This window comes from Emydura macquarii, unplaced genomic scaffold (genome assembly GCF_026122565.2).
Source record: "Emydura macquarii macquarii isolate MOO-44397 ecotype Brisbane River unplaced genomic scaffold, CSIRO-AGI_Emac_v2 contig_2473, whole genome shotgun sequence".
Lineage (NCBI taxonomy): Eukaryota > Metazoa > Chordata > Testudines > Chelidae > Emydura > Emydura macquarii.
The window spans coordinates 20,384,882-20,445,829 of record NW_027132610.1 but is presented as its reverse complement, the minus strand read 5'-3'; the positions used below and the strand labels follow the sequence as shown (position 1 = coordinate 20,445,829).

General features: G+C 42.0%; 2 protein-coding genes and 1 long non-coding RNA gene across 3 annotated transcripts; 2 read left to right on the top strand and 1 right to left on the bottom strand.

The window, feature by feature from the left end:
• Positions 1-9,637: 9,637 nt before the first annotated feature.
• Positions 9,638-13,685, top strand: NUDT15 (nudix hydrolase 15). The gene is made up of 3 exons (XM_067563119.1): positions 9,638-9,867; positions 10,048-10,244; positions 11,240-13,685. Exons 1-3 carry the CDS (start codon positions 9,704-9,706, stop codon positions 11,377-11,379), a joined length of 501 nt encoding a protein of 166 aa, XP_067419220.1. The 5' UTR covers positions 9,638-9,703; the 3' UTR covers positions 11,380-13,685.
• Positions 13,686-17,278: 3,593 nt separating this feature from the next.
• MED4 (mediator complex subunit 4) lies at positions 17,279-39,136 on the bottom strand. Its single transcript, XM_067563118.1, has 7 exons — positions 38,964-39,136; positions 30,490-30,556; positions 25,056-25,226; positions 24,256-24,313; positions 21,706-21,792; positions 20,656-20,787; positions 17,279-18,032 (listed from the first exon to the last, which is right to left on the bottom strand). The coding sequence occupies exons 1-7, from the start codon at positions 39,047-39,049 to the stop codon at positions 17,860-17,862; spliced, it is 774 nt and encodes a 257-aa protein (XP_067419219.1). The 5' UTR covers positions 39,050-39,136; the 3' UTR covers positions 17,279-17,859.
• Positions 39,137-59,502: 20,366 nt separating this feature from the next.
• Positions 59,503-60,594, top strand: LOC137162847 (uncharacterized). Its single transcript, XR_010922523.1, has 2 exons — positions 59,503-59,964; positions 60,473-60,594. It is a non-coding gene; the product is annotated as an uncharacterized lncRNA (long non-coding RNA).
• Positions 60,595-60,948: the final 354 nt, after the last annotated feature.

Here is a 60,948-nt window from a genome sequence, read left to right as displayed (position 1 = left end):
ATCCAGAGCTGAAAATAGATTGCAAATCACTTGGAAGAAGCATTTTTCTTTTAAAGCAAATCTTAAACTAAGAAAGAGAGGTGGCTTGGCAAACTGTAATGAGAAGGGCATTCCACACATAGTGGGCAGGGAAGAATGTACAGGGATCATCTTGTTTCCATAAATTATGTATGTCAATGCTAGATCTAAACTGAAGGAAAGCAATATTGGAGCTGTAACTAATTGATGTGGTTATGAACTGAAAATGCACAATACTAAAATAACAGGATGGGTTGCATTTTTTTGCCACAAATAAGTCTAATGTGGATTAAAGCAGCTTCTGCAATAGCAACTACTTTAGGGGGCACAGTAACTGTTGCTTAATTGCTTTGCTCCTGGCCCTTCACTGTACCTGATATGCTGTCATTATGCATTAACATTTTGTTGAACTCAGTGGAATGCTAGGGTGCATCTGGTACTTTCAGAAGCTCGAAGAATTATTCTGTATGGATGTATTTGGTCCCATAATGCAGTAATGTATTGCCAAAATTTAGCAAGGGATCCTCAAAAAATTTCCACCTCAGTAATACGTATATTTTGTTCATAAAATACTTTCCTTCCCTGCAAAAATCCATCAGTTCCAGACTCTTTCCCCACCAAAATCCATCAATCCTTCCAAAACTGCTGCCCTCATATCTATCAACCCTTCCACCATCACCCATTTTGATGCACCATGTTTCTCCAGTCTCTTGTAAGTCACTCCCCCATCTGGCATCTGTTCCTTACAGCTTCAAGAAGTCTTATCTTAAAAGTGCAAGGACAACTTACACAGGGAGGCTGTTAGATTTGGCACCCCCTTCTGGGGAGAGGTAGACAATACAATTAAATAAATAATTCAATAGGAGTGGGTTTAATAGCAGGGCTCGTGTTGAGAGATAGTACTTGGCACATGTATACAGGAGGGGCATCCTGGTATTGTGCTTAAAAACAATATTGGGAATCGAGAAACCTGGGTTATATGTCCAAGTTCATGTAGTAAGATAGCAGCAAAGCAGAAAATAAAACTCAGCAGTTCTGTCTCACAGCCCAAGCTCATTCTGACAGTACAATTACAGTAAAGTGTTCCTCTTTAATACTGTACAGCTGCAGTGGTGCTATGAGTTGATCTCTATGAGCTCTCCACTGTGTGCGCACATCATTATACTCTAGGAACAATCATCAAGTTTGGCTACTTTGGGGGTCAGAAGACATCTTCTTGCAAGGCAGTCCTAACAATGCAACCAGAGGCAGAAATTCAAACTCCATCAGTAATAAAAATAGATTGTTCTGGTCCTTAGAAGAGGATTGGAGTTCCTGACAGTCAATGAAGGTTATAGAAGTCAAACTTTTTCCCTAACTGGGCCCTTTGCAAATTACAATATTAAAAGAAAGGATTTTCTATAATAAGAAAGTCTACGGTGTAGAAATTCATACAGCCTTCTGATATGAAAAGGATATGAAGAACTATTGCCTGGATTCTTAATATAAAACTAGGATTGTATAGAATCATGTAGAATGTAAAATTGTAATAAAGCTAAAATCAGGGCATAAGCAAAGGTAAAATAACTAGGCTAACTTTTGTAAAGTTTCTTTTGCACTATGTGGACACTCTTCAGCATAAGTGACTCATTCATGTAACTTCCACTATTTCAGTTGCAGATGGATAGTATTTTTCCTTATATTTTCTTACTGCCCGCTATAATCTGAGCATTGGTTTCTCCATCAACACACCAAACCCCCAAAACATAGACAATTTGCAGACTGAAAGCTGCTTTATTATCCATTTACTTTAGGCACCACAAATTTTACCTCTGACCAGTCTCCTAGCTTTTCATCTATGAATCTCAAAAACAGTTTACAAAGGAGGGCAATCTCATTATCCTCATTTTACAGATGGGGTAATTGAGGCATGAGAAATGGTTAAAACCTCTATCCACTACTGGAAATCAATATAGAACATTGCCAAACCACAGCAATATAATAAAGACTGATACATTTAATTTTATTCCTATGGTTTTTGAAAGACTGGGGCAAAATGTGTTTTCCCATTTGTTTTTCCTCTATTATTGCAAAAATATATACATTTCACAAACTCTAAAGAATTGTGGCAGGTAGCACAAATAGCTAACATCTCCTTCTCCCCTTTTGTCATCCCACTCCTTCCCAGCACCCACTAGGCTGTGATAATTGATGTGTTCGCTGTCTAAATTGGGGCCCACTCCTTTAAGGGCGGGCATATGCACAAGGGGATCAAACTAATGGGGCATAGGCAACTTTAATATTGGCATTTTGTAACTACTGAGTTATGACTTTGTAACCTTAATATTCTTTTAACTTACATTTTCAATGCAATTCTGTAGCTTTTTGAAAAAGCAAACTGAAAGAACAAAAATTCCACCTTGTGGAATCATAATGAACCCGTTTAGCAGAAGGGGAAGTTGCACCTTCCCAGATTCCCCATACTTTAACCCTTGTCTTACCTAAGCCAAAGGAGTAACAGACGTGACTTTTCTGCTACTTTGTCTCCTCCATCTGGAACGCTAGCTCTGTGCCTGGGTTCAGGCTCAGTGTGACTGGTGTATTATGGAGCTCTGTGGCATTAGAGCAGTCTTTGCTGGGGGTGGAATGCTCAGACATATTAGGACCAGCTTCTCAAAAGCTCTAATGAACATGTGCATATGATGATTTTCAGAGATTTAGACAGCAAATCTGAGTGGATTTTCATTCTTTGGTTCCAGGACCACCCTCACACCCAATTTAAAGTTTCTGCTCCAAAACCCTGGATAAAGCAAAATTATGTATATTTCCCACATTTTATTCTTGAAAACAGCTAAACTGTTTTTGCTGAAACTTTCCAAAATAATTCAGCCTGCGGCAAAGAGCAAACAGTTTTTTGTGCAAATGGTTATAGTGTGATAAAGTTATAAGCAACTGAAAGCAGGGAGTTATAACAGAAAATAATAGGCAACCTTAATTATATACATTGCTGCCCACTCCACCAATAGTAACAATCATCTCTATACAGAGTTTGTATTTCTATATCACCTTTCATACTGAGAGACTGCAAAGTACTTTACAAATTCAGGCCCTCATCTTGTAAACACTTACATATATCCTTAACTTTAAGCACATGAATAATCCCATTGACTTGAAGTACTCAATAAGTGTTACCAGGATCAAGGCCTTAAGACCTGTTCCTGCTCCCATTAAATTGAATGAGGAAAATACCGTTTAAATCCATATAAGTAAAAGTATGTCTTCAAATTCATTTATACATAACCTATCTATAAGTTCCAGAGGGGTAGCCATGTTAGTCTGTTTTCAGCAAAACAACAAGAGTTCTGTGGCACCTTAAAGACTAACATATTTATTTGGGCATAAGCTTTCATGGGCAGAAACCCACTTGCATCTGATGAAGTGGGTTCCTGCCCACGAAAGCTTATGCCCAAATAAATTTGTTAGTCTTTAAGGTGCCACAGAACTCTCATTGTTTTGCTATCTATAAGTATATACCATGCTCATCAACATGGCATACAAGAATATATCATCTAGGAATCGCTTTCCCCACCACTACAATACCTACAGGGTGAAATAAAGCAACTCTTTACAGGTCTAATCCAGCTCCTTAGACAATGGGAGTCCAACCAATAGATGCAAGAGCAGGCACAATAATGCTTCACAATAGTTTATGGCAGACAGAGAAACATACTGGATCCAACTTAAAGCAGATGATTCAATAAGATTTTAGCAAGAATCTTCCCAGCGATGGAAAGGAGGTCAATGCCTCGATAGTTGACGTAGTCAGCCCTAACTCTCTTTTTAAAAATGGTGACGATATTAGCATTGCGTAAATCAGCGGGGATTTCTTCAGTGTGCCAGATTTTGAGGAACAGCAAATGTAGCTTGCTTGTCAGTGTTTCTTCCCCCACTTTCAGTACTTCAGTTGCTATGCCATCAGAACCTGTTGTTGTATTGTTCTTCATTTGCTTAATTGCTTTACGAACTGCCTCAGGTGGAGGTGGGTTAGGAGAGTTTCCCAAACTGGGTGCTGAGGGATGGAGTCAATGGTGTCATTAGTCACAGTCAATTCTCAATTTAGAAACTTTTGCTAGTGTTCCTTTGTTACCTGTCAGCTCTGTGTTCTTGGGGAACCACGGCACAAAACCCCTACTCTCTCTGGCTCTCCTGAATCCCCCTCCCCAGCCTCTGCTTGAACCAGAAACCAAAAGCAATGAAAAGGCAGTGGGAGACACACCTAAACCCCTCCAAACAAGGGTGATAGGATTAAGGCAACTCCCCTAGCCTCATCTACATCAAAGACATAAAAAGGAGGCATCTGAATTAGCACATCAAATAGAGAACAGAAGCCTCATCTACATCGAAGATGGAACCAGAATTAGCATACTGAATGGAGAACCAAGCTCCAAAGCAGGAACCGCACTGAACTCTGGGATTGGCAAAGCAGGGACACACTGTGTGATGGAAGATCTCTGCATCTGATGTTAATGAACCCACTCCGGCACACACCCAGCTCCGCAGTTATCAGACTATATCTAGTTATTGATATCCAAAACACTGAATCTGCCTGATTGCATTGTGAGCTCCCTCAAGGAATACTGCCCATAACGAGGAGTGATCAGCTCCTATTGTCCAGCATAAAGAAAACCACTCTGGTATACTCCCTTGAGTCATTGTTTACCCATAAACAAACCTGGTGTTCTCCCTTGAACCATTGTGTCTTCCCTATAAAAACCCCTACCCAAGTTCAAACCTCTGGTTCTGATGCCTAGATCCAAATGCTGCATCAGCTCCACTGGGACTTCCCCTTTTCCTGACTGATCATGTTGGGGGCTCTGCCTGTCTCAAGCGCTCTGGACCCTAAGATGAAAAGCCTGTCTCCTGGGAACCTGTGAGCTGCACGGAGTGGTGAGACCCCCCCCCCCCCACCCCCATTTACCCCCAACACTCTCTCTCTCTCTCTCTTAGTCCAGGTATAACTTTCTACTTTTGTAATCAAACCTGGGATAGCTTTCTCCAATATCCCAACTGAAATTGTGTAGTATTGTAAGCGTTTGATTGTTTTTTTCTCCTTGTATGGTATTACTATTAGTATCATAAATTTTATATACCTGGCAATAAACTAACTGTTATAATCACGCTCGTTGCCAGTCTCTCTCTCCAAACTTCATTTACTCCTTTGTGTTCTTGGGTTCCCTATCTTGCTCTGCAACAAGGCTTCTTTTACCTAAGCCAAAGATCCCTGGAGTGCCCAAAAATCCTGTGGGGTTTGCTCATCAAGGGGTTTACTACTAGAACAATTGTAGGGTGGTGAGAGGCAGCTGAGAAGTGCTACTCTGCCTAGCCTGTGGAGTCCAGGGGCATATAAGGGTGGCAGCTGAAAGTACTGTTTGGACCCAGCCTGCTCAGAAGTGTGCTCTATCTGGTGCAGTGCAAGGGGGCATATAAGGGTGGCTGCTGAAAGTCCTGTGTCACCCAGCCTGCTGAGTTCAGGGACATATAAGGGGTCAGCTGAAAGTGCAAATAGCCCAGTCCGCTCAGATGCACTCAGTTAATCTGGAATGTGTGTGTGTGTATATGTGGAGGGTTTATTTGAATCTGGGGCTGAAGGAACCCAGCCCTGAAAACCTTAGGTCCTGCAGGATAGCTCCATTGGGAGGGGACTTGTAACCATATGAACACACAAGTAACACCAACAGTACATTAGTAGAATCACACACCCCAGGTAACACAAGCAGTACATTAATAGAATCACACACCCCCTTCCAGGAAAATAACCCTAATAAATGAGCATACCCCAAGGTGACAGGCAAATCTGGTAACACCTTCCAGCGCTCTTTAATGGAATCTTTGTTGTTAAGAAGAGTACTGTCATCTTCAGATCTCAGCAGTGTGAGGCTACATGAACTTGGTCTGTACAGAGTCTGATAGAAAAAGCTCTGCATATCTTGTCTGTTAGCGAATGCTTGAATTTCTTTTGCTTTGTCCTCCCACCATTTGTTTTTGATTTCTCAGATCCTTCTTGAACTTCAGCTTTAAGCTGATGGAAAAAGCTCTGCTTCTGACTAGATGATGGATGGTTTTGCCAGTCGCAGAAAGCTCTTCTCTTCTGGTCCAAGAGGGCTGTGGTTTCAGTGTTGTTGTCATGATACCAGTCCTGATGGCAGCAGGTAGCAAGGCCAATGGATTATTCACAAGCCTCACGGATGGTCTGTTTTAGAGTTTCCCAATCTTTGACGCTTGTATTGTCATTTCCAGATGTACACTTGTTGCACCTGAGGATTTAAGCCTTTGATTATAATATTGCTTTCTGAGTGATTTGGATTGCTTTCTATGTTTTGGTGCAATCCTGATAGACATGACTGACCTCACCAGGGTGGTCAGTCCAGCAATCGTCAGCTCCTCCCATGACACGGGTGATTTGGATGTCTCTTAGAGCCTATGTTCTTACAATGACTTAGTGCAAGAAATGCCACTATTTTGAATGGGGATGTCGCTAAGTTGTTTTATACTTGTTGCTTTGTCTGAAGATTGTGTTTGTGATCACAAAGCCATGCTCTGCGCATTTGCTTAGTAGAAGGATGCCATTGGAATTGGTCTTGCCCAATTCCTTCCTTCCCAATGGTGCTACTCCATATATTAGAGTGTAGAAGGATTCTTTCTGTTCTTCTTTGGCATCAGGTTTTGGGGCATATGCACCTCTTTTTTGACCAGTTGAATGCCATAAGGCACATTTTTCAGTCAGATTTTTAATTGCCCAGCACTTTTTCACCTGATTTTCGATGGCATTGAGTTTGATCCCTCTGGATGCTGTTATCCAGTTGGGTATTGTGGGATAGCCTATGTTTGGGGCATCTTTTCTAGTCCCTTCCCTGTATGGGGTGAACAGAGGGGTTCCTAAAAAGGCCGGATCAGGCATGACCGCTTCTGCCAAAAATACCCCCATCCCAGTCCCGGGGCACATTATGACCATCTTGCAGTCACCGCCTGCATTTGGGTCTGTGACTAGGGATCACTTCACCTGTCTCCATTGCCGTAGGACTTTTGTGGGTGGAGGATGGAAAAAATTTGTGAAAGAAGCCTGTGTGTGAGCACTTTAATGTGCGGGAGCTGCTGCGCACCAGCAGTCACACATATCTTGACAGAAGAGGCACCTGTATCCAGTGGTGGAAAGGAAGTCCAAGACAACTGGGGGTTTCTCTTCCATTACAGCTTTCATTTGTCTTTGCAGCTGTTGAGAGATAATCCTACTTCATCCGTCTGCTTTACTGTTGAAGTCTTGGGCTGCAACTTTGTCTGGTACCTCGCTTTCTACCTTACTGCCATGGATGACCCTACCAGGAGTGCAAGACTCCTGATGGCATCACTCTTATGGTCTTTATTATACGCAAGCTTCTTCACCACATCAAGATGGCAGCCCAAAGAGAAGGATCCAACTTAAACTGCAGCAGGAGTTAAAACAAGCCAAATATATGTATTTGAGTTAGCTGTGGCTAGAATTCCAGGCTTAACACCCTCTTCTTACAAAAGTACAATGGGACTTTAATGCTCACAAACAATCAGACCTTGGTTTGATGTTTCACCTAAAAAAAGATGTTGCAACAGCTCATTGCTTTTTTTACTTCTGTTAGTTTATGACTCAAATATTAAGATTAACCGAGGAGCTGATTTATTTTATTTTTTATAGAATTAATAGAATAGATTTTGGACTGAATTTTTTAAATGATTTCTTTAGTGATTTTCCCTGTTCCATATTGTACAGATATGTCCTAGTCAGCTGACTATCTTAAAATGTCTTATTTTCTATATTAGCAGTAACCTGTGAAACATTCACACTCCAGTAGTAGTAATTAAGATTTATTTGCTCTCTAAACTGCATCTGCTAGAAAGCAATATATTTATACATGCTTTGAAGATGTCAGCGTTGTAATTGGTTTAGTAATATCTAGCCACAGGAGTGTGAGATGCCCACTCTTGAACAGGTCTTATACTCCACCAGGTAGAGGGCAGTGATGCATATACACATCTTGGAAGAAATGATACACACATACACTTGTTATATTATCAAATCCCCGTATTCTCTGCAATAAATGTGACCTAAATTCTGCAAACAAGACCCCTTCATTTCTGTAGCATGCTGTTGAAGCAGATTGGAAATTCTGTGGCAGCTTCAGGTAAATTAGAAAAACGAAATTTTAAAAATTTAGATATGAAAATGAACAATACAATCACAACACAGTCTCCCTTGTGTTTTCAGTGTTTATATTACATTCAGTTAATTTATCCTGACTCTGCATTAGCCCTTTTCAAAAAGCCACGTGGCTACCCTGGAGAAATTGTTTAGGGCAGTGGTTCTCAACTCCGCGGTTCTCAAGTCCTCGCTGCCGATTCCGCCGCCAAATCCCCCCCCCCGCCGCCGCCGCCGAGAGAAACCCTGCTGCCGCCAAAAGTCCCACCCATCCTGCCGCCGAAAACAGTCAAACGGCGGCAGGGTTTCGGCGGCGGGCATTGATCCCTCCACGCACCCCCGCCGCCACCGAAAGTGTCCCCCCCCCCCGCTTATTTACCGAGTTCCACTCGGGCCAGGTACAGTCAGGTGAAGCGGTACTTGACCTGACTGTACCTGACCCGAGTGGTACTCAGGAAAAAAAGGTTGAGAACCGCTGGTTTAGGGAGATGCTGGAGGCTTTGGCCACTGACTAGTTTGGGATTGTGGAATAAGCGTCTCTGAATGTCTCTGCTAAAATGATAAGCACTTAAATAGTTAATATTTAAATTGCCATACTGTACTTCAGCGCTAACTTGAATGGGGGGATGTGATGGGGTCAGAAGCGGTGCTAGCCCACTGGGGGTCCTAAGTAGGAATATTTTGGGGACTCCCCCCCCCACACACAACACACAACACATACTAAAAAAGTGAATGGGGGCCCCCTGGAGCTACTTAGAGCCCTAAGCAATTGCTTAGTCTGCTTATGTCTAGCATCCGCTCCGGACGGGTTATCTCCCATTCTCCTGACTATCCCCAGGATATTTTGTACAGCGAAATTCGAGACAGCTCTAGAAAGCCGAATTGCATCGCCCGTTACGGCGGTTGTCGCGCCACAAACTGGCAGACAGATTTTGTGATTCGGACTGTACTGAGCATGCTCAGTAACATTTGCTGCAGCCGCTGCCCGCATCCTGCCCTTGCTGCGAGTCAGACTCTGTTGCCCGCTGTTTAGAGGAGCTCGATAGCACCGCGGTACACCCCAAGGGCTGCACTTGGACTGGGCGGGACTGGCTGGGGCCGGGCCTGAGGCGAGGGGATGATTCGGGCCTGGGCGGGGCTCTGAGTCCCGCCCCATTGACCTTCTGCAACAGCAGGACTCCCCCGCCACACTAACCCTCGCCAACAGCTTCAGGCTGCCACTAGTGCGCAGGCGCGGGGACGACGCAGCGGCCACGAGCGATCTTTCATTGCCGACGTTGCGCCTCGCTCATGCGCCGTTTCGAAACTGCCGGCAAATGGCAACGGCGTATACTGCGTCACCTAGGCTCATGGGATGGGCGGAGCCTAATCAAGGTCACTCCCTGACTGTTCGCCATAGCCTGCGAGCGGGAAGGGGGCGGGGCAACCGGCAGAGGGGAGCGCCATGCGGTCACGTGATCGTGACTCGCCGGCTGCAGCATGGCGGCTGGTCTGGTGAGCGAGCGGGTGCAGCCGCGGCCCGGGGTCGGCGTGGGGGTGGTGATCACCAGCCCCGCCCACCCCAACTGCGTTCTCCTGGGCAAGAGGAGAGGCGCCGTCGGCGGCGGCACCTACCAGCTCCCCGGAGGACACTTGGAATTCGGGTAGGAGTCGCGCGCCGTCCTCCCCGCCCCTCCCCCGTCCACCACCGCGGGCGCGCGCGCGCCAGGTGAGCGAGACACCGCGGCCGTGCTGCCTGTGTGGTCAGGGTCTCCCGCCCGCGGGCGCGCCGGCGTGTGGCGCAGCGCTCTCACCGCACGTGCCGTGCTGTGCCGTGCCCGCAGGGAGAGCCTGGCGCTGTGCGCCGAGAGGGAGAGCCTGGAGGAGGCCGCGCTGCACCTGAAGAACGTGCGCTTCGCCTCGGTGGTGAACGCGGTCAGCGCCCCGGACCGGTACCACTACGTCACCGTCCTGATGAAGGGGGAGGTGGACACTGCGCGCGAGCCCGAGCCCAGGAACCGCGAGCCGGAGAAGAACGAGAGTAAGAGGGGCCAGGCCGGGAGCGAGCCCGCTGCGGTACCCGGGGGCCAGGACCGCGCTACCTGCCCCCCCACACACACACAAACCCACCCCGTAGTACTGGGAGGGGAGGGGCCAGGACCCCCGCGAGCGCTGGGGCTGCCCGCTGCGCCGCGCACAAGCTGCTTTCAGGACTGGCCCAGGGGCAGACTTGCTGACGACAAGTGTTGAGAGGCGCCCGCCCGCCGCAGTGTCGGTAGCATCCCCGGGGAGACCCTTACACCGGCTCCTTCACGCACAGCCGGCGGGGTGGGGGGAGTCGTTGTTCCAGGATAACGGGTAGCTCCTCTGCTCCATTTCCACTGTGAACACCAGATCCAAAAGTGCAATCACGTATATAAATGGATCCAGAGATCATTTAGGACAGTCTAGGGTCTCTGAGGTCCTGAACACTAGGGAGATAATCAGCTGAAAGGGAAATAGTCACTTTGCATGATCCATCCTAGCAGCTTTGGTGCCACTGGGATAAAGGAACTAAATCAGCTTATGTAGGAGCCCTGTAGTATAGTGAGCAGTCTGCCTACTAACAATAGCCCCTTCTTCATCCCAAGATTTGTAGAAATCACAGCTCTAGTTTTAGGAGAGCTGCATTTAAGATCAGATCCAAAGCAAGGATACATCATCACCCCTGACTTCTCACTTTGTGCTAACCTGTAAGCCCTAACAGAGAACAGTGCCAACACAGCACTGCAGGGGATTGGGGAAGGGGGAGGAATCTTTAAATTGTCCCACCTGAATCACTTTGAATAAAGGACAAGGATACACATCTCCAGAAAATTCACAGAATTTTCTGTTGCCATTATTTCTGATTGTTTGGTATAGTACAGGATATTACATATATGTTGCAGATGTAATTTCCGCACTAGTGCTGTCCTTGTAAATGTATAGGGATGGTATTGCCTCTCTAGTTGTTTTAGAGGCTGACACTTTTTCCTCTTTTTTTTTTTTTTTGGACAGGTTGGGAATGGGTTAAATGGGAAGAATTTCCTCCACCAGATCAGCTGTTCTGGCCTTTACGCTGTCTAAAGGAACAAGGTTACAGTCCTTTTACAGAAGACCTTGATCATCTCAGGGGATACACAGGAAATCACCACTAGACGGTGTAGAAAATTCATTGTATATTGTGTAATAAGTATTTATTCCTACAGAGAGACCTGTTTTTATATGTAAAAGACAGATATCCTGTGCCCTCCACTATTCTGCCCCTGCCAAAGTCAGAAAAATATTGCAGTGCTTTATCATCTTTTAACCTCAAGTTGTATCCCAAGACTAGATGGGACTCCTTTTGGAGCCATTTGATATTAGACATGTTCTCTAAGTAAAAAGATTAAATGTTTTTGGGTTTTTTTAATTTTACAGGATTCTGTGTATTTTTGCTAGAAGTATAGTGTCTTGTCCTATAAACTTTTATAAATGCCCCATCGATGTCTGTGGAACTACTCATATAAAACTACTTACTAGAGAAGGGTTTTCAGGGGCAGGCCCTGGGAGAAACTTAGCTTCCCCTTTTTTCATTCAGTTTCTTGTTTTTCATTTTCAAGTAAAGGTTTGTTTGGTGCCACCCTACAGTCATAGTTGTGAGCACAACTTCTAGACCTTAACTTAACATTTGAGTTGATACCACTAGCTTCCACATGGAAAGTTTTTTGTGATTATGCTGAGTATGCCTTGTACTGGCTGCAACAGCATGCTCAGTGCTGAAAAGGAAAGCAGGAATATAATGGGTGGGGGGAAGGTATCCTAACTTACAGGAATGGGTGAAAGTTCTAGGACCCTACTTGGTGGAAAGCCTTTTTGGTATGAAACCTGAGTTGTTAGAGTTTATTGTGCTATAAGATGTTAACATACAAAAAAATCTGATATCTTGCCAAGCTCCCAATGCGTAATTTCTGTTCTCACAAGTGAAAGTTGTGTATAAAAAGGCAAACAGATTCCGATTTAGCACACTGTTAATTGTAAAGTATTCTTAATGATGTTAAACACGTTGCCTTTCAAATATTCCATATTTAAGCATGAAAATAAAATAAGCAAGTCATAGTGCAGACATGACTTTTTTGAGTCTTAATTATGGTTCTAAGATAGGATTTTTTTAAGAAACTTTTTAGCAAAGTGCACTTAGTTTTTATTGTGAATTATGTTGCTGTATATTTTAGCTCTTTGAAGGGCTAGAATGCTATAGCAGACTGATACCATAAAACTTCTAAATCTTGTTCATAAACATGACCACTCCTACTGGATATAGACTGTTAATATTTCACTTTTTGGATAAGGAGTACAGCCACCTTTAAACTGTACGAAAAGCTATGGCCATTTATGATTACACGGTGTTCTCGTAACTCCTAATCACCAAACAGTTTGACACTGCAAATTTAAATGAATTGGTAGCATGTAACACTACAGAAGGCAAAGATTTAATATACACTGAGTTAAAGATTTCCATTATATTTTACCCAAAAATCAGAATTTAGATTGAGCCAAATCCTGGTCCCATTGAAGTCAGTGGGAGTTTTGGCATTGACTATGAAGGGTCTAAGATTTTTCAGAATGAATTATGATTTAAAAGATCTATTGAATAAAGCTTCATAGAACTAGTTCAGTTTTTTCTCTTCAGCATTGTCTTTAAAAGTATATTTTGTATCCACAAAATACTTTCAGAAAGAGGGGTGGGGTAAGGGTGATAATACTGGCTATACCGCTTATATAGAATGTATGTAGAGGAAGACTGACAAAAGCATTGATAACGATTTTCAGATAAAACTAAATTTTAAAATGAACAGTATTAAAAGTATCTGAGTCAGCTGCATTTACTTAAAAGATTCTTACTGCTTTTACTACTAAGTAGATGGCATGTGGTTGGAAGGTGGTAGGGCACAGTGGATTATAATTAATCTCTCATGGGAAATTTTTAAATGTGCTACTTAACTATATATAATCTCTTATAGGAAAAAAAATGCTCACTCTATAAAGTAGTAAGATTATTTATTGCTAAAAATAGCTTTGAAGTTTGAGAGACATTGAAGCTTACTATGGTGTATTTATGTATGAGTTATTTTCCTTTGCAAAAAGTTACCTAAGGTTATCTTTCTGAAGGCAACAGTTTATGTACACTGTATAGGTAGTGTATAGGGATTAAATTATCCCATCCAGATGTCAGAAAACAAGGCTGTTAAAAGAAATGACAGATCTCCTGTACGTCAGTTTAAGGGTAATAAAGGAAGAGATTAAACGATTCAATACTATCTTAATTTCTGAGAGACACCCAACACTAATGTGACGGGCCTAATTTTAAAATGGTTTTATGTTGAAATAAATGTTTTATATCTATGGATTAATTCACCAGTAGTATTTGCCTCTGTTGCTAGTGAGCAGAGAGCTACATAATAAAATGTCAGGCCCAAAATAACACGTGTCCAGTTGAAATGTGTCAAAACTGTATTCCGTAAAGGCACTACTCAGACACTGGAGTACCAGTGAAAGTGCAGAGTAGGTAGGCTGCATCTAGTGCCTTCTTTATCTTTTGCTGGCTAAACAGGAGTTTATCTCCCCTCTTAGTCTGTGAGTATTTGTAATTCTGTGGGCAAGTTAATGATAGAAAGGTAAGGGAGCTGCTATTAGATTAGTAAAAATCTACAGAATCATAATTTCAGTGGTGTCCCCCCCTGCAGCATGGCAGGGGGGACTTGCTGGCTCTTAGCTCCATGTCCTCAGGTTGGTGAAAATTTGATAATACAGTTTCATCAGAAGTGGGTCAAACTGGATATAATTCAAAAGCCCTTTCTCCCATGAACGTAATGGAACAAACATGACAAACTTAGAACAATTATGTTGTAGAGATGATTTTTAAACTTATACTCCTATAGAGGCATATCAAACATGCAGCCCTTACAAAGTTAAATTGGCCCTCAACTGACAGTACTTTGTTAGGGATAAGTGCCAGCTGTGAGTGAGATTGGCCTTATAGCAGGCCCCATGGCATGCCTTTTGAGAAAAACATCTGCTGCTTCTGGAATAAGCTGGAAGCCTGATGGCATCCATTAACTACAATTTCAGTACTTGACAGGTGAAAAACTATACGAAGCAGTCGCTGTTAGCAAGAACATTGCATGGGAAGTAAAATTAAGTAGGTGCATTGTCCCAAAAGACCCTCTGTGGTAGGGCAGCTGCCCCACACTAGTCTGGAAAGGGTTAATAAAACCCTAGGGGGCTGTGCTAGGAACAGTCAATCAGGGCTGAAGAGGCCCTATATAGACAGGCAGAGAGGGTAGGCACTCCCAGGAGCTTGAGAAGGGAGGCTGGCTGCCCTGCAAGCGGAGGAAGGGCAGCACCCTGGACAGAGCAATGGATAGCTCTGGAGAAGGAGCAGCTGAGAGCCCTGAGGTAAGAGCTGGACAGTGGGCTGCAGCTGCCACTGATGGAAGTGGCTAGATTGGGACTGTAGAATCCTCCGGAAGGGAGGGAGAGCACAGATTGTGGCACAGCCAGAGGGCTGTGTCATGAAGCAAACGCTGCAGACTTTGGAGAGACATGGGTCCTAAGGCAGAGATGTAATGGTGGATAAGACACAATCGCGTGGGGGTGCTAGGACCTGCAGAGCTGATTCCCCAGACTAACCAGCAAGAGGCACAAAAGCACTGGGTGGAACCCTGTTACATCCCCTCACTTACACCAGTGTGTATCACATTGAGTCCTACACCAAGAACATATGTAATGTGTTGCATCACAATGTAAAAGCAATGGAAACAAATACTGATTTTATTCCTGCAAGCTATCCAACTCAGCTGGAGTTCATAAATAGCCTCGGAGAAGCTCTAATGGATGGGAAAATAGTGGCAATGGCTGATGCAGAGGGGAAGTACAGAGAAACGTGCTTTGAACAGGACTGAAGAACAACAAATGCTTAGCAGAGAGGCTCTTAAAGCACCTATTGAAGATTAACTGATATGGATGTAGTTTTTAGAAATTCTGTTCTCAGATGAATCTCAGCCCATATCTTCAAAAGACATGGCACTATCAAATGCAGAAGAAAGCACAGACATCAACAGAAATAGGAAAACTGAAGCCGGTACATTTTTAAGGTAAAGCATTTTGTCTTGCAGTACATGAGCATTTCAGGGATCCATAGCTGATACCTAACTTGAAACAACAATACCTCATGAGCTGTACTATTGCTTTAAGTGGTGCATTGGTGGTTGCAGTGACTTTAGCACCAGAAAGTATGACAGTAAGAAAGTGGCACACAAGGCTGCCATTTTATTGCAAAGCCTCATGTAGAAGTGCATGAGTGAAAGGCAGGTTTCCAACACATACATGACAACTGTGCAGCATATGCTTAATGTACCACTACCAGTTAAACAGTTCATTCCAAAACCTGTAGGAAATTCCTCTTACAGCTTATGCACAGCATTGGCTTCTCTATTGACTACAACAAAGTACTTACCCTGGAGACTGCAACTGGTTCTCCACTAGAGGGAACTAAATTATTATACATTTCCCCTAAACCTTGTCAAAGGTAGGTTTTGTGAGACAGCAGGACCAGACAGCAGTATGAGGGTCATAGAAGGGAGATATAAGCCCCAGAATGTTCTGGGCCTTGTTCCCTGCAGCTTGAGCAAGGGTTACTACAGGTTAATTAGGAGCACCTGAGGACAACTAGGCTCAGCTAGAGTCCTGATAAACCCCTGCTCCAGCCTGATGGGGGGGGAAAAAGGAAGGAGAACTGGCAGTAGTATGGGAAAAGTGTTGTGATCAAGGAGAGGAACGAGACCAAGAGCCACAAGGTAGGTACAAGAGAACAGAGAGTGGGAAATAGCCCAGGGGAAAATTCAGCTGCGAGCAGCAGCACATAGCTGCTATTCATAGGGCCCGGGTCCCTTCCCCTTCCCTGTGCAGTAGAGGCACGGAGAGACAGGCAACAGCTGATGCGCCAACCCACCCCACAAAAGCAAGCGTGGGACCTCCCATATTTTGTGTTGCTAATATCCCTAGGATTACTAAAGCTCACTGTCCTTTACATAAGAATAACATCTGTGTTAAAATAATTAAAACAGTTCATGTTTAAACATTTTTTCAATATATATCTACATAACTGTTCTAGGTTTGTTTGAGGGAGAAAGTGACTTTCAAATGATCCATTTCTGTAGAGATGACACCACTGAAGTTATGTTTATCTAGATTTTTATTAATCAAATGACACCTCCTTTAGCTTTCTATCACTAATTTGCCCACAGAATGAGATTTTAGTACAATTTGCTCCCAGCCTACCTTTGTTCAGTCATATAATCTAATCCTTTGACAGAGCAGCCAACAAATCAGAAAAGGAAATGCTAATTTTTTGGTCAGGTTCTTATTTTCTCATTGTTCACAGCCTTGTTTGTCAGCAACAAACATGCAATTTACAAGATATTTCAGCTGGTCTGACTCACATTAGTAGCCCACATAGAAACAATCCCCTCCAATAGTCAACTCTACACTTTCCCTATCTTGTGTTGCCCAGGTTAGTCAGATTTTGGCAGACACAGTATGTGCAGTAATTGTTCCTGCATGACTAAGGGAAACTTTTGGTAACTGGATAAGAGATTACCTACTTAGGTTGCCTAGTGTCTTTTGTAAAACAGAATTAGGGAAGAGGAAAGTGAACAACAAATATGCTTAGATCATTGTCAAAATTACATTATAGTTCACATCAAGTAGTCTAAGTCACTCAAACTAGGGTCTGGGAAGTATCAATTTTCAGCTTGAAATGTTTTGGGGAGGAGTGACTGAGCAAAGGCGAAGGGGGCCTATATATTTTCCAACAGGAATATACAGAATGAAAAAGCTGGAACAGATTTAGTCAAAACTTTAGAAAGCCATGAGCAAGGGTGAATAGAAGCTGCTGAAACTACTCATTCTTTCATAACTACATAGGTGTTTCCTACTGTGGAGATATGCAGAGTCAAGAAGTTAGTCAGTCCTGCAATAAAATTTATCCAAGATTAAGTTATGCAAGTGTAAAAGTACATCAAAGTTGAGTTTATTTATAACAAATTCACTATATATTACACTAATTACAAAAACATTTTTGTATGACGGCTTATTGTCACATCACATTTTTGTTCTCATACCACACAAGATGAGCAAACACAAGTTCTGGCAGTAGCTAACGAAGAGTCAACTTTTAAAATCTATACAGCTATACACATTTTTTTATGCCTTAGGAGAAAGGCTATTATCAAAAGAGTGAAGTTATTAAACATTACAGCTCCTTTTCCAGAAAAACTTTTGTCTAATGCATAGTAAAGAAATATACCGTTTACAGAGAACACAATCATTGGAAAGCTGGTAAAGCTCTCTCCAGCAAAAAGTTACCAGCCAGTTTTGCTTGTTTTAATTGAGCACCTAGTGGACAAAATCTAAACCAACAAAACGTTCAGAATTTTAAAATCACCACCTTAGGTCTAAACAGCTATGTCTTCTCGCCCCACATGTGAAGCCAACATACCAGGCTGGTATTGCAGCTTTTGATGAATAGTGTCCAACCTGCCTTCACCAGAGGAAATAAAAGTCTATTGGGTTGGGATGTTGTCCCTTTTGTGTACCTAATCTGAGTCACTACTGCTACTTGAGGAGTCTGTTGACATAACTTCTACATCATCTTCATTTTCTTTATTGTGTCCTGGAGGCTCCAACATAAAGTCATTGCTATGATTAGGAGGTAGCATGTTCATTGAGATATCACTTGACTGCCAGGGATATTGAGGGGCAAGCACATCTGAAAAATAAATACACCAATTCTTTGGTAGCATAATCATTAGTTGAACATCAGCCTTTTAAATGGAGAAGCCCATGCATCTGTAAACATGCACAGCTGCATATACTGTTAAAAACACTTTAAAACGTTTTGTTTTCAGTCCTAAACAATTCTCCCAATGCTCATTCTTGAATTTTTAAACAAGTTAGCTGAAACAGTTCACTTGGCAGCTGAAAAATCTCTTGTAAAGGAGCCATTCTAATACTGTACAGACCTGTTCCATCAGAGGCGCTACTTGACTGAGAAGATAGGGTCCCCTTCCTTCTCTACTATGATCATGCTAATTTAAAAATATCAAAATATTTGTACAGTGCTTTATATCTTCACAGTACTGTTCAAACATTAACTAACTACCACAAGACCACTGAGAAATGAGTGAATGTTAATGTAATGCTGTCTGGATTAGGGGTACCGATTATTGTAATATTTAATACTTATATGACAAAACTGCAATAAATATCTTACAAGATATGCCATGTTAGGTATCACTGGAAGTTATCATTTTCTAAGTATGATAATATTGTTTATGTGTATGTATCGTCTTTGTACTGTGAGTTATGACTATGTGTGATATATATCTATCCAAAAACTTGTGCTATGCTACTGGGTTATGCCTCCCAACCAGATTAATGTCAGCACTGATAACTCATCAAGGGCCAACACCTATACCAGCGTTTCCAAACAGGTGTGCCACTGATTTTTTTGAAAAAGTACATGTGAGAACAAGGGGGAGAGGGGAGCTGCCTTCTGAGTGACGATCTGCCTCACGGCTGCACCTCCTCCAGGGGCGGAGCAACCATTCAGAGTTCAATCTCCCTCTCTTCCCTTCCTGTGTGAACAATGGGTTGGTTCCTCTGCCCCTCCGCTCCCCTCCTGCAGCCGCTGGCTGGGGGTGGGGAGAAGTGGTCTCTGGAGCTTGAGGTGTGCCGCGGAAGAGAAGAGGTTGGGAACCACTGACCTATATAATGAGCCCAGGGAGAGAAGTCAGGGCTGCACCTATGAGTCATCAGGACATGTAGGGACATGCCTGTGGTCGGGAGGATTGCAAGTGTTTTCCTGCCACATGGCAGACCAGAGACTATAAAATGCTGCTGCACCATCTCCATCTTGTCTTCATTCCGGCTTCCTACCTCTGGATCAACTCATCCAAACTGAAGCTGTGAAACAAAGGACTGAGACCTATCCAGATACTACATGTACACCAGAGAAACTGTACAAACCTGCAAACTCCACAATTCTGCTGATAATCTGATATATATGGACTTTGAAGTCTTTTGTATGTATCTGAATGCTTTAATCATTTAACATCTGTCGTCTTATTTGTTTCTTTCCTATATAATAAACCTTTAGTTTAGCTACTAAAGCGTTAGCTGGCAGGGTGGTATTTTGGGTAAGATCCAAAGAACTTATATTGATCTGATAATGTGGCTGACCCTTTGGGGATCAGGAGAACATTTTGGTAAAAGGAATAGTTTTAAATAACTTATCTCTTTACTGGACCCAGTTGCTGATTGGGAGCCAGAGACTGAAATGCAATAAAGGATGTTATGTATTTCTTGTTGTAGATTCTTGATAACCAGTATAGGAAATCAGGAGCACTGTTTGTGCCCGGTCAAGAAATCTAACTTGTGTGTTACCCACCAGTTGTGGGAGAATCTGCTCTCCTTTTGCAGCCTGCCCTGACCTTGGCACTTTCAGGTGGGCTACCATAGGCACAGACAGGTCACAGTTATTACCTGCATTTCACCTCTCAGAAAACAGGCTAAGTGACTAGCCCAAGATTACACAGCCAGGATTAAAACAACGTCTGGTTTCCAGCTCAGTATTTATACAAACACAGTTTTTCTAGAACAGCTGCAATAAGACTTCTGCTTTAAGATGTACCTCGCCATAAAAATTTAACTTTTGAAAACAAACTGTTTATAACAACAAATGGTTAGACAAGAACGGTAAGATCTTTTAAAAATCAATATGGAAGTTTTGTTCGCCTTTAGTCAACTCCTGGAAAGGTAAAAACCACCCATCACCCAGCATAACTAATCCACTCCATTCTTAGTTCACTAGCAGTATTTTCACACCAGAATATAGTTAGCAATCATTGTTACTGGCTTAATACATATCTGAACTTCCCCTTCATGATTCAAGACAACATACTTGTTTTCATTGCTCTGAAAGCAGTAATTTGCTCTGAAAGTTTTCCATCTTCTAGTCTGTGATTTTAAAATAATCATTTTATTAGAAATTACAGAAATGGATTTGAAACTGAAAGCCTACATATTCCTCCTTTCAAGACTGAAATTTTGTCCATAGTTTGCCAATGTGATCCATTTGTCTCAATTTGATTTAGCAGTGGGACAAATAAAACAGAATAAATTTTTTCTTGCTCTTCTATATCACCATGCCAGCATTTCAAACTGTTTATTTAATAATCCCTAACTGCCAGGGAACAATGTCAGCCAGAATTTTTAGCTGTTTTAGTTCTGACTTGTTATCCCAGACACTTTTGTGGTGAATTAAATTCATAATTGCTATAGTTATGGCATTTCCTTTATTCATTGCATAAACATCTGAATTCTTCCATTACCTGGCAATCTGCCTGCTGCAAGTGCATCCCCTGGCAAGTGTCCATTAACTCCATTAGTGGATGGATTGCTCATCTGACCCAAAAGGCCACTCCTCATCTCCAAATCTGTAGGATATGGCCTGCGTGGGTCCCCTTAAAAACAAATAGTTTTTTATATGATTAAAACAAAGCTAACATCTGCAATATAACTATCAGCTATTCAGTGCTAGTCTTTTCCTTTAATACTTTTTTAACATAAAACTGTGTTGACTGCCCACATCAGCAATGGGAAGCACACCTATTCTGTGAGCAATTAAACCCAGATATATTCTCCCTTTAGATTCTTTGTTTATTCAAGCTTGGCAGAAAGAAGTACACAAGAAACTCACTTTTCAAGACATATTTCTGTTCTCTCTGCTACTATTAGCAAGACTTCATTTCAGTTCTTGGCTTTGCTTTTTAGTGAAGTACACATTCTGATCTGCTACTAGAGGTTGGGTTCCAGATGCTAGGATCCATCACTGAATATTCCTTGCCTCTGACTCCCAATAATTTCTGTATAGTTTTCCATGTCCCTAATGAGTACAGTGGTCTCAGAGGAATGTGAATGGAGAAACAATCCTTAATATAACCTGGTGCTAGCCCATTAATGGCTTTACTTAGGCCCAAAAACTTGAACGGGACCCAGAAACCAGGGATCCAAGAGAGGACATACAGTACTAACTTATTAACAGAGTCCAGGAGCTGTGAGTTTTGTAGCTATTTAAAGCCACTTATAAAATCCACAAATTAGATGATATTTCCACAAGTTTTGACTCCCAGATATTCAGCAAGAAAAAAAAAATAGGATAAAAGTATTTTAACTATCTCATGCAAAAAAAAAAACCCAAAACATTTTTAATATTGTAAAGTTCTATAAAATCCAAGCAAACTAATATTTGTGTCATGAAAAATGTTATAAGGGGTAGTTAATCATTGTTTCTATATTATAACGAAAGGACATTTCCCTGTCATGCCATCAATGAAAGTATGACAAACTCATACAGCTTATTTGTCAAACATGAACTTTACCTGGTACCCATGTCAGAGGTGCACAAACAGCATTGCTGGCACTAATCCTGTGGGCATATTTAATTATTTCTTCAGATGAAATAGCACCTGTGAAAGGGGAAAAGAAGTTAACAAGGGAAATGCACCCTGATTAGCAAGAGATTGCCTGATTTGGTAGTTTGATATTCCAAAGAGAGATCAACAGTGTAACCTTTTAATAGAACCTCAAGGTTATCCCCATTATGCAGGCATTGCACAGAGGACAGTGTCTCAGTTCAGGACAACTGCACCTGTATTTCCCTTCTATGATCCAGCAAGGGCAACCCATTCAAAGCTTCAAAGCCTCTGGTCATCACCTCTTGAGTGGAGATACTTGTCTCTTTCTCTTCTGACCAGAGTATCTCCAGGTTGAACAGTCCCCTGCCTTTAATGTGTTATTCCCAGCAGAGACAGGCCTGCTTGCTTTCTTTTCAGAGACTAATTACAGAGTAATTGCCCACTGTTTTAAGGTACCCCACAATTCTTCCTGTGCAAGCCTATTTTATTTTTGTTAAAAGTACTACAGAGAAAACATTAACAACAATAAAATAACCTATGCACATGCTAATATGCTTACAAGAGATCACTCCAACCCTAACAAGGTCTCTGCCAGGAACAGTTCTTCAGTACCCAACCCAAGAAGTTTCCTTGTGATTTCAAGTTCATCATAACTTCAGCTCAGAACACACACACAGTCTTATGGGGGCCTCAGTAGGCAAAGTCTTTCCAATCCTTCTCTAAGGACTGGGGCCCTCTGTGGACCAGAGGTCCTGTCCATCTGCTGCACCAGGAAAAAGGCCATAAACCTGTTTTAACACAGACTATTTATCCAAAAATCCTTTCTTTGTCTGTTGGTCCCTGGAGAATCCAGTTTGAACTAGTATACGCATACCTCTCCAGGGTGTGGCTTCACAGGGCTGATAACCAATTGCATTAGCATCCCCCACCTTCTCCTAGAGGAGTTGCATACAATTCCACAATAAAACATAAATAGTTGCATTTTTAATAAAATGGTCCCCAAAAGGTATTAAACCTAATTCAGTAAGGTTTAACCTAATTCAATAAAAGTTTATCTTAATTTCAGAAAGTATGTCCAGGACATTGCAGGATACTATCAGTCTGTCACAAATAACTTAACATAAGGATCTGGTTTGCAATATATTGACTCAAACTACAGATTAAAATATCATGAAAGTCAATTAAGTTTTTCAACCTTATGATGTAGACTGATTTCCATGCAGCCTACTTTGTGATGTTGAGATCTACTGATAAAAAAGGCAATATAAGAGCTAGGTGGATCTTTCATAGGAGACTTTTAGTGCCAACACAGAAGCTGGTTCTAAAATGCCACGGCATTTTTGTAATAGTAGGGACTTGTCCTAGTGTGCTTAGTAGGACAAAAAAGGATAGAAGTTTAGCTATCATGCAAGTGTACACATGCCAGATGGCCGTCACTCTCCACTGCATAAGTGGCTGCATTTCAAGCAATGTATTCATTTATGAAATGCCCTGAGATCATTTTGGATGAAAGTCACAAATAACCATAAAGATACTATAAATAACTATAAAATACCTTCCCACCTATTTTGTAAAAATGACTGACTTAGTTATGCAAGTTCTATAGCTGCTTTTATTAGATACATAGTATATTGCCAGCAAGTCTGAGGGCAAGACACAGCTTTTAGTAAGTAGTGCTGACATTCTTTTTTTTTTTTTTTTTTAAAGCTATGCCTGCCCCCCAAAGAAAAAGTATTAGATACAAACTATAGACCAGCATATCAGGGTAAATTCCTTTTGTGACAAATTAAGCTAATCATATGCATTGTTACTAAAGCAAAATCAGCACAGAAATTAACACTAAGAGGAAACATATCTAGAGCTAGACCTTAAAAATTATGTAATGTTCCCCCAACACACACACACACAGACACACACACACCCACCCCTCCAAAATAAAATCCCACACAACTCCAGCACAACAAAGTCCTTTTATAAGATGTAGAGGTTCCAAATTAAATGGAAACCCCTTATACACATGCAACATTTTACAGAGATTTTCAAGTCTTAAATTGTTATGCAATACAATTTTTTAAAAAAAAATCAACCTACATGCTTATATAGAACTCTAAATAAATTAGTTAAAGCAGTGGTTCCCAACCTTTACTCTGCTACGGCACACTTCAAGCTCCAGGGACCTCTTCTCCCCACCCCCAGCCAGCGGCTGCAGGAGGGGAGCTGAGGGGCAGAGGAGCCAACCCATTGTTCACACTGGAGGGAAGGAGAGAAGAGAGGGAGATTGAACTCTGATTTGTTGCTCCACCCCTGGAGGAGGTGCAGCAGTGAGGCAGACGACCAATCAGAAGGCAGCTCCCCTCTCCCCCTTGTTCTCACATGTACTTTTTAAACAGGGCACACCTGTTTAGGCCTGACAGCACACCAGTGTGTTGTAGCACAATGGTTGGGAAACACTGACTTAAAGCAATACAGAGTTTTGAAAGCCTCAGAATAGTGTAATAAACTATTGATACCCACCCTTTCTTGCTTTTTCTATTGATTTTAGTTTTTCCTTTGCTTGATAAACAGCGGTTGCCTAGTTAAAAAAAAAAAGATTATTCAATGTTTTATTAATTTGTAACCTTAGGCTCAGTTAAAGAGGCCCTGTGAATTTATCCATTTAGCCTATTAAAGACTACCTGTAAAATAAAAATCACATCAACATCTTATTATACAGTGAATGTTTTCAAAATATACAACTGTTTTAAATAAAGTTTTATTACTATGTGAGCACATAGCACAGTAATGCCTCTAGCATGTCAAATTAATTAATTAGCTACCCTCTTCTATGAATTCTGATGCCCATAGTCCAAGTTGCTCAAACAGTTGCCTATTTTCTCAAAGGATCAGGCCAAAATGTGAAGTACAACATTCATCTGTTCCTTCAACTCTTTTCTCATTTAACCAGCACCTGTCTTCAGTGGTTTGATTTTCCAAATTTCATCTAATATTTACAATAGGTGTTATTTTCACTATGAATCTTTCAAATAGTGAAAACAGACTGGGTGGAATGGATTATTATGAAGGAAGAGTAATATAAATTGGATGAAAATTACCATTATAGCCTTTCCAAAAAGCAAGAGAGAATACCTCAGTAACTTTAATTAACTCTGGCTACTGAAAAAGTAATTTCCAGACTTTCAAGAAGAATTTATACATTTAATCTCCTTAAACAAATAAATATTTTGTTTTTTCTGGAACTGCGTGTTATGCAGCACCACCCGTTTCCATCCCAATCGGCAGCTTTGAAAAATCAAACATTTCACCTATAGACTTACCAGTATGTGCTCTGCTTCTTTTAGTTGTTTTTGTAGCTGCTGAATATCACTGTCCCTCTTTTCAACTACTTTTTCTAATAGCTGCATTTCATGATGGATTTTCCCCTGATCAAGTGCCAGTTTCATTAATTCCTGAAACTCTCCATCCCTCTGAATCAGCAACTCCAGGATCTGCCAGATAACAAGTTATGTAACTTATTTAGCTTGATTAAACACAAAATCCACAACTGCACTGCGAAGAGGAATCCAGGGGATAGGATGGACAGCGGAAGTCAGATTCGGGGTATTCACACTGATTTTGTTGTATCCTCCAAAACAAACATATTTAAAATAAAATGAAGTTTCTCTCTCTTCTACTTGGAAAGATAATCTACAATTTAGATAGCCCAAAGTGCAACATGAGGGTAGGCCAAGTATGACCTGTTGCTGAGCCCTGTCGTACCCTTTTGCCTGCACCCCCTCACCCTCCCTGCAATCTGTTTGTCGATGTCCATGTGTCTTTGGCTGGAGCTTACAAGTACCTAATAAAGTATTTATTTGTACCAAAGCTGGTATGCTGGAGGATGTTATTGATGAATGCAAACAAGAAGTTTCCATTAATCTGTCAAAGAAGATACAAGTTTCAATATTAAATTTGCACACGCAGACATGAAGGTTTCTAAGGTGCGGCTTGACTAAGCCCTGGCTCAGATGATTTAGATGGGGTTGGTCCTGCTTTGAGCAGGGGATTGGACTAGATGACCTCATGAGGTCCCTTCCAACCCTAATCTATGATTCTATGGAAGTAGGTGTGTGTTTCTTGGATGCCAGACAAGCTACCAGGTTTGGTTCTCAGTTTAGCAAAATATTGTCATCTCAACCCACGCAACTGATGGACTCGTCTTGTTGGGACTGCTGCCAAACACACAAAAACAAGAGTACTAAGAAAGATGCCAATTTTCCTCATTCATCTAATAAATCATTAATTCTTCATTCTAATTATGAACATTTCAGCCCCATCACTGTTAATTATGCCACTGCTGAATATATCACACACAGCCCTGGAATGCACTAGTCCATCACCCCTGAGTATTAACTAGAACTTCCTAAATGTACATTCCTTAGAAAGAATATTTTATCAATAGCAAACTGACATAACAGGTACATTCCAGCCACAGTGAAGCTGCCAATTCTAGACATTCTGATTTAAAAAGGGGTATTAGGTAGAAATGCAGTCTGAAACAGTTTGTGCCAAATGAATCACTTTTAAAAGTGGAGGAATGTGTTTTCTGCAGTAAAATCTCTGCAGATCTGGAATACCCTCATTTCATCACTACTAGCGCAACTCTTTCCCCTCAATCTCTCATGCACAGAGAGTAGTTATCCCAGATTCTAATGCAGTTATATTTCTCCCCTAGTTTTCAAAGACTCACCCTGCCATGTTTGTTAGCTTTGATTGAAACTGGCATACCAGCATAGCCATCCCATTACACTAGGAATAGCTTTTATAGAAATAACACCAAAAGCCATAGGAGCACAGGTGTCAGAGTGCAGGTAACCAGAATACAAAAAATAATTTAATATTATTTTTATGAGTAGATTTCACACATATGTAGATTAGAGCTTCCTAAACCAAGCTAGCAAATTTAATACAACACATTTCTTGTCCAAAACTATAGGTTTGTTTTAGAAGTACAAGGAAGTGCCACATAAAAATAATGGTTCATTTGGGTGGAACAGGGGAGTCCTTGACTTATTTCCTCCACATTTCTTCGAGACCCTATCAACAGTGTTACTTCAGTCAGCATGAATATTGTGTCTATTCCCAAGGAGAGCTATCTCTGTGGCACTTCTAAATTCTGCTGATCAGAAGCTCAGATTTAGAGCCCTGAGTCCTTGTACCACTCTAAACTGACTAAATACTTATGTTGCCAACAAAGAAAGTAGGAAGTTTCTGGTGAACAGTAAGAATGACCCACTTTGTTGGGGGATTATCACAGGGAAGCAAGCTCCCTTGGGCACTGACTGTCCTAAACTAGATTCCCACTGGTATGCTGTTTTATCACAAGTAGTCCAAACTTTCACCAACTCCCAGCAGTGCACAGCCATAAAGTCATTACTAAAAAAAAAGTATACAACCAAACTAGAAGTTACTATGCCCTCAAATGTCATATGGTATGAATAGGCCTCTCACTAAATATGCTGTAACGCACAGTAGGGATGTAAAATATCATAACTAAAACGTTTAAACGATAAAAATTATATCGTTTAAATGATACATTTTACATCCCTAGCTCCAGTATGTGGTGTGCTTCCCTGGTGAGTGGCGCTGGCCCAGAGTGCAGGGCAGGGGGAGGACACTGGGACTGTCCCCCTGTTCTCTGCTGAACCATCAGGGAGATTGGGGGATGCATGGAGTTCCCCAGGGTGCACAGCTACGGCTTTTCCGCCATGGAGCTCTCCCCCGGGGGAATCGGATGTGCTGAGGGGGCGGCGGGTGTCACTGTTCAGCCAGTGCAGCACAAATTGGATAAGCAGCATCTCCCATTAGAAATTCATCCTTGGATTTATAAAAGGATAATGTGGAGGCTATTGTGAGAGAAGTAGTAAATAATAAGGAGGAAATAACTGTAAATTACTGAAACTAGTACTACATGTATTCACAATTTAATCTTTGCTGTTTTCATTCTCGATTCCCTCTTGAAGAAAAATCTTCTGATTCTGTCAGCTACATTAAGTGGCCTGTTTTAAGTGACCAGGAAAGGGAAGGTATAAAACACAAAATTAAGTCTCCTTCCTCTACATCCTAGGGGTTTTCTTCCATAAAGTTATCATATAATTGGACAGTCCATCACACAAATAAATCCACCATCAAGTCACAGAAGGAGAGAACTGGCTGAGATTTTAACAAAGTGCCAGACGAAGAATGAATGAAGATCATCAGGACTGAGGATCACAGAAGGAAATAGTCTGGCTATAATTTTCTTCAGAAATCTAAAGACCAGCACTTGACAAACCATCTAATAAGCTCCTTACCCAAAATATTTATACTGCTTGCCACCAATGCTCAAGACACATGCAGAGTTTGAAGGAGTGTACATGGACTGGGACGGGGTTAGCAAGAAGCTGCTCTTCAGCTCTAGTAATACTTAGAAGCACAGTAGGAGACTGAATGCTGCTCCCTATCTCCAACAGTATCCTTTTAGGAGCATGAATTTACAGTATTTTTTATTTCTATTTTCTCTCTTCTTCTGTAATATTCTATTACATAGTTTTAGCTTAAGACTAATTACATTAAATTGGATTCTCAGAGCATTAAATCTGGGATGACTACATCATAATGGTCTTGAAGGAAACAGAATTCTACCTAGGGAAGACAGAAGGATGAAGCTGACTGAATGTTCTGGTTTAAGAGCAAAGCAAACCCTGCAGTCTCACTCAGTAACAATGCCACAGCAAGGTTTGCAAGGAGAAGTGTCAGCACAAAAAGGGGCCAAATGTGCTGCTAAAGCATACAAAGGAACATTACAAGTATGGATCACTGAAATTTTAACATACACGTTAAATTAAAAAAAATTTGTCTCCCTCCAGCTGACCTCCCCAACGATAGCTACAAACTGGATTCATTTCCCTACTTTCACTGCCAGTAAAGATATGCACACAAATGATTAACATTCTTATCTAACAAGCCTGGGAGACTGGCACGGTCTACATTCACATTGCGGCTATGTTATTATAAAATATTTAAAAACTGTTCTTGCTAACAGCATGACATGGTTTCCCTGGCCAGCACACACAAATGAACTGTGTTGTAAGCAGTTTTGGAAAGTAAGTCCAGCATATTTTCCAACACTGTTTATATCACTGTTCATCCTTGTCTATATTGGCTATGAAACAGTCAACCTGGCAACAAGAACTCTGTTCAAACATAAAATTGTTGCCTACAAAAGTCCAGCAAAAGTAGACAAGACATGTTCAATCAAGAGAACTATGCTGTGTCCTTTACAGTAATAACTGCCTACCCTATTTTCTCCAACATCATGAGGGCTTGTTTACACAGGGACACCATGGAAAGTTAATCTGAATTAACTTTTAAAATAGATTCATTCAACTGCATTAAATCCCGGAGTGGACGCTCTTCCTGAAATAAAGTGACCCTATAATTCAATTAATCTTAATTAACTTTTATTCGTGAATTAAGATAAATCAAATTAAGATCACTTTAATTCTGAATTAGGCTATGTCCACACTGCACACACTGGTGTCAGTGTGTAGGATATGTATAGCTATACACCACAGTGAAAAGCAGGCTGTGTCCACATTGCACTGCGTAGCTACACATGGCAGTGAAAGATTCTGGCAAGAGGGAGGCAGCAGAGAGCTGCCAGAGCCCTTCCCTGCTGCCGTTGTCTTTCACTGTGGCAAGAAAATGCTCCAACAGCAGGAACGCAGTGGGACATTACACTGCTAAAAAATACCATAGTGTAGATGGGGGAGGTACTGCTTGAGCATGTAGAGTACATACCTAGGGGTTCAAGCTTGCCTTTACTCATCTAAGCAGTGGCTCACCATCTACTTGACTATTTATCCCCATGCTAGCGGACACACAGTGTGTGTAATCTTCACTTCACCATAAGAATTGTGCAATGTAAACATAAAAGAGTGTCCATACAGTGGTTTAATTGATCCAATTTAAATTCACATCTTCAGTTAATCTGAATTAATTTTTCCAAGTGTGCCTATGTAGACAAGCCCTCAGGAATGAAAGGCTAACACAGGGGAAACAACTTTTTTTAATTTTTCCTAGCAGTTATGCCAGCAGCATAGTCAAGGCATACCTTTGTTAAAATGTTATTTTGGAAACTATTAGAGAACAACAGTCTTGACCTCATGAACATTCTAATAATTTTTTAAAAACCACACACGCCCCACTCGTACTACTCATCACTGTATTACAAGATATTTTTAACAAAAATAAAGTATATTCTAGTCAGAATATAATTTTCAGTGTAGACAGGACCACACTCTGAAAAGAAACTTTATAAATTATTCAGATTTGACTAATTGTCTTGAAAATAAATCAGGAGCTTTAAAAAAACAGAACTAGGAGTAACAGGTGCTCAAGCTCTGCTCAGAATCTAGCCCTGGAAAAGCAAAGTTCTGAAGAGTCTGTTTAACCACTACTTCACACATTTCAGAGGATTTCACCCCTATTGAACACAGCTAGCATTTACAAACTCAGGGCAAAGCCCTTTGCTCACAGATGGTGGGGAAGGAAAGGGGAGTTGTCACTGACTTCCTTGGAAGCAAGATTGAGCCCTCACCACTAAACTTTGCAAATATTAGTGTTGCTAAAAATTTCACTCAGTTCGCCTGAATGCTAGACTAGGTAGGGAGAAGAATGCTAAAGATGGAGGTTACCCAACCAGACAAATATTTTAAAAAGTTTGTTTACCTGGCTTTCCTCTCCGGGTTGTGGGAGTTTCTGATTTCTTGAAATTGCCAAAATTTCAATCAGTTCCCTGAAATGAAATTTGCATTTTAAACAATATTCTAAACCACTATTTAGAAATTAGATGAGATGGTCCCCAATGAGTTTTAGGAGTACACGAGTGACATATTTTTTATCATCTTAAAAATATTTCAGCATTTAAGACAATCCCCTTGGAAAACCCAAAAGTAGCAAAGTCTTTATTTTTGAGTAAAAACCTAATTCGATTTTACAAACACACGAGGAAAGATCAATCTAATTTTGGACCTAAAAACGTTGGCAATGGCCTTTCAATTTAAGAAGTGAATAAGACTATTTCCAAAGTACTTTCTGTTATTTCAAGTGACATTTGTGTTTATGAAAGGTGTCAGGCTGACATCCTCTCAGCTAAGTATGATACCAGCAGGAAGAGTTCCAAAGGACATCATCAACCTTAAAAATCAGACATTGTAAACACATTTCTTTATCTGCATTACAAACACCACCTTAGATTATACAAAGGGAATTTTAAAAATACAAGTTGATTTGTAACTATTTTTGTTCTTTGCTTACTTTTTCCCATTTCTCTCAAAGAAATCAGTTTTGCTTTTCCTTTTAGTCAGTTTCACATTCAGGTTCATAGATCTTGCACGCTTAGGTTTCAAATATTGCAAGTGGTTATTTGTTTTAAAACAATTATTTTGACTGAAATTTCAGAACATCATTGTGGAAATATATCTATTGATCTTACATTATAGATCTATAGATATAGATAATATACACACTATATTTAAGATTTGGGCCAAATATGAGTTGGCAAATGTCCCTTTAAAGGCACCTCCCTCACTGACATTTGCCAATATGTTTCACTTCTGCTGCACAGGGACCATTTACAGGGCAGAAAGGAGAGCAGTAATAATGGGACAGAATCTCAAAATCACTCTGTCCCACTGTGCTACTCTGTGGTGCAAGGGAGCCTGGAAAGCGATGTTTCCTCAGTATGGGGGTGTCCCCAGCTAACATCCAGCTTTCTGCACTCCTCAGCTTTTCTGCTACTGATGGACAACCCCTTGAGGGCCACAGCAAAGAGGCATGTGTTTTGGAGCACTCCAGGCCACACAAAAGCATACTGGGGGCCAGGACCAGAAAGATCCTTCGCCCGCCCCCCTCTGTTGGAGCCAGTGGATATTGAATGCAGCAGAGAATCCAGCCCAATATTTATTTCTCAATACTACTTTTCAGAGGCTTCTTGGTAGCCAAATCCAAAGCCCAGTTAAGTTAATGGAATGCTTTCCATTGACTTTTATGGACTTTGATTAAGATTCTCAGTACTTAGCATCTCCAAGTCTGCTAAGCCACATGCCTATTGTTATGGTGGTTTATAAAACATGGACATGAATTCAATAAGAATTGGACCTGCCACCAACTCATTTCTCAGATCACCAAATAGCCAAAATGGCAATGAATTCCAATCTACCATATCAGGCTCAACTGGAGCCAGACTGGTCATAAATAATGGAGTCTTAGCTCTAAATCCCCCCAATCCAGACAGCCCCCTTTCCAACCAAATGAGCTCTTCCAATTACTGATTATTAAACACTAGCAGTGGAATTCTGTAGGAAAAAGTTGCAAAATCTGTGGAGTTGTCACACGGAGTGATTTTTTTGTTTTTGGTTCCTTTTGGCTCTCATCTTATATTTCAATACCAAACTTCACTGTAAGACAAAAATGACCATTTAACTTATCTTCCCTCACTGCTGCTGTTCCAAGTTTCATAGAAACACAACAAAAATCCTGCAAACCACAGGAGTTCAGCCCTTTTAACCAGGCAACAACATGAACAATTTTTACTTTGATTATTTTTTGTAAAGAATAGTAGTATGTATATCTTGGTTATGTGAACAAAATATTAAAATATTTGCAAATTCAAAATTTGCACTTTCATTCCTATGGTACATCCTTTCAAAATGAGAAAATCAGAAAAAGCCAACATATTCAGCAACTTTTAAATTGGATGGTAGCTGGAAGTTTCTGGTAAAATAATCAGCAACAACATGTTTAACAATGTTTGTATTTAAGGTGAAGTTCTACTCTGAAAAGTGAAATAATGGGATTCCATGTTTACTGGCTCTCTATTTTCATATCAAAGGTGCTCACTCTGCAACTAAGACTGCCAGCTGTACACAATCAACCTAAAGTCAAGGTAAAACTGAGCATGAGAAGGAAAAATCCCAGGTTCTGTCAGTCAAACCTGTGCAATCCCATTTCCTTCAATGGATGTACACAAGTGTATTCGATTAAACCTTTTAAAAGCTTTCAGAGTAACCTTGAAAGAGGGCCAAATTCTATACTATTTATACATCCTACTTCAATGGGTTTGCATAGGATAAGTCAACACAGAACTTGATGATAAAGGTTTTCTTAAACAAACTGTACCAAAACCAAAAAGTTGTATAAACGGAACAAAACATTGATTCTCATCTTCTCACAGATCTATGTAGAAAGGTTGTTAGTCTATTCTGAGAATAAACCCTTGAATTAATGTTGTCACCTTTACTTAAAAAAAACCAAACAAACAAAAAAAAAAAACGCTCAATGAAGAACTGGTAACATTACATTTCCAGGCAAAATTTGTATCTCTAAAGACTGACTCTCTTGATTTTTTATTGAATTAAAAGATTAGAAATCAGCTTATTTATAAAAATAAAGGCTACATTCAAAGAACTAGTAGCTCTGAATGGCTAAAAGAACAAACATTGTGTGCTTCAGCCACTCAGACTGCAGAAGATCAACAGTAGTTTATAAAAGGTAGGCAGGACTCTAAAATACTGAACAGCTAATTGGATGGCGTATTCGGAGGAGATGTTATAGGTCCACTTCTCACTAAATGGAAGATGAATCATTATTTGTAAGTATTTTTGAACTTCAAGCCAAGTTACAAGGACTCCATGTGTTCCTAGCTGGCAGAGAAGTGTCCTAATCTGATTTACTATGCTGCTTAGAGAGATGGAAGACTTTCAAGAATCACATTAAGAGGCATATATGAATTCACTAAAAAAAAGGTTAATAGGAAAAAATAAAGAATACCCAAAATCATGGTACAGACGCACCTCATGAGAGAAGAACTATTACTAATTTGTTACCAAACTCAGTGATGATGACAACATATTAAGGAAAAACATATGTTCTTGGCATTCCTGGAAAAAGTATAGGTGAAGAGCTACAGCAGTTTCTAAATGGAGCCAAGGATAGTTTACTTATTTAATAAAACCTGCTGAACAAAGAAAATGAGAGAAAATTTTAAAGATTCTGAGTTTCTAGAGGAAAGCTTAAGTGAAATCTCTATTTGCATGGATGACTACTTTTCATCACATAGGAAATGCTTTCATTGGGCCAAGCAAGAACTGTACATGGAAAGATGAAAGTCAGATAAATCCAGATGCTAAAATTTTTCAATTTAGACTTGAAATTAACACAATACACAAGACTTTTGAAGTTTCTTATGAAGAATATGCAGGCATATCAAGTTTGGTACTAAGAGAAACCCTACAGGACATAGGTCAGAGACAGTCTAGTGTCCAGACAAACTAGAAGCCGGACCTCAAGAGATATAAGCAATAATGCTGTATTGATAAGTGGTGGTGGGCTCAGAAACAGAGAAGCAAGGGGACTAATAAGATCAGAAAGTACCATATACAATTATTCTTGCACCAGCATGTCCCTATTTTGTGTAAAATTAAGGGTAGTGCAAGAAACACTTATCTGTACAATCCAATAGGAGTAGAAACAATATAAATTACCAACTGAGGAAAGTAAGCAAGAGAGTTGATATTCAAAGATTAAGATCCATTCAAAACTATTCATTACAGAGTTCAGGACAGCATTATTTCTGAAGGCCATAGCCAAAATAGGTGATTACAACAGACCTACTGAAGGACCAGCGGAAAACAGAGCATGCGCTCACATCCCATCTTACTTCAAAGAACAGTTGAATAAACAGCAGCCAGACTCGAAAATGTTCAAATTAGTCATTTTAAAGAACAACTGTGGAAGAGAAAGAATAAAATAAATGCTGTGCTACTATTAATAGTCAACAAGCGACTAAATGGACCTTAAAGTGAGAAGACACAATAGACTTGGGCAATATTATTAGTACAACCTGCTCTACACTAGTAGTGACAGAGATCATCAGTCCTTCTGAATGTAACAGGAGCTCTTCAGTTAACCATTTCATGTTCAGATACACATTTATTTCAAAACCATTTGGTAACACTTCTTGGTCTTTCAGAGATTGGGTTTAGCAAATCCTTGTCAATCACTTGCAAGTCAGTTCTTCAGCAGATCACTGAGAAGTTAGTTTTTTAAGTGACACACAATTCTATCTGGAAATGATCTGGGGCAGCAGCCCACACTTATGAGACATCAATTCAGATGTAAACAACTTGCACACAGTTAATGTTAGCAGTAAACAAAATGAGTCCTCAGTTAGAAATACGTATGATAAAAATGTCAGCAATGAAAAAAATGGAGAAAGAACTCTGCCCTTCATCTACAGTAACAGAGTCAGTTTCAAGATATACACATTTTGACTGGAAATGTAATGTTGCCAGTTCTCCATCTTGCATGTTTCTTTTCCTTAAGTGAAAGTGACATTCATTCAAGGCGTTTAACCACAAAACTAACAACTTTTCTGCATGGATCTATGGGAAAACAAAGGTCAGGAAGACAGTAATGTGTAGTATTTGCATCAATGCATATGAACCGGGTATCAGATTAAAGCAGTTATCTTGTACATGTGCATTTCACATACATTGTATCAATCATGACTAGCTGTTTAAAACTCCACTTTCCCTATTTGTCATCAACCTGTATTTGAATTTCACACAATTCCCAACAGATAAAAATTAGATCTATTCAGATTCTGTCTTTGTATTATTTTCAAAAATCATTGTGCTCTAGTGATAAACAAATAAGATGAATGAATCATTTAGATAATATTTTTTAAAAAGCAAATTAAATTTGGTTTACATTTTTAAAAGTGTATGAACAATTACTCTGTAAAGTTTAGAACAATCTTTACAGAACCTAATCATTATCTGATCTTGGAAGCAACAATTTTTACATGTTTAATATACTTTTTTTCATTAAAGTAAAAGGCAACAGAAAGTTAAGCAGACTGGCAATTTCTGTATAATAGTTTCATGTAGGCTCTGATCCTGCAATCCGATCCATGTTGGTGGCAGACCCTTATTCCCATAAGGGAATTCCCATAAGGTGTGCTGCTTATCGCATGGGTTTCACATGGGTGCTAGGATTTGCCCACACAGATCAGATTACAGAGCAGGGCCTTTTTATGACTTCAAATAAATGTATGCAGTAAGTGAACAAGTTCAGAATTGTTTGTCTTGATAAAAGAAAGTACCTTCTGCTTGAGACTATGAGTCACCAATGTGATGTGGCTGTGAAAAAAGCTAATGAGGTCATAGGATGCATCAGGCGAGGTCTTTCCAGGAGAGATAGGGAGGAGTTAGTACTGTTGTTCAAGGCATTGGTCAGACCTCATCTGGAATACAGCGTGTAGTTCTGGTTTCCCGTGTTTAAGAAAGATGAATTCAAACTAGAAAAGGTGCAGAGAAGGGCTACTAGGATGATCCGAGGAATGAAAAACCTGCCTTATGAGAGGAAACTCAAAGAGCTTGGCTTGTTTAGCCTAACCAAAAGAAGGCTGGGGGGAGATATGATTGCTCTTTATAAATACATCAGAGGGATAAATACCAGGGAGGAAGAGGAGTTATTTAAGTTCAGCATGAATGTGGACACAAGAACAAATGGATATAAACTGGTCATCAGGAAGTTTAGACTTGAAATTAGACAAAGGTTTCTAACCATCAGGGGAGTGAAGTTCTGGAACAGCCTTCCAAGGGGAATAGTGGGGGACAAGAAACCTAGCTGGCTTCAAGACTGAACTTGAAAAGTTTATGGAAGGGACAGTATGATGGGATAGCCTAATTTGGCAATTGACTGATCTTTGACTCCTAGCGGTAAATATGCCCAATGGCTTGTGATGGGATATTAGATAGGGTGAGTTCTGAGTTATTACAGAGAATCCTTTCTGGGTGTCTGGCAGGTGAGTCTTGCCCACATGCTCAGGGTTTAACTGATCGCCATATTTGGGGTCAGGAAAGAATTTTCCCCCAGGGCAGACTGGCATAGGCCCTGGGGTTTTTTCGCCTTCCTCTGTAGCAGGGGTGGGGAACCTCCGGCCCGCGGGCCAGATGCAGCCCGCGAAAGAATTTGATCCGGCCCGCGGGCGGGCGGGAAGTGCGCACCGCCGAAACCCTGCCGCCGAAACCCTGCCGCCGTCTGCCCATTTTCGGCGGCGGCGGGAGCTCGGAGGCGGTTACTGGCCCACGGCACCCCGCGGACACTGTAAAACCGCGCCGCCGAAAAGGCGGAAACGGCGGCGGCATTTCGGCGGCGAGGGGGTGGAGTTGGCGGCGGCGCGGTTCCGTGGGGGGGCGGGCAGTTCCCGCCGCCGAAACCCTGCCGCCGTTTGCCCCTTTTCGGCGGCGGCGGGGGGAATTCGGCGGCGGAATCGGCGACATGGCCCGCGAATGAAGGTACGAATATCAAAATGGCCCTTGGCAGGGAAAAGGTTCCCCACCCCTGCTCTGTAGCATGGGGCTCAGGGTCACTTGCTGGTGGATTCTCTGTACCTTGAAGTCTTCAAAACATTATTTGAGGACTTCAATAACTGAGTCTTAGGTTAGGGGTCTATTACAGGAGTGGATGGGTAAAGTTCTGTGGCCTGCCTCCTGCAGGAGGTCAGACTAGATGATCATAATGGTCCCTTCTGACCTTATAGTCTATGAGATGTTTGCTAAATTATTTTAAAACAATTCTCTCAGGTCAAATTTCACCCAAAACATAGGTTTTGTAAAAGCAAGCATTTATAGACCCTGAGGCCAATGATTGATTAAATAAAATGGAAGGATTTGTTTTATACATGGACATTCTCTGTAAACTTGTAATCCAGATATTGTGGCAGAATATGATAACCTGAAAAAGAAACTGACTAAAAACGAAAGTGAAACTGACCAGTATATTTTCATAGCCCTAGTAACTGAGATAAATAAAGAGTAAACCATGGACATGAATAGGAAAATATATTAGGTTACCAACTTACTTTCAGGAGGCAATCTAAAAAAAGCTCCTGCTTCTCTGGAATGAAAGAGACTAAACCAAAGGACATTACTTGCAGTTCTCAGACATCAGCACACCAACTTTCACTGAATAATTAATGTCTGAAGAAGTGGGGACAATTTCTGTGGCATGGAAAATGGATGTGGAGAAGTGAAATAGAACACCAAGTTAATAGAGGAAAGGGTTGCTGAGGATTAGTTTCAAATTGTACTACATTGAAGTGCACGAGGGAATCTTTAGTGTGCATCAGCAGCGTCTACATAAGCCAATTAATGTGCAGCACATTAGCGCACTTTAGAAATCACACCCTGCAAAGCACACTGCTCCATCAAGAAGACAAGCCACAGAAAGGCAATACAGAAAATAAGACACAGTTGTACCGTGAACACTAAAAAAAACAACAGGGGTGTGGGCAAGGATCAATAAAAGATATACAAATTAAAAAAAACAGTTGTTCTGTCTATCCCTTTCTCTCAGTCTTCAGTCTAGTGGTTCTCAACCTGCGGCCCATGTGACATCCTCAGGGCCCTACAGGTAGTATTGGATGTAGCGCCCAGTGCTAAATAGGTTGAGAACCCTCCCACCGCCTTAGTCTATATGTTGTCGACTTATGTTGCAAGTGCTACAGATCAAAGACACGTCTTATATGTTTGTGAAGTATCTAACCTACTTTGGGGTGTTATATACGCAACAGACATTTACGATTTTCGTTTAATTACCTGCCTAACTAGTGACTGGAGTAATAAAGTGTCTTCATTACCAATTCCCCCACCTGCCGCCCCAGTCATCCTTTAACGTTTGTTTTCACACAGATGCTCCTATGACACTCCTGGGATCTGATTCTACTGAAACTGGAGAGTGAATGTGGCACGTTGGTTTTCCACACAGGAAAGAGTTAAAGAAACAACCCTTCCAGCCCGGACCCAGCTAGGCAAAGGGATTTCCGTTACGTTGTCTGGCTTATCTAATTGGATCGCTAGCTCCGTGGGGCACGGCCCCCCATCCCCGGGGCACGTCCGGCTCCGGCGCCCAGCCCGGCGGTGGGCCCCCTCTGGACCGGGGCCTCTCGGCGCTGCCCCGCCACACAGGAACGACCGGCTCCTCAACTCGGCGGCGCGACTCAGAGCGGGACGAGCCCGGCCGGTCCGGGAGCGGGACCGGCACCGGGACTCCCCTTGTTCTCCCCCGCACGCGAGGCCGGCCGCGCGAGCACCGCAGTCCCGCCCGCTAACGGGCTGGCGGGGCCGCGCGGGTACCTGGCCAGCAGCTCCAGATCCTCCAGCGCCGCCAGCAGCCTGTCCCGCGTGCTGCTCCGCTCCCCGCCCGCCGCCGCCATCGCCATCGCCGCGCCCGGTCATCAGCCGCCCGCAGGCGCAGGAGCACGCACGCGGGAGGTCCCCGAGCGGGACTGGGCAAAGAGGTCGGCGACAGCGGCATCTGGCGGCGGAGGTCTGAACCGCAGAACCCGGACCTGTCGAGGACGCCCCCTCCCGCCCAAGCGTTGCCTGCTGCAGCACCTGCCCCACCACCCAGCGCCTGTCCTGGGGCGCCCTCTCCTCAGTCAGCCCCTGCCAGGCCTCTGCTCGAGCCACCCGCTCCCCTTCCGGCCCTGGGGTGGGAGCCACACAATGGGGTGAGGGCGCTGGGTCAGTCTCACAGGAGCGGGTAATGAGGCAGGAGAGAGCAGTGCAGGCACCAAGAAGCCCTGGGCCCCAGCACTGCAGGCTTGGTCCTATTTATGACCAGGGAAGTGGGTGGGCACAAGCCCACCCACTGCTAATGGCCCCTCCCCCAGCCTAAGGGGAGGAGTCACTGGACCCAGGAGACAACTAATGGCTGAGGACAACTAATGAAAAAAACAGGGAGGGGCATGGGGGGTCACAGGGTCAAACAGAGGGAACCTGAAGGGGACACCGAGCAGAGAACCCCGGACAGCGCTGCAGGCTTGGTGTGAGGCGGCGAGGCAAGCCCGGCTGCCTCTGGCCTTGCTGGCCTGATCCCTGGGCTTTGCCACTTTCACACAGCAGCTGGGGAGAGAAAAACAATTTTTAAAAATTCCTATTTATGGCATTTGCAAGACTCCTGCCCTTCCACCCTCTGCCTCCCGCCAGCGGATGTGCTCACACCTGGAGCCGGCTGAGGAGATGCTCCGCTTCCATCTTTGCAAAAAATGTGTTTCCAACTCTGGCATTGCACAGAAAAGCCTGACAGTGTGGCTCAGCTGGCCTGGGAAGACTCGTGCCAGGCCTGGGCTATGCCACAGAGTTAGGGTGATGGAAACTGCTTTGCATCGACCTACCTGTGCATGTGTCTATGCTCAAATTTGTTTCTGGCTGAGATGAGCGCCCGGTTAGGCCAATGCAGTAAAACCATCTCCCTGGACAACATAGAACCATGCTGTTAAGATTGACACAGCGTGAGTATAGACTCCATTATCTGTGTTGGCCTAATAGCGTCCAGTAGCTGGCCTACAATGCCCCATTCTCTGCAATAATGACCGCTCTGCTCACAACTTTAAATTCCATTACACAGACTTATGTGCAGAGACCAGAAACCACCCTCACCCTACATGTATTTTTGAAATGCCTTTTCATTACTGCACTCCTAGCAGCAGTCCTTTGTTGTATGTAGCCGCCCAACCAACCCTGCTGGCTTCACGCATTAGACACATTCTTACCTGAATTAGAGAGGAGGTACTGGATCTCCTAAGCCTGTAGGGAGAAGTAGCACAAACAGAGATACAGACCATTTGTAGACACATGGGCAGCTATGAGAAAATTTCTTAGAGAAAACAGGTGAAGGGGAATGACAGGGATCAGCAGCGGTGCCATGTGAAAGCAAAAGAACAGTGCCAGGAATCCCACAAGACCAAAGAAGTCAACAACTGATCAGGTGCTGAGCCACAGACCTGCCACTTTGACAATAAGCTGCATGGTATACTTCGTGGAGATCCCTCAGACCAGCCCAAGACAGAGACCCATGCTTTGAACAGCAAAGAGGAGGATGGGGAGACATGTGGCAAGGGGCTCTAGCCATGCCCCAAGCCAGGACCTACTGAGACTTCACCACCCTCTACTATAGCCAATTCCACCAGCCAAGCACAGATGAGCCCGATGAAGGTAAAGTGACTTCAAGTAAGTGTGTGCATGCATTTTTCCTTACAGTGCTCAAATTCAAGGAGAGTTCCTGGCCCTGTGTTGAGACACAGTTTTTGACTTTTCATTGTTTTACTCATACAAGGAGAGGCAGAGTTAGCATGTGCATTTCATTCCCCTATTGGATTAAGTGGAGGAGTAGGGCATGCGGAGCAGTTTGTTTATGGACATAGGGATCCCCCTTTTATCCTCCTGAGAGATCTCTATAAAACTTTCATGGTGATATGCTGCAGTCCTCTCCCAAAGCTTTGTAGGGAAGGCTGCCTTATTTCTTCCTCTACAGAAGGACAGTTTCTCACACCGCTCCATGAAGAGTTCAGCAGTAAATAGGTTAATGGCATATGGGCACAGGCAGCTTCACGATGCCACTAGTTGCTGAGCTCTCTGTGCCTTTGTTACCCTCAAGAATGAGATATCTGCTACAATCATACCTGCCTGTGGAAAATAGAATCAATATTCAGTGCCATTGCACTATATTCATACCTATAGAATAAGGACTGAAATTTTATTGTTTCATGCAACTGAAATTCCTTCACCCTGTCGGGGCCATACTCACTATGTCTGGGACTGGAGAGTGGTGCTGTGTTGAGGTATTCCAAAGCTGAAGTGTCAGTAAGTATCTTATTACAAGTTTATACGGGAAGGGAGTTTTTAAACTTACCTTTACCTTTCCTTTGTGACTGTAAATTAATAATACATCTGTCCATTTGTTATCAGCAACTGCTGCTGTTGGGGCTTGAGGGGTGTCCTGTCTACACCCTGACCCTGATGAGGAGGAGAAAGAAGAGAATTACAAAGGACATGTTCAGTGAGATCCTGTAAGCCAGTGCTGCATCAGACTGTGAATACAGGGCCTGGAGGTCCAATAAGGCAGACAGCATAGAGAAGGAAAGAGTGGATAGGAGAAAGGCCCAGAAATCCCAGCAGGAAAAGGACAGGGAGATGCACCGGGACATCATAGGTCTTCTCAGGGAACAAACCTAAATGTCACAGACCTACATGTCCAAAAATCTTAGATTCCCCATCCTTTGCAGTCCTTGAAGAACTCCATGCTACAAGCGCTCTACACTGCACCCCTAAAATTTCCATACGGCAACACAGTCTTACCCCAACCATTCCATGCCAGGGACAGCACAGAAAACCATAGCTTCACGTACAGTGACCTGTGAGAACCATGGCTGGTGAATGTGTAGCTATACCAAACTACATTTATGCACTGAAATTGATGTTTGCTGCCTTTCCAATTTCAAAAGTCCCATTCTGTTCATTTATGTTTAAAGTTTATATTCATAGAATCATAGAATATTAGAGTTGGAAGGGACCTCAGGAGGTCATCTTGTCCAACCCCCTGCTCAAAGCAGGACTAACCTCAGCTATGTCATCCCAGCTAGGGCTTTGTCAAGCCGCAGCTTAAAAACCTCTAAAGATGGAGATTCCACCATCTCCCTAGGTAACCCATTCCAGTGCTTCACCACCCTCCTAGTGAAAAACTTTTTCCTAATGTCCAATCTAGACCTCCCCAACTGCAATTTTAGACCGTTGCTCTTTGTTCTGTCATCTGCCACCACCAAGAACAGCCTAGCCCCATCCTTCCTGGAACCCCCTTTCAGGTAGTTAAAGGCTGCTATCAAATCCCCCCTCATTCTTCTCTTCTGCAGACTAAACAAGCCCAGTTCCCTTAGCCTCTCCTCATAAGTCCTGTGCTCCAGCCCCCTAATCATTTCTGTTGCCCTCCGCTGTACTCTCTCCAACTTGTCTACATCCTTTTTGTAGTGGGGGGCCCAAAACTGGACACAATACTCTAAATGCGGCCTCACCAATGCTGAATAGAGGGGAATAATCACTTCCCGCGTCCTGCTGGCTATGCCCCTTCTAATGCAGCCCAATATGCTATTAGCCTTCTTGACAACCAGGGCACACTGCTGACTCATATCCAGCTTTTTATCCACGGTTACCCCCAGGTCCTTTTCTGCAGAACTGCTGCCTAGCTCGTCAGTCCCCAGTCTATAGCTGTGCATGGGATTCTTCCTTCCTAAGTGGAGGACTCTGCACTTTTCTTTGTTGAGCCTCATCAGATTTCTTTTTGCCCAATCCTTCAGTTTGTTTAGGTCCTTCTGTATCCTATCCCTACCTTCCAGGGTATCTACCACTCCCCCCAGCTTAGTGTCATCCTCAGACTTGCTGAGGGTGCAATCTACCCCATCCTCCAGATCATTAATGAAGATGTTGAACAAAACCAGCCCCAGGACTGACTCCTGGGGCACTCCACTTGTGACCGGTTGCCAGCTAGACATGGAGCCATTGATCACTACTCGTATTGCATCACTTCTTGTTTTTTGCACATTTTTCTGCACTGTTTTTGCCACTCAAATTTCTATTTATGGAGAATAAAATTATGTTTAGTAATTCACAACACATTTGAGAAGGTATAGTAGTACTCAAAATATGCAGTGCTTGTAAATGTACAGCAAGTACTAGATAATTCATATGGTCAAGAAAACAGTCATATTTATAAATGTACAACCAGCACTACACAATTTCTTGCAGCATTCAAAGCTCCAGACCCAAAGAACAGTCCAGCATACCATTAAAGTGCTTTCTCAATGCCTCCCTCAACTGTACAGCTCTACATTGAGCTCTTGTGTCTGGTTGTGGAAAATCAGCAGACAGCCACCCTTCCCTGTGGCCACAGTTTTTCACCCTTTGCCTCACAGATGTTATGGACTCCATAACATAACTGATGGAGGACTCATCAGGCAGCTATAACCATTGAGATATTTTTCTCACTGAGAGCCAATCTAGTGTGTAAACAGTGCCAGCATTCCTTCAGTCTACTAAAAGCACATTCAACAGACATTCTGCACCTGCTGAGCCAGTAGTTGAATTTTTCCTTGGTGCTGTCAAACTGGCCAGTTTATGGCTTCATAAGCCAGGGGAGCAAGGGCTAGGTGGGGTCCCAAAATCATTTAACATTTCTAAGTCACAGGTGGTAATCTTTCAGTCAGGAAAGATGGTCCCTGTTTGCAGTTTTCTGAACAATCCTGTGTTCTTAAAGATATAAGCATCATGCACCTTCTCTGACTAACCTACACTGATATCAGAGAAGCATCCAGTGTTTGTATAACCATCAAACTTCTCCTGATGTACTCTGTGAGAAGGTGGGCTGGTGCCAAAATAGTTACGTGCATGCTGTCTATTGCCCCACTGCTGCAAATTCATCCACTATGTCATGCACGTTGCCAAGAGTCACAAGCCTAGGTAGCAAGAGAGGCTTAATGGCCCTATACACTTGCATGACAGTGGCTCCTACTGTGGATTTTCCAGATCCAAATTATTTTCCATTGACCAGTAGTAATCCAGCATTGCAAACTTCTAGAGTGTGATCACCTTTCACTTCATTCTCACAGCAGCTTTCATTCTGGTGTCTGTATGCTGGAGAGCTGGGATGAGCTTGGCACAAAGATCCAAGAATGTGGCCTTTCACCTCCAAAAGTCATGCAGCCACTGCTCATCTTTCTAAGCCTGCATTATGATGCATTCCCTCCAATCATTGCTCATTTATTGGGCCCAGAAGTGGTGCTCTACCATCAACAGCTACTCTATGAACACCACCACCAACTTAGAATTGTTTGCTGTGTCTCTTAGCAAACTGTCCTCAAAGAAATTGTCATGTATCCTGTTGTTGTAGTACTTCCTGCAGGTCTGCAAATTCAGAAAAATTGTACATTCTCTATTTGCAATGTTCATAAGAATAGTGCAGAGCTCTGCAGGCTCCATGTTCTGTCAAAGATGGTGGACACCAAAAAGTGTCACATAGGATTTTTAAAAAAAAAGGGTGAAAATTATGGGATATGGATGGCATTATGGGATGGAGAAAGTTGTATGATGGAAACTTGACCCCTAGCTCCCAGAGATCCCTGGGTGAGTTGTTTCTATCCGACAGCATATTGCAAGTATTTCCCAAAAGACATAGTGCCAGACAGTAGCCAGTGGCACACTGAGATACCTACCCATGGTGCACTGAACTTTGCATCAACACAGGCACTCCTGGTGAATATGAGCAATACTGATGCAAGCAGCCAAGTATTCACCTGCACAAGAGATATACAAACTTTGGCAGCTATATGCCAAAGGAACCTGTGTCAACCAAAGTCATGTAGACATGACCACGAAAGCAAAGCAAAAGAACCCACTATATTTTAAAAATCTCATTACTTTTAAGCCAGTCTTCTGACTGTTTGAAGCCTGACACATGATTTTAGAACATTTGGGATTGGCAATATTGAGAATGTGATGTAAAACTACAGATACTGTCAGAGAGGGTAGATGCAGCTCTTGGAATTACTTTAATCTTAATGATTTTAAAATTTGACTAGCTTTCAAGCTGATGGTGAAAACATCAGAATCTGACAACTAAGAGGAAATGGATATACAGATATGGACTACATCATGCAAGTTGATGCATGTAGGTGAACCCTTATACCTGGGCAAAACCCTACTGAAATCAATGGGGCTTGACACAAATGCAGAGGTGTGACCATGCAGATCAGATTGCAGGGTAATTAGTTGATGCAGATCATGGTTCTGATTCTGCGGACAATCAAACCCTATTTTGATATCTTTAAATTTATTAAATTATAGTATATGATCTCAGTGCTTCAAATGGCTCCATGCAGACAGATCACCTGTGTCAGTGGGATTCCTATACACCTAGAACATTCATGCAGGCAGAGCTGGAGGCAGAAGCCACTGGGTGGGTTTGAAGTAGAGGGAGACAGAAAGATGCCAGGGCAGAAGGGTCTATGGCTACTAGAACATTCTTCTCTACAGTTCATGGAATTAAACCCAGGAATCCTCAGTCTCTACATTCCTCTGTTGTCAGCAAATAGCTATGAAACCCCCTAGCAAAGTGTGTATCTCATCCCCTCTCTTGTGACTAGTCCACATAGCAAATATACTAAACCATAAACCTGTTGCTGCTACTATTTACTTTGCTAGTTCAAGTGATAGAGGTTTTTGCTCTGGATCTAAAGGTCCCAATTCTGCTGATACTGGGGATCAATATGATAGAATTTCTGTTTTCCAGGGGTTTTAAAAAACAATTAGGGAATTTCATTTTTTTTAAAAGCTACATTAAAAGAACATTATTAAGGTTGCAATTAAGTTTCCTGTGCATCCTTAATTAGTTCCTCTTATGCTTTTGCATTATGAAACAATCTGATTACATGACCATGGACTATTTTTTCCACAGGACTCCTGCTTCTTTCAATGCAAAAGATGCACCATGCTCTGGGAATGAATCAGAATTGTGGCATGAAGGAGACTGTTGTCAGTAAGAACCCATGACACACTGCATCCCCATGTATACCCTTATAGTGTAATTGTGTATCATTGCTGTTCACCCTTATAGCATAATTGTGTATTGTTTAATGCAAAGTATGTCACGTAAGATGATTCTGGAAAGCTCATGATATACTGAACATTATTGTTATAGCAATATGTTTGCTGAAATGTCATGTGTATGCTTATGAGGCTTTGTATGTAATATTCCCAGATATGTGCCTCGTGGCTTGAGACAGATCTAGGCAAAACTCTACAAAGCTAAGGAGCAATTCACACCTCACTAAGGTATGCATAAAACAAACCCAGTTTTTCCAGGAACAAAGGACTAGCCTGAGCATCAACAAAGGAAGCACAATAAGGGGATGCTCATTGACTCAGGACATGGCTGAAGTCATGCAAGGACATTGGTTGTCACCTGACCCTGAAGGGGGGTCAAAGCCCCAGAAGGGAGAAAGAACATTTGAAAAAGACAAGACATTTTGCTGTTCTCCCTCTCCTCCACCTCCATCTACAAACACCACCAAGCAACTGAAGTGCTGATTATAGGAGGAGGGCCTGGCTGGAGGCAGACTAGGCAGCCTGTGGTGAGAATCATCTGAGTTTGTAAGATTGCTGAAAGTGTTACGCTTAGTTTAGAATGTGATTTGTCTTTTCTTTGCTCTTGATCAAATCTGACTCGTTTTCCTCTGACTTATAATCACTTAAAATCCTTCTGTAGTTTAATAAATGTGTTTGTTTGTTTTATCTAAAGAAGTGCATTTGGTTTGAGGTGTGTTAAAGAATCCATCTGAAGTGACAAGGCTGGTGCATATTCTTTGCATAGGCTGGTGCATATTCAATTTATTTGATAAACATATAAGTTTGCAGTGTTCAGTGAGCAGCACTGAACATTGTAAGATGGTAGTTCCTAGAGTTGCATCTGGGACTAGGGATATTGGCTGGGGTCATACTATTTCATAATCCCACGAGGGGCTGGCTAGAGGCACTCACTGGGTTGGGAGCAACTTGCTTGCTGGAGGCTGTACATGATCTGACAAGGGGTGGGAGTTCACACAGCAAAGCAGAGTAAAACAGGCTCCAGGAATGGGAAATTGGGGTGACACAGCGATTTACCTGTCCAGTTTGCCGAGGGGAACATCACAGAACCCTACTTCATTTGTTGCAGAAGGTGGAAGGTGTGTGGTGAATGAGACAGAGACTGTAGAAAGAAAAAGGATGGTCTCACGAGTTAGGTAGTTGAATGCTGTCCTGGAGAATTGAATTCTATCCCAGCTTCTGCCACAGTGTTCCTTTGTGATATCCAGGTGCTTAAACCACACTTTCCACAGTTGACCACTACCTGTGTGTTCTTCATTTTTTGGCACCTGACTTAAGATGCCTGGGCTCTGATTTTCAGAAGCTGTGAGCATTCATAGCTGCAAATGAAGTCAATGGGAGCTGTGCTTTAAATATACCAAGTGCTATAAAAATGCTAAGTATGCTGAAAAATTGGGCCTCAGATTGGGCATCCTAAATTAGTGGAAATTTTTTACCATAATCTCTCTGTGCCTCACCTCACCACATGTAAAATGGGGATAATAATAACACTCCACCTCACATGAGTGTTATGAAAATAAATAAATTAATGTTTATGAAGTTCTTAGTACTATGGATGAGAGCACTGTAGAAACACCTATGAAGAAATTAATAATTCTGTCTTCAGAGCAGAGTTGGAATAGTGTGCATTGAATAAGGCCTGGTACCACACACTGAGTGTGAAGGATAAAAAGAATTATTGAATAATACCCATACACTGAATGAGGCTGGAATCCTGTAGAAAAAATAGTGTGTAATCATGTAATGAAAGACTGTATCATAATGCATACGCACAAGAGAGCTGAATTAAGGTTGCATAAAATTTGGCATAAGCAACCTTAATTCTGACACTTTTTAAGGCCTGATCACACTTAAACGTTTTGCTGCCATAGTTATTTCAATTAGGAGTGTGAAAAAAAAAACCTGATAAAGCTATACCAGCAAAAACCTAGTGTGGACACAGTTATACCAGCAAAAAAGTGCTTTTTCAGGTATAGTTTATTTAGTTTGAGGAACTGGTATAAACTAAGTCCACAAAAGAGTTCTTTTGCTGATATAAGCTGTGTCTCCTACAGGAGAATTGGCTGATATAGCTATACCAGCAAACCCTTTCTAGTATAGATAATGCCTAATTTTTGAATACTCAATTTTGCAACCTGAACATGTTTTTATTTTATTGCCATGTTTTCCTAATGTACACAGTATTGCCCACCCTAGGAATTCAAAAGTCATGAATTCGTCTCTTGCATCCCCCCAAATCAGAGGATTGTCTTAAAAATAATGATATTTTTAAAAATAATATATTTGGGGTTCTTTTAGTTTGTCTTAGGATTTTGAACCTTCAGGGTTCATGTTTTCAAACTTTTCTCTACAACCATGAGGGGTGAAAACTTCTTGTTTATAAGAAAAATGAAAGCTGAGGGTCTCACATAATCAAATGACTCCATTAGCTGGGGCTTTAAGAAAAACCCCAGATATTGTAACACATGATAAAATTGTGAGAATTGTCAATAATGAGTTCAAGATAACTCTGTCAATGGTAGAAATTACAATGCATTTAGAATATACTGCACCATTAAATTTTCAGGCTCTCTGTATAGTTTGGAAAGTGTGTATATTATACACACACACACACACATATTATGTAATAGATAAAAACCCCTTGAGTTGTAGTTAAAGTTCTATTCTTAAACATGTTATGCTGTATTTTTAAGGATTAGTTAGTATACCACAAATTTAATCCAAGGAAAGATGCAGATTCAGCAAGTCCTCTGATTGCATGTGCAAATCATTAACTTGTTACTTTGTCCCTCTACATGTGCAAACAGAGAGGAACAGCAACACCAGAAAATAGCCCACTCTTGCATTAAACCATCTGCTTCTAACCCCATCACATCCATTTTTTGACACTTGTTGTTAGTAGTTAGACTTAAAATGCTAAGTGAACCCAAACTCAAATAGGGTCATATTGTTACTTTCATTAGAACTAAGGTTTATTGTTTAAGACATGATAGATGAGTCTGGGCAATAGAGCTATAAAAAAGTTTTTATTGGCACTTGTCAGTACAAAACAAAGGAGCCTCTGTTTTCTCAAATGTTGTATAGTGCTCAGTCTTTTCTTTCCTCTTGGGTAAATCTGTTGTTCATAGACATGCTGGGATTGAGCCATATCTGCTACATACTCCTCAAGAACTATTTCCCTTCTGAATAACTAAGGATCCTTCACTAGTTTTTATATACCCTGAGAGCATTTCCCTAAATCACGTGGCCATAAATGTAGCCTTAGAGATGGAGATTAGATATCTCAGTATCTTTGACTTCAGATTGTCCTCTGAATGGTATATTAGCAAATTATTAAAACTTCTAATTATCATGTGTAAAATAATGCCAGACTTTGGTACTTCTGTCTAATTCATTATTTTATCTCCTCTAAGCTACTCTGTAATGCCTTGTGTGCTGGCCTACAAAGCAGATTGATTTCTAAGATTTAGCTTGTACAAAACTTTTCTGCTAGGCTAATATTGTGTAAAGTAGCACCAATATATTTCTTCAATCCTGGGATCATTACTTTTCTATACATTAAAGGATTGATTTTAAGATTTAAATGTCGAACTACAAGAACTTTCATGTAAGGAACCCAGAGCAGATCTCTAGTTTGATTTTAGTCTGCATTCCTTTCAGGCATTTGTGCTCTTCAGGTGGTTCTCCTATTGCAAGTTCCAGTTACTAAGCATCAGATATTGAACCAGAGAGTATTGTGATACTACATCAGTAATATAATAAAAAAATATTTTTATGCAAGATACGGAGGCCCAGATGCCTCTGAGTACCGGACACAATATGTTGATAAATTGTGTAATAAATTGCTTGACCACACTTTGGTTTGTTATGAAATATATTCAAGAGACCAAGTAACCAGTATCAATTAGGTTGATTGCTCAATGTCAATATTAGTAAAGTACAGTAAGAAAGGCTCACTATGATACCAGTTTCCAGGAAGCCATCTTCTAATGTGTTGTTAAATTCACCTTACAAAGAAGGTGTGCTCCCAAAGTTACACTTTTAAAGCTATCCTTTTTATATCCATCTACAAGTAAAAAGCTACTGTGTGTATCATCTGAAGCTAGATTTAACCAATCAGCTTTCTATCTTGTTTTTCAGGTACTAGGGTGTAAGGAAACTAAATAGTCATGGGATAACAGAGAAGGTACTCTCAGGGATCAATAACTAGTTAAAAGATAGGAAACAACAGGTAGTAATAAACCATCAGTTTTCACAATGGTAAGAGGTAATCAGCAGAGTCCTGCATCTGTACTGATACCATCCTGTTCAACATATTCATAAATGAACTGGAAAAACGAGTGAACAGTGAAGTGTCAAAATTTGCAAGTCATATAAAATTATTCAAGATAGTTAAGTCCAAAGTTGACTGCAAAGCATTACAAAGGGATCCCACAACACTGGGTCACCAGGCAACAAAATGGCAGATGAAAGTCAACATTGACATATACAAAGTAATAAACACTGGACAAAATAATCCCAACTATACATATATAATGATGGGTTCTAAATTAGCTGCTACAATGCAAGAAAGATCTTAGAGTCAGCATGGAAAGTTCTCTAAAAATTTCAGCTCAACATGCAGCAGTGGTCAAAAAGGCTAACAAAATGTTAGGAACTATTAGGGAAGGGACAGAAAATAAGACAGAACATATAATGCCACTATATAAGTCTATGGTACACTTATACCTTGAATACTATGTCCATTTCAGGACACCCTATCTCAAAAAGGATATAGTAGAACTGGAAAAGGTTCAGAGAAGGGCAATAAAGATAATTAAGGGTTTGGAATGGTTTCCATATGAGGAGAAATTAAAAAGATTAGGGCTGTTCAACTTAGAAAAGAGATAGCTAAGGAGAGATATAATAAAAGTCTATAAAATCATGAATGGTGTGTAAAAAGTGAATAGAGAAGTGTTATTTACCCTTAGACACAATACAAAAACCAGGGGTCACCCGATGAAATTAATAGTCAGCAGGTTTCATACAAACAAAAAGAAGCACTTTTTCACACAATGCAAAATTAACCTTTGGAACTCATTGTCATGGGATGTTCTGAAGGCCAAAAGTATAACAGGGTTCAAAAAAAGAACTAGATCGGTTCATGGAGGATAGGTCCATCAATGGCTATTAGCCAAAATGGTCAGGGATGCAATCCCATGGTTGGGGTGATCATAAACCGCTGACTCCCGGAAGCCAAGTAGCAGACAGAGGTGGATCACTACGGTTTCTTATTCTGTACATTCTCCCTGAAAGTCTGATACTGACATCTTAACAGTGATAGACATTCTATCCAAATATGCCTGGGCATTAGGCGTCAAAAACAAGACGGGCTGCAAAGTAGCCAAGGCCTTTAAAGCTATTTTCAGCAAAGGTCACGTGTCTCAGAAATTACAAACCGATCGGGGAAAAGAATTTTTAAACAAACTTTTAAGCGGGTTGTAAAGCGGCATGGCGTTCACCATTTTGTTACTAATAACGAAGTCAAAGCAGGGGTTGTCGAGCTATTTAACAGAACTTTAAAATCTAGGATGTGGAGATAGTTTACCTTCCACGACACCTTTCGCTACATAAACGCGTTACTTGAGTTTATAAAGAGTTACAATCGGAGATTTCACAGAACCATACTCACCAGACCCGTCGATGTTAACCCCCTCAAATTCTCTGAAGGTGTGGAAAACGGTATACAGAGACAGTTTAGAAATAAAACCGGTTGTTGTCCCTTTTAGAAAGGGCGACCATGTGAGACTATCTAAAATCAAAGGAGCTTTTGAAAAAGGTTATGAACAAACGTTTACCGATGAGATATTCATAGTGGATGAAGCCTTAACGAAGGGACAGAGACCTGGATACCAATTAAAAGATTACATGGGCAAGACAGTTGCTGGATCTTTTTACCCCGAAGAATTACAAAACGTGAACCCCAAACGGGACAGGGTTTACAGGACTGAAAAAGTTCTAGTGGAGAAAGGAAAAGGGAAAAAAAAGCAGCTGTTGGTGAAATGGTTGGGGTGGCCCGAGAAGTTTAACAGCTGGGTGGAAGCTTCTCAACTCTGCGACGTTTAGACACAGAAGAAAACAATTAATCCTGTAAAGAGTGGGGAAAGAAAATGAGCAATGGGGGCTTTTACGTCACTTTGCCCAGCAACGCCAGCTTTGGGGTTTTTCCCCAAAACACCAACTCGAACTTACTGTGCAGCTAATTAAACCCTTGAATCTCCCAGGTGCCTGGGAGGTCAGGTTAGTGGAAATACAGTACCCGCACAACTGGAACAATATCAATGAAGACACCCCTTTCGAAATCACCTTTGAAGATAAGAAATGGAGTTTCATCCTACGACAAGGTTATTACTCATCCACGCCCGAATTACTGGATCATATGAACAGCACCGTGGCTCGTCACCCTGGGGCACCCGAGGTGGTCATGAACTATGATCCCGTGGGTAGAAAAGTTAGACTTAAGACCACCGATGTTGCTTATACGTTTTCTATGGTCAGAGAGCTGGCTAATATTCTGGGTTTGTACCCCAAGAGCAGCGTCCATAAAATCCCCTTCTCGGCAGACATCACAGGGGGTTTCAACTCTTTGTATCTGTACACGGACATCATGGAACAACAGTTTGTGGGGGACTTTTCCATTCCCCTGTTATGCTGCATTCCCGTCCGAGGAATGAACAACGAGTTTGTCATCATCACCTATGATAAACCGCATTACATCCCTGTCTGTAAACACCACCTCGACATCATCACCATTGAAATATAGACAGACCAGAACAGACACGTCTCATTTCACTCTGGCAAGGTGATCATCAAGCTGCATCTGTGTTCCCGGAGAGAGCGAGGCTTCTAAAAAACAAAACAAAAACGTTATGGTTCTAGGAAAATATTTAGTCCTCATGGTTGCAGAAATGAGCTTGAAAATGTGAGTGCGCCTGAAAGGCCAGAAACCAGAAGGCAAAGAAAAAGAACCCCAAATTTATTTTTAAAAATCTCATGATTTTTTGAGGCCTCACACATTGTTTTTGAATACTTGGGATTGGCTATACTGCTCTTCTTCTACAGCAGGAGGTTAAAGAAGAATCTTATCTCTATGACAAGCTGTAAAGGTGCTCCTTACATCTCAGCATATGATGCGTTACAAGCAGAACGCAGGTTTCCTACCTATCACATGGCTGATCTGGTGATGGGGCTTAAAAAAAAAGCAACAGTTGCTAGGATGCTAACTAGGTGGAAAGGTGTTTTTTTCCCCCTGTTAAGGGCATGTCTCAGCTGTGGCTACGCCACTGTAGAGTAGACACTATAGTGACAGGAACACCCAAATCCATCCCCTTGAGAGGCGGTAGGTGAGTCGACAGAAAATTTTTTCCATCCATCTAGCTCAACCTAACCCCCACTGCAGATGTAGCTAACTATCTTGCACAAGGTGTGACATTTTTTACAGCCCTGAGCACTATAAATAGGTCGACCTAAGCTTTAGGTGGTAGGTGAAACCCAACTTGCTAAAAGCTGGAAGGGTCTCTTCTGGTGGTTGTTACCAAGTGTCCTGACTTGTTTGGATCTTTTTTGTATTAATAAAGCCAACCCAGAGGAAAAGGACTTGAAATGAGCTAAAGTTTGGGATTTTATTTGCCCACTGGCTTGCATTCCTCCCCACTTTATGTAAACTAAGTCTGTTTATATTAGTGGTGTGTTCTAAACAAACCTCTCTAAGACCTCCTCTCCAGTAGAGTTCCCCCTGGTGTAAAAAACTCTAGTATAGACAAAGTCTAACTCTTCTAAGGCCATGTCTACACTATGGTGCTTCAGTGGCACAGTACAGCACCCTATTGATGCCGCTATAATAGTGGTACTCAAACTTTTTCAGTTACCAGTAATGACATCTGTTTGTTCCCCCCACCCCTCTTGACTGCACAGCCAAGGCTTCCTCAGCCACGGAACTTGGGTGGAAGGCAGAATCGGGGATGGGGAGGGAGAGGTGCTGAAGGTGGAGCTGGTCTGGGGGTGGAGTGGAGCTGCAGCTGGGAGCTTGTCTGGGGGCAGAGAGGGAATGATGGCAGAGTTGGACCTGGAGGTGGAATAGGGTTGGGGACGGAGCTGGTCTGGGGGCAGGACTGGAAGCATGGCACTCCCTCCCCAGCCCTTGGAGAGGTTGGCCCTGGCCCCGCCATGCACCCCCCAAACATTAGGGGCACGGCCCACTAATGGGGAACCCTTCTTGTGGGGTAGACACAGACTGCAACAATGGAAGAGTGATTTCCGTTACTATGGGAACTCCACCTTTCCAAGTGATGGTATCTAGGTCAATGGAAGCATTTGTCCACCAATTTAGCTGCATCTATGTCAGTGGTTACATGAGAAAAAGCTACAGCACTCAGGAGTGTGAATTTTTCATATCCCTGAGTACCATAGCTATGGCAACCTGTGTTTTTAATGTAGACCAGGCCTAAGACATAGTTTTGTAAAACTATCCCATCACAAAGTACATGTAACTCTTATGATGGATCCTCTGCTAAACAGTGATTACTGCACCAGCAGATTATGGGCCAAATTAATTCCTAACTCCATTAACCCATCTTCCCACACAAAGCAATAAGGACTACAACATACTGCAATATTAATATCCGAGAGATGAAAGGAATGTTACATAGCTGCTTTTAGCTCAGACATTTCTGAAAATATTTAAACCAGGGGACTACTAAAGTAAGTGCCTCCACATATCTCAAATGCTGTGGTATATTATGGGGCAGATAGATCTCTCAAGTAGCCAGGACTCAAATCAAAGCTTTATATGTCAAAAATAACTTAAAATTTCTCTCTGACATCCACTAGAAGTCTGTGCAGATTGTGGAGCACAGATGCAATGTGTAACTCCTATGGGAAATACTACTTGATAAGTGGACATCCACGTTCTGTACTTGCTGCAGTTTCCAGATAGCCTTGATATGTGGTCCCATGTAGAACACATTGCAGTAATCCAAACACTAGATGACAAAAGCAAGAAGTGCTGTGGTGAAGTTAGCATCCAAGAGAAAAAAACAGAGCCCTTTCATCAAGTGGAAATAATTAAAAAACACACTGATTCCTGCTGCCTGCATATCTAGAAGCATCAAGATATCCAGCAAGTTTCCCAGGTGGTAAGCCTCCAACAAATGGAGGGCAAATTCTCTCAATTAGGAGAACCAATATAATCTCTGTCATTTCTTCTGTGAGTCTCTGCCAACTAGCTTTCATCCATGCATCAATCTATGATATAACATGTACACTGGGTAAATTGTTCAACCACACCAGCCAGCGTGGAACAAATGGGAAAATAAAGCTGTATATAGAAAGGATTTAAACGTGATGTTAAACCAACTCTAAAAACATCTAGTTAGCTAACACCAAAGAGCATGCATTTCCCTTAAATCTACAGTGGGATTCTCCAGATTTGAGTAGCATTAAAGTGTGGTTAGCTTGTTTTTTAACCCAACTACACTTTTACATTTTGGGAGCCTCCTAGGCAGTAAAATCATAATTTGGGGTTGGTTTTTTTCTTTTGAGGAATTTAAAAAAATACATATATTTTATCTCCCACTCTTGTCCCTACGTGGCTCTACTTCCTGGCTGAAGCTCCATGACATGGAAGCTGGATTATTTTGACCATGAAGTGAAACTTGTTACTTGACAACTGTGAAGAGAATGATCAGTTTTAGAAAGTGCAGTTAGGAAGTAGAATCCACTTTGAATTCAAACAGCTAAATTTTGTCCTTCTGGAATTCTATACATCTCTCTGACTTAAACACATACTGCTTATTATAAATATAATCCAAACTTCAGTTGCTAAAATAAATTAATGAAGTATATTTCATGCTGTACTACCCTATCCTCTCTGTTTTACGGTTTGTTCAGTAACTCAAATGAGGAGTCCCATTGCAGGATCAGGGCTTAAGTGGACAAATACATAAGCATATGTGTGATTTACTCATATGAGTCATCCCATTGCCTTCAGTACAATTACTTGTGTTATTAAAGTTAAGCAAATGGTTAAGCGCTTGCAGGATCCAGCCTGTCACGGCCAGGATGTAGGCAGCCAGGTCCAGTTGTAGCAATTTGGTTCAGAGGATCATGTTCAGATTACCAGGAATCAGACAGGAGCCAGTCAGACTAATCCAGACAGGGTCAGACACTGTTTAGATCACCAGGAGTCAGGCCAATGTCAAAGCTGACAGAACTGGGCAAAAGGTCAAAGCAGGAGTCACAGAGAGGCCAGTTGTACAAACAACCTCCTCTACAGCGCTTAGGGAGCTCTGACCAATCAGAGGTCCAGATTTTCCTCCAATCAGGGCCCAGGAAGGCCTCCCTGATGTAGCTTCAGGTTTCATGGTCTCTCCACCCAATCAGCTGCTAGCAGGCTGCTGGCCCTGGGTAATAGTGATGCGCCAGCTGATTAGGAGCCCTGCAAACCAGATTTGTCATGGGGTCATGACATATCCTTTACTTGCTATCTGCAAAATTTAGTAATCCACAATCTTAGTCATTAACATGATTTGAGATAATGTGAATTGGCAAGGTTTTACTGTAAAACCAAAGTTGATTTAAGATCCAGGCACATTAAAAGAACAAATGTGTACATTTAAATGTTACAAATACAGATAATCTAATACCAGTTTCTCCTTCACTTACCTGCTGACACTTGAGTTCAGGCCTTCAGAGTTTTACATGTCTACAGATGAAGATGCCAATTATATTTAAACCAGTGTAAGTAACTTCTTTGCACTCTTGTAGGTATCAGTGACATTGGCAACTATTGCAGAAGCAATGCAAAATTTTGAGACCCTGAACTCAACGGTGGCAAAGACTTTCAGTTCTCCATGTAAGACTTTCAGTTCTCCACAATCTAAGAGCGGATTAGCTCAGAGTGCATTTTACAGCAAAATTAAAATATTGCCATAAGAAAATACATTTAATAGTAAGAACACGTATTTATAGAGGTCAGCTATGTGCACAGCCAGATGGTTTTGAGTTGATTCATTTTTTTGCGGTAATAAATTGTAAGATATAACTGTCAGAAATCCCAGCTGGCCATTTACCTACCAGTTTCCTATGGGCATTCAGGTCCCTTCATCATCTTAATCATATCTTCACTATTTAAAAAGTTAAGGGGATAGAATGTTTATGATAATAACTCCTGCCTCCCCCTGTGCTTAGAGCCACTTCCATTCGAGAATCAAAGAGCTTTATAAATGCTCCCACTTCCACCCTGGTGGGGCAATGTTCTTTATCCTTACAGTGTTCTGGGCCTGATCCTGAAAAGAACAAGCACTGACAGATTTCAATACATTGTGAGGCAGCCAAGTATCAACCCTATTTTACACATGGGAGCAGTGAAGAATCTAGTGTTTATGGGCTACATCCTGAAAGGTATTGAACACCTAATGGGAAATTATTAGTGTTACCACCCTGGCTGTGTCCCCACTAGCTCATAAATTTGTCTCTCTTACCAACAGAAGTTGGTCCAGTAAAATGGTATTCCCGCATCCACCTTGTCTCCCCTGCAGTCAGTCATCAGCCTATTACAAACAGACTTCACCTTTGAATCTCACATGCTCTCAAGCCAATTGGGTCCAAGCAGCATACAGTCACTGTCTCTAGTCATGGCCTCTCTGGCACATTCCGGGGGGGGCATATGCCCTGTGGGCACCCACCCTTGAGCTGTGAGACCCTGCATTCCCACTGCCATTGGCCTGGAGATCAGTGCTGAACTGCCCAAGCCACCCCAGTAACTTATGGGCACTCCAGTGTATAGTTTAGCTCTTTGATGATCACCTGATAGTTAAAGTGAGGACCGACAGGCTGTGCAAAGGAACTTCTTAAATACACACATATTTTACTCTTGGTTAGCACAGAAGAGATGAAAAATGTAGGCAAAACAACAAAAACCTGAATGCAAATCCCCTCTTAGAGTCCTCACCTCACTGCAGAGGTGTGCATAAGTGGGAGGCAAGCAGGGGCCCAGGCCCCTCCAACTGGTGAGGCACAGAATTCCTACAGGGCCAGGATGGGAAAAGCAAGCTCCTCCAGCCCCCAGGCCACAGGGGGAAAGCCAACTCCTCTGACTGCAGGGGGAAGGGCAAGCTCCTCTGGCTGTAGGGGGAGAGTCAGCTCCAGCAGCTGCAGAGCTGCGGGAGTAGGGGGGAGCTAGCTCCACCGCCTGTGGGAGGAGAGGGGGAGAGTGAGCTCCACCAGCCCCAGGGTTGCCACGGGGGAAGACAGCTCCTCTGGCTAGGGGGTCACAGAAAGTGCCCCTCCAAAAGTGGCCAAATTTTGATTGCTGTGCATGCCCCTGCCACTCTGGAGAGTTCTTGGGCCTTTGGTCAGTATCCTGGTGAGGAAGGCAAGCCCCTCCTGTCCCACTTCTCCAGCATGTCTTCTCTTGCTGGTGACAGTAGGGCTTTCCTAGCTTAGAGAGCATGTTTCCTTCTAAAAACAGTCTGTAACATCTTTTCAGGTGGTCAGCTGGAGAAAAACTGCAGCTCTTCCAGTCATGTGCTCAGTGTGTGTATGGTGGCAGGGGAAATACTAGCATCGAAGGCAACGGCCCTACTGGCAGAAATCCCATTGTTCAAGCCAGTGAGAGCCATTCACTGCTGATGACTCCTGGCCTTTGTCACACCTTTCCAGACATAGTCAGGACCCTGCTGGCAAATGGGTGATCTAATTCACAACTGCTACAATAATAAATGATATTTCACAAAACAAAAAGCAATTAATAAACTGACACATCTATTCCTCCGATTGTCACAATTTGTGCCCTCAGTTCCCATTGAAGTCAGCAGGGATTGAGCACCTCCCAGGAGGCACTCAGCACTTTGTAAGGCTGGACTCTGTACGCCAGATGCTGCACCCGCTGAAGCTGATGGCAAAGCTCCCATTGACATCAATGGTTTAGCATCAGGCCCAAAGTCATAAGGGAGATTGTGATGGGGTGTTCACCCCTCACTTGCCCTGCAATGGTTAATGAAGGCAAAGAAGGAGGCTAATTAACCCAACAGGCCACAATTAGGAGGAATCAGGCAGCCAAGTAATACCCCAATGAGTAAGGGAGCCCAGCTGTGGAGGAATGAGCTGGGCTGTAGTTACAAAGACAGGAAATTTAGAAGCAGCAAGGGCTGCTGCTAAGAAAGGCCGTCATGCTTTGGGAAAGGGGAAGCAGTGTTTAGAGACTGCAGAGTGTGTTGGCTGCAGTCATGCCCTGGGAAGAGGGAGGGGTTTTTTGGAACTGGTAGACCCAGAGAGAGAAAGGAGAACCAGTCTAGGGAAGGAGCGGAAAGCCCTGGACTGCTGAGCTGAGGGTCCCTGGACTGGAATCCTGTGTACAAGGTGGGCCTGGGTTCCCCTACCAGCCAATGGTGATTCGCCTAGGGCATTTCAAATGCTGGACAGACAGCAGGTCTGGAAAGACTGTGAATTCCCTGGAAAGGGAGGACCTTAGTGACCAAAGGGACAAGCCACGAAAAGGCGGTTGCAGATCCGGGAGTGAGTGGAATTGCAGACCGAGGCAGGACAAGGGAAAGATATCACCGGAGGGAGAGTGCAAGACGGCTGAGCTAATTCCCAAGATGGCCAGCAGGAGGCACTGTGAGAAGTGAGTGAACCCCATGACAGAGTTCCATGGCTAAGTTGGGTATAAAATGCGGATACTCTCACTTCCAGTTCTGTGCTTAACTACAATAGCATTCTTTCTCCTATTCCTGTGTAGTCCTTCTTATACAGCAGAAAACATAATATATTAAGTATTCACTGTCTAACTACACTTAAAATTATAGTCATAACACTATCCTGAGCTGAATTAAAGGAGCAAAGGAATTATAAGGAAGTGAAATTGTAAGAAGTGTCCAAGGAAGTATATTATACAAATAAGATTATTTTTAAGCTCTTGTAACCTAAGTAGATGAGATAAAGATATTTGGTGTTAATAGGAGAGGCGGCAGGCAAAAATATCAATTAATCTTGTCTTTGCAGATTATATAATTTGTGCTATTACATATATAGACTTCCAGCTAACTGCTGTTTTGGTAAATTCCTCCTATTTGCTGTTAATTCAAGCCCTTTTTTGTAACCACAACTCTCTCTTCCTGGTATTGTCTCTACAGATCAGAGCTTGTTCAGTGTATTTTCAAATGAAGAATTTGCCTGCAGTATAATTTACATGAATGAACTGATAGAAGCTTAGTCATGGATATTACAACAAAGTTCACAGATTCAGTGCGCTACATATCTCTCTTGTGTCATTTCATTTCTGGATTGATCATCATCCTTTTTTTTACCTATATCCCCTCCTATTTGTGCACTCATTTGCACAAGTGACCCACCGCATATGGCATTTAGGCAGTGGGGAATTACACCAGGGGATGCAATAAACATGTGCATTGCTTTCCTGACATCCCAAGAAAAGGTGGGTTCCTTCCTGAGAGACTGACAGTTACCCGTGGAGACAGTAAGATAGTTTCTGAGTTGACAAGCCCGAGCTTTCAAATGGGAAAAATATTGGGAACCCAAATGGGCTGAGTTTTCCCTCCTAAGTATTTAGGAGGGGAACCTCTTGTACCCGCTTCCTGAACAAGATAAA

Excerpts from the sequence above, each read along its gene's own strand:
- MED4 (XM_067563118.1), bottom strand. The coding sequence starts at position 39,049 with ATGGCGATGGCGGCGGCGGGCGGGGAGCGGAGCAGCACGCGGGACAGG. Across the intron at positions 30,557-38,963 it reads GATCTGGAGCTGCTGGCCAG|GGAACTGATTGAAATTTTGG; the intron begins GTACCCGCGCGG and ends ATTTCATTTCAG. Across the intron at positions 20,788-21,705 it reads ACCTCTGACATGGGTACCAG|GGGACCCACGCAGGCCATAT; the intron begins GTAAAGTTCATG and ends TTTGTTTTTAAG.
- NUDT15 (XM_067563119.1), top strand. The coding sequence starts at position 9,704 with ATGGCGGCTGGTCTGGTGAGCGAGCGGGTGCAGCCGCGGCCCGGGGTC. Across the intron at positions 9,868-10,047 it reads GGAGGACACTTGGAATTCGG|GGAGAGCCTGGCGCTGTGCG; the intron begins GTAGGAGTCGCG and ends CCGTGCCCGCAG. Across the intron at positions 10,245-11,239 it reads CGAGCCGGAGAAGAACGAGA|GTTGGGAATGGGTTAAATGG; the intron begins GTAAGAGGGGCC and ends TTTTTTGGACAG.